This window comes from Anser anser (genome assembly GCF_964211835.1).
Source record: "Anser anser genome assembly, chromosome: 2".
In the NCBI taxonomy this organism is placed as follows: domain Eukaryota; kingdom Metazoa; phylum Chordata; class Aves; order Anseriformes; family Anatidae; genus Anser; species Anser anser.
In genome coordinates this window covers 18,437,886-18,509,371 of record NC_139721.1, presented here as the reverse complement: position 1 = coordinate 18,509,371, position 71,486 = coordinate 18,437,886, and the positions used below count along the sequence as shown (strand labels likewise).

The 71,486-nt window shown below is 42.5% G+C and overlaps 2 protein-coding genes across 9 annotated transcripts; one reads left to right on the top strand and one right to left on the bottom strand.

The window, feature by feature from the left end:
- Nucleotides 1-830: 830 nt before the first annotated feature.
- EBAG9 (estrogen receptor binding site associated antigen 9) lies at nucleotides 831-19,853 on the top strand. Of its 5 annotated transcripts, none has more exons than XM_083824751.1 (8): nucleotides 872-1,026; nucleotides 6,280-6,455; nucleotides 7,363-7,460; nucleotides 11,109-11,187; nucleotides 11,316-11,474; nucleotides 13,339-13,446; nucleotides 14,432-14,523; nucleotides 19,297-19,853. In XM_083824751.1, the coding sequence occupies exons 3-8, from the start codon at nucleotides 7,378-7,380 to the stop codon at nucleotides 19,415-19,417; spliced, it is 642 nt and encodes a 213-aa protein (XP_083680877.1). In that variant the 5' UTR covers nucleotides 872-1,026; nucleotides 6,280-6,455; nucleotides 7,363-7,377; the 3' UTR covers nucleotides 19,418-19,853. The 5 variants fall into 5 exon arrangements, with proteins under 5 accessions (XP_083680878.1, XP_083680876.1, XP_083680877.1 ...); XM_083824753.1 differs by having other exon boundaries at nucleotides 11,063-11,187; XM_083824750.1 differs by lacking the exon at nucleotides 6,280-6,455 and having other exon boundaries at nucleotides 868-1,026.
- Nucleotides 19,854-23,390: 3,537 nt separating this feature from the next.
- On the bottom strand, nucleotides 23,391-64,839 carry SYBU (syntabulin). 4 transcript variants are annotated; one of them, XM_083824746.1, is made up of 7 exons: nucleotides 64,668-64,838; nucleotides 64,207-64,417; nucleotides 51,264-51,461; nucleotides 29,989-30,091; nucleotides 27,737-27,937; nucleotides 26,623-26,772; nucleotides 23,391-25,471 (listed from the first exon to the last, which is right to left on the bottom strand). In XM_083824746.1, exons 1-7 carry the CDS (start codon nucleotides 64,692-64,694, stop codon nucleotides 24,358-24,360), a joined length of 2,004 nt encoding a protein of 667 aa, XP_083680872.1. In that variant the 5' UTR covers nucleotides 64,695-64,838; the 3' UTR covers nucleotides 23,391-24,357. The 4 variants fall into 4 exon arrangements, with proteins under 4 accessions (XP_083680872.1, XP_083680873.1, XP_083680875.1 ...); XM_083824747.1 differs by lacking the exon at nucleotides 51,264-51,461 and having other exon boundaries at nucleotides 64,668-64,839; XM_083824749.1 differs by lacking the exons at nucleotides 64,207-64,417; nucleotides 64,668-64,838 and adding an exon at nucleotides 63,919-64,184.
- Between the last annotated feature and the right edge of the window lie 6,647 nt (nucleotides 64,840-71,486).

Genomic DNA, 71,486 nt, shown 5'->3' with positions numbered 1-71,486 from the left:
CTGTAAGTTTGTGTAAAATGATCTCTAACATGATCCTCCTCAACTAAGGCAAAGTCTTTCTTTCTCCAGACTTTCTCTCATCTCCAGCATTTAGGATTCCTGAGAGCTGGCCTTGGTAGTAAAGACTGAAGCAAAGAAGGCATTTAGTTAGAGATCACTGAAGTGTTTCCTATGCTGTAAGGAAAGGCAAAAATGCAGGAAGGCTGTGAGGAAAGACATTTAATGGGAGCAGAAGGAAGCGGGTGGTGTGGTTCAGGGCTGGAGGTGCTTTGTAGCAGTGTGTTCCCAGAAGGACACTGTACTGGTGAGAAGGGCCAAGACCTCCCTTCACCTGGTCTGCTGGTCCTACCAAATATAACACAACCAGAGGTGCACAGAGCTCTGGAAAACCTCCCATTACGTTACTCAACATCTTCCTCCACCCAAATCCTGCACATCAACAGCGAACCACTAACTGCATCTGGGTCAGGCTAGCAGACACACACCGTTTTTGAAGCTCTAGGTGAGCAACCCAGCTGAGCTAACGCCAGCTGAAGAAACACCCAGTGGGAAGCTACTTCAGCCAAATTTTTAGCACCTTCCACATTCACAGCAGCCTAGCCAACCGCCTAGGACTATCTCTAGGACCACACAGGCGGCACGCAGATAAGGGTTATTTATCACACTTCCTGACGCCACAAAAAACCCGCTAAAACTCCTGAGGGGGCTGCAGACCCCGCGAGGTCGGGCGGCTGCCGGGACAACCCCACGCCTCCGCGCCGCAGGGCGGCCACGTCAACCCGCCCCGCCCCGCCCCGCTCCGCTCCTCCAGCAGCCGCGGGCGGCGTGAGCCGGGCGGCCCGGGCGGCGCTGGTTGGCGGGGCCGGGGGAAGCGGCGCGGCCGGAAGGGGCGGCCCAGTCGCCCCGGTGACAGGAGGCCGAGATGGCGGCGCGGGAGGCGGCGGCGAGCGCCAGGCTTTGAATGAGGGGCGGCCGGAGGCTGCGCTTTGGCCGCTTCGGCGCCCGGCGGCCCCCCGGCCGGGGCAGGTGAGCGGGAGGGGGCCGCCATTTGGCGGAGGGGTGCCCGCTTCCACCTCGGGCACCGCCGGGCCGGGGGGTGGGGGTCTCAGAGGCTGGGACAAACGGGAGGAGTCGGGGGCGCAGTCTTGGGTCGTGCTGACAGCAGGCGTGCATAACGAGCCGTGTGGAAGTTGGGCAGTGCAGCTCTAAAGGGTCCGGATCCTGTAGTCCAAAGGTGGACGGCTTCCTCTGGTGTCTGTGCGGTCCTCGGAAAGCTCAGCCCTGGGCCGGTGCTGGGGTGCTGCTTCGTGGTCAGCGATTCGTGCTGCCTCCGTGGCACGTCTAATGAAAAATAGCACAGCGTTCTGCTTTATGGTCCTCCTGGCTACTCTGGGAATACTGGCGAGCTGTGTAGGGACTTCTTCAAGCTGTCTCACACAACACGACCTATAGTGTGTCACGACTGTGAAGTATTGCGGCTTGTTGAGACACCAGATTTTGCAAGATGATTTTGTGGTAGTAACAAGAGTACGTTAATTTATGTTTATGGCTTTCAGTGTGAATACAGATAACTTAAGTCCAGGATGACCAGTAAAGACTGTGGCACAACTGGGATATCATGAAGTCTGTGTCTGAGAACTCCAGTGCTGCATAGGGAGATACGTGAAGTAGTGCACTGTGTCAAAGGTTTCCTATATGACCAAAGTTACTTCCTATATGACCAGTGTAGTATCATGGGATTGCACAGATTCCATCTTTATATTGTGTCTGTTTTTAGAAGACAGTAGCACATATAGATAACAAATTATCAAAGAATGACTGTACCTAGTCAGTGGGCTTATATTTTCTGTTTTCACTAATACTATCTCAAAAAACAGGATGCATTCTAGTTCAGAACAGAAAGCTTCAAGAGCTTGCGTTAACAAGATTGGAACTATGCTCAGCTTCTTCGAGAGGAAGGGGTGAGATGAGGTGATACTAGTCTAGAAGTTTTACAACTCCAGGATAGTAGGTTTAAAAAGGAAAAGTTTAAGCTCCAGTCTGTAAACAGTTAGGTGTCTAGGAATGATTTAGGTAGGGCTAGTTTCTGTGTTTACTTATAGAGACAAATACATTCTTTCTTAAATTTTGGCATCCTCTGCAAAAGATTGTCTTAAAATCTCTTCTTGCATTTGAACACCTTGGATGACTTGTCTCACTCCCGCAAGTCATAGGCAAAGTAGTCTTTTCTCCCAGCTGCCTCGTAACTTCTTATTTAGGGTTCTTACACTGAAACTTAGAACATCAGTGTTGAAACTACAGTTCCTTAAGGACATCCCCGTAACCACCCGCATGTAGACAGATTCTACTCTTCTAATGCCATAGTAGCATGGCTACTACAAAATGTCGTAATGCTGCCATTTCATCTATCCATTTATCAAAATCAATGGTAAAGATGTTGGCCTAGTTGTTTTTTTCCTCCTGCCTCAGTGCTCCCAATATTATGTTTCTACGTAAAGCGATTAAAAAAAATAAAGAAGGATCAAATCATACTGGAAGAGGGGAGTGGAACATCTTCATTAGGTTACAGAATCACGGTTACTCTCTGAAGTGCAGGAGATGCTGGTTTTGGCTTTCAGTACCTGGCTGAATGCTGCTCCTGAATCATTACGTTGCTGTTTTAAAAAGTCAATGTCTTTGTACATCTTTTAATGTACACGATTTGGAGGAGGGGTTTTGTGCTTGTAAAGAAACACTTTTTTTTTTTTTTATCTCTTTCTACTAATCTTCATAAGATTCCATCTCCCTGTAAATCCCTGGTCATCTTCAGACTAATGTGGTAGCACTGCTTGTTTAAAATTTTATGTAAAATGAACTTCTAAGAAACCTTATTGTTGCCACTTAAACGTTGGACTAATCATATGGTGCTTTTTGATTTTATCAGCTGTTTGTTCTAGCGCAGACATGCTGGTTCGCTGGTGCTCTTGTGGAGTTTTGGGGCTGACACGTGTGAGTACCCAAGGGCACGGTAGTCTTCTGTACCAGGAAATGGATGTCTCATTTTGCCTTAGGAGGTTTTTTGTGGTTACTCATGTGAACATGTTGTTGGTGGGGAAACGTTCAGTTTCAGTCAAGTTATTTTTAATTTTGATTTAGACTTCTTCCCTTGGCTATTTAATTAGCTGTATTTAATGCAAGGAAAAGCCACTGTTTCCAAGGTGTCTTCATGTATTCATTGCAGAGTCACAGATGAGCTGATGTGAAAGAACGTGCAATCAACTCACAAAGCAGTGGTAATTCGAGACAGAAATTCCATTCAGAAGATGATGATATCTCAAGAAAACGACACAGCACAAATCAGTCAGCATTACAAGTAGAACATGGGAGCAACAGAGGAGAGGATAGGTGCCCTCTAATATTAATCTTCTGACATTGTTTTAACTGTTGGAAGGACGTGAGTTCAGTAAGAGGAAAAAAAACTAAGTCTTTAAAACCATTTGAGTGCCAGAAAGTGACTTTGTTTTAGAATTGGCTCTGTCTCTTGAGATATTGCTTAAGTAGTGTTTGTGTGTGCAATTAGGTATAAAAGAGGAAGTGCTCCTGCAGACGACGAGGTGCTCGTTGCACGGTGATGGCCAGTGAGCATTTTGTCTCTTGCACCTTAGTTCACATACTCAGCTGGTTGGTGTGTGCCGCACGCTGGTGCCAGCGAGGTCCGAGTTGCCAGGAGCTCTAACGCCGCTGCAAGCTGAGCGCAGTGTAAAAGTGGTTCAATACATTTCTGAACTTTCCCTCCCTTCACTATATTTCCTTTATTGATCCATAAAATGTTTCCAGGGCTAAGTTGCCTTGGGCTTCTCACTTGTCTCTGTGTTCAATGTCTTGCCGCTACCATGCTCTAATCTTTTTGGTACACAACTTCCATGTGAGCAATTGCTGTAACTTCTTACCAGTAGAAAGCAGGATGAGCTACATGAGTCAAACTCTTGCTAGATGTGGTAACTTTTACAAAATTGTTGCACTGACTGCTAAAATTAGATTAATTAGGGTTCATGTCCTGATTCACTTACTTCTATCTATTGCAATGGAGCTTAAAAGTTAGTTGACAGAAAGTCTGATAAATGTTATACATTTGAGGCAATGTTAATGGGAGAAGGAAAACTATTACATGTTGCAAATGGGAAGCTGAGGCATGGGGCGTGATACATGCAAAGCTGTGTCAGGCTGACAGGTTATCAGATTTTTTGAATTCTAGTCCAGTGTTTCACCTCTGCCTCCATCTGTTAAGAAATGTTCGAGTATTCTTGCTGGAGCACTGCCACTCTGTGTTCTGTCTCAGTGCTCTACATGGCTGTGCATCTCTTCTTCCCTCGGCTGGAAAAGGACTGACAACAGAAATAGAAGGGACACCTTGTTTTACCTAACAAGTCTCGTGTCATGTTGTCAGGTGAATTCAGTTTGCACTAAACTCAGAAAATGCAGTAACACAAATGCTCCAAGTGCTGTTTTAGATGTCTGGCAGGGAATGCTTGACGTGCCCTAATCTTGAACCAAGTACTTGGTTTAAGATTCTTTTTACCTAACGTTTAGCATATTGCCAAAATTAATGCATATGCATTGCTTCACATCTTAATTAGCTGTAGAAAAACTAGATACACTGATAAAAGTACCTTTTAAAGCTGGATGATTGCTGGCAGTACAATGTCTAGTGATTCCTTGCTGTTGCCAAAACTCTGGCTGCGGATCTGACGACTTTGAGCACAGGGCTTAACTTAATTGGGGAGGTTACAATCAAAGCTTAGAGCAGAAGAAAGCAAAATGATACTTGCTGTCTTGAAGGGCTTGATGCTGCCGTAGTTAAAGTGGAACGCAGCTCAAACACACGCGTGCAGCATGTGGCTGTGTCTCGCCCTCCTTCAATATAACGCTGCAGTTCCTGCGTGGCACATAGGAAGCGGAGCAAGGAGTCACCTGAGCGGTGTGGGGAATGAAGGGAGCTGTTGAACCCTGCTGAACAGGCGTGTGGGTGATATTGGAAGTGTGTGCTGCCACGTATAGGAATGCCCTGGGGAAAATGCAATAATTTCTGGTGACTAACAAACACTTGTCAGCAGTGAACTTCAAGAAATTGTGAGCTAGACTGTCCTTGTGGATTGTGGTTTTTTTTCTTTTTTCTTAAAACTTAGGGAAAAATAATATTGAGTCTAGAAATTTTTGAGTAATAGTGCTTCCTAAAACAATCTTTTCAATCAGTAGGGTGTTTTGTTTTGTTTTTAAATTTAGGATCTGCCTGGACTGTCTGGTTTGGCAGTTCAGTAGGCTAAACAGTAGGAAAGTAGGAAAGTTGCTTTATTCTTTGAAGTGTTGAGTATCTTTCTACTAACTCCCTCTGACCCCTAAGCCAATAAAAGAGTGAATTCTGATGGAGAAGAATGGAATGAGCTTCTAAATAACCTTCCTTTCAGAAAAGACATACCTTTATTCTTATTTCAGCAGGTCACCTGCTCTTCATTCGTGAAATCCCAGGTAGATGGCTTTTAGCTGCATCTCTTTAATGTAACAATTTCTTTTGCCAATTAAGTGCTCCTTTGCAGTAATCTTTACCTTTAGAATAGAGAGCTATCCATCCAGTTGCCGTCTGCTGTTTTTTTCACTAGCTTCCACTGTTCCTAAATCCTTCACATTTTTGACTGATGTATTATCCTGTCACATAGATATTGTCCAAATCGCTTATGCCAGAAGGTGAGGAAGTGCATGAGTACAATACCAAATGATAGTTCTGTTTTTAAATCGGAAAGCTAAGTGTGTTGGCTGGTGTCTGATGTCACTACTTTTTGTGGGAAGTTTGACTGTTTCCTGTTCCTGTTAGGTAAAAAGCCCGTTTGATACCCACTCTTCTACAAAGAGTCTCCTGTGAAATGAGATTAAGACAAGGCCAGCATCGAGGTAGAGGTGAAGTGTGTCCCACAGGGCCTTTCTCCTGAGCTACAGCTTGGTAGCATGGCCTGTAATTTGGTGGTTATATTATATATTTGGTGTAATTATTTTGGTGGTTATGCAAAGGCTTAAGCCTTCCTTTTTTTTTTTTTTTTTCAATAAAAGGACCCACTTGCTTAGTAGTAACCCTGCACAACTTTTCAGTAGCAAAAATTCCTTTTCTGGACTGTACGTGAAGTAGTATTTCCAGCACCATGTTACTATGTTTAATACTAGTTATCTAGTAAATGAGCACCAGTAAAGTAAATCTAAGCTCCGTGAAGCTCACAAATCCCATGATGTACTTTTTAATAAAATCCTCAGGGCAGTATTGGAGCAGCCTACCTAATGACCCACCTTCCTGACTCTTCCTAACTTAAAGCCTGGAATATAAAAAGTGATTTAAATGCCATAGCATATTTGAAATCAAGCTGTCCTTCCATGGAATACTCATGGCCTGAGGAAAATGTCACAGGGCTGCCTTCTCTTCTCACCAGGAGGTATGTTAAACTGGCATCAGAAAATGTTGTTACAAGTGTAGCTGTATATAATTAAAAGCTAGTTGTGAAGCCTAACCTCTTCTTCCTTACTCTGAGATGTTCACCTATAGAAGAAAGAAAAGGGATCCTTGAATTACAGTTTATTATTCAAACTGGGTCTGTACCTATTTGAGGGGACCTGTTGGAATAAATGTGATATGTTGAATATGAATTACCTAAATTCTCTAATTGACGCTGAAAAATAGCAACCAGCATTGGTGGTTTCAGCTGAAGATCAATTTTTGCTTATCTGGATTTGTTAGCATGATCTGGGCTGTCACAGGAGCATTGATGTATCCAGGGGATTAACTTGTCCTGTAGCGCACGTAGTGTGAACAGGATCCTTCTTCCCTGATGATCTTTCAGTGACATTGGTCACTAAAATAAAATGTTGGTTCTCATCACACATCTCCAATTAAAATCACTGGAAACTTCAAACAACCACTTTTAGGTTTTGACTTAATGCTGATTTCATGTACATTGATAATTTGCATATGCAAGGTTTGCGCAAGGAGGTGTGAGCTTCTTACCGGTCATAATTCCTTTCTCCTTGCATTGTTAGCGTCTAAAATAGATCAGTCACCACAACTGATTGGCACTTTAAAAGTGCTTTTAATTGTGTCTTTATCTATGATTATGTGCTGTTTTTTTTTAAAGGCTGTACACATGAGGTGCTTGCATTTTTTACATCAGTGAAATGTCCAGATAGTAGGCAGGTAGAGTCTCTGCTCCAGGTACCTCTTCTCTTTTCTTGCATGAATGTAGCTTCACAGAATGCTCCCTGTTTATGAGCAACTAAGGAAATTGGCTTTAAGGGCTATAAAGATATATGATGCTCTACATCTAACTTTTTTTTTTTCTTTTGCAGGAAGGGTTTCTCATCATGGCCATAACACAGTTTCGGCTCTTTAAAATCTGTACTTGCCTGGCAGCTGTGCTTTCTTTTATTAAAAAGTTAATATGCAGGTAAACATGTCTTAATTTGGTTACCTTTTCTGGTTTAATTACAAGTTTTTTCTCTTTTTTCTTTCTCCCCAACACATACCCACCTCTTTTCCTAATTCTGGTTTTGCTACTGATTGCAAAACAATCAAGAAGGATACAAAATAAGTCAAATTCACTCTTTAATCTGCATATTCCTGCGGAGTTCAAAAGTCTGTGTAGTGCAATTGTGAGTCCGTGTATTTTTGTGTTATGATAGCTCTAGTGGGGATTGTTTTCTGAACAGCTATGACAGGGTTTAAAAATTGCCTTTTAACGTTATCCTCTGTCAAGTGACTAAAAACTGTTCACGATTTTTTTAAAAAGGATTTGGCAAGTGATATTTTGTTTTTAAGAGGTTCACTTAATGGCAGCATCCACCCAGTCATCAGTCAGTAGGCTTTCATTGTAAATATAACTCATTCTCGTCCTGCTTGGTCAAGAAACAGTTGCTTGAGATGCTTGAGACTAGGTTCTTCTGCCTGCTAAAGGTTCATACAAATGTTTAGAGGACAGTGATTAGTTTCAGAGAACTGCTTTTTTTTCCCTTTTTTTTTTAATGAACATCTTACAACTTACAAGAGAAAGCAAAAACACTCAGTGTTCTTTTGAGTTGTAAATTCATGAACACAGGGGTAGTATCCAGAAGCATTACAAAAAAAAAAGGACAAAAAAACCCCACACATCTGTATCTATCTATCTATATATCCAGATTTATGGTTATATATTAGTAGGATTCAACAGTACCTGATGCTGATCTTCTCAGATACTGTGCCATCTTCTGGACTACTTTTTCTTCTCATCACCCTTACAGGATGTTGTTTTATTTAAACAATTAGCAGTCTGAAGAAATGTATTCTTCTTTTGTGTATGATAACTACTACCTTGCCACTGAGATTAAAGCATATGCAGAGTATGTGGTAGACACAAAATAGCATCTGAATTGTTTTTTGTCCTGTTCACCTTTGCTCATTGTATGAATAAGAGGAAGCTTTCAGTTCGTTGTTGGTAAATTCACTCCACATTTGTTGAAGTTTTAAAAAGATGCATTTTAATGCTGCATACAACTTAATAGCTGTCAGCTTTAGTTTTGTGATTTGAATACTAAATTAAATTAAGAATACTTGCCATTCAAGTTCTTAAAGAAGTCAAAACACTGAGTTGGTATGATTTCTGTAATATATATTTTTATATAAGTTTCTGTAATATGTGGACCCTTAATCAAAGTGTTAAGGTATCTTTTATAAACAGTACTGTCACTGCACCTAATAAACAATTTTCTTCTTTTTCAATTTCTGAATGAACTAAATCATTGTAGTGAACAGGCGAGGAACTGGTTGGGAGCAAAAAGTAGGAGAATTTTTCTTCTCTTAATAACAGTTAGTCGAAGGAATGAAAATTTTAAAACTTTCACATAAGCAAGTGAGTTGATCAAGTTAGTTCGGTCCGTTAACCACAGAGAGTTCTTCATTTTAATGTCAGCTGCAAAGCATAGTTTAATAAATTTTGTTTTCTTATAATGCACCCCTGCATATGAGTAAGCTTGGTAACCAGCAAATGTGATTTAATTAAATGTGCATTTTAATTTGATGGATATGAGCTGGTACTTATTTGGATTACACATTTCAGTTTTTAATTTAAACAAGTGCCTGTAGAGACTGTGCATCTCTCCAGTCAGCATAAAGCCTATGCATAGCACTTGGCATTTTTCAGTTAACTTTCTTTTTTGATGAACAGCAGCCTGCTTGAATCCACTGTTTCCAGCAAACAACAGGTATAAATACAAAATAAGGTGAAATTTCATTCCGTTTACAACCTTCATCCTGCTGACAAATCTGGATGCTGCTAATTATTATAGATAAACAAAACCAAGAAGCATTGAGACATTTGGCCTTCAGAGCAGTGATCAGTGTCTGTCTAATGATGGTTGGGAAGCAGCTGTTTCCAGGCTTGGGTTTCTGTTAGAGACATCAACAAAATCTAGTCAGCCCAAGTATCAGAAGTTTCTAATGTGTTTGAGGGGGCTTTGTTTTTCTTTTTGCCTGTTACAGAACCTAGCGTCAAGTTCGTTAAATATTTTTATGTGAAGGGAAGATTAAAACAGGTCTCATATGACTGCATATGTAAGTCAAACAGGCCTCCAACAATGATGTTTTTGTCGTTGTTGACACCGCAGTAGTAGATTACCTTTTGTATGAAGACTTCATTTTTTTCAAGGATATAATCTGAAAATTGTGCTTAAATTTTGTTGCCTAAGTAGTCTTTTTTATAACGGAACCTGCTTGAAGATTGAACCTGTGCATATATACTACATAGGATAGAATTTAGAATTCTGTCCCCTATCTTGGTTACCTTGTACTTAGTAATAGCTTTTTCTGAGCTACATTTATTTTAATTTCTTAACATTGTAGAGACTTCCAGACTTAGACAGCTGTAAGTTTCAGTCTTAAAAATCTGAAGCAACTAAGATTTGCTTTCTCTTGAAGACTTCTTGCAAGTGAACTAAACTATGTTGTTTTTAAAGGAACAGTTTCTAAATGGGCTAGAGTTGATTATATGAAGTGAAAATTTGATGATAGCACCTGATCTTTCCTAAGGAGGTATCATTTGGGCCAAAAGTAGGAAAAAAATAATCTAGTCACTCACCAGTGTGCAGTGGACCTTGTATTACAAGCAATTCAGCTGTTCTGATGTGGTGGTGGAATGTTCTATAATAATAAAAATAATGGACGTGAACTCCAAGTGGCAGTTCCCTGTGGCATTCTCATCAGTATCAATAAACACGTCTTTGTTCTTCCAAGCTATCAAGGTCCAAGGTCAGTTAGGTGACTGTCTTGATATAGGAGCTGACGTGGGGAGAACACGAGTGTCAGTCTCAAATTCATTCTCTTGTGTTAAAAGCTTTTAAGATACAGCAAATGTCAGCTAAAAATATTTTAATTGTTATTGTGATTTTTTTTAATGTCATTAAGTAAATATTTGCATTATTAGCAATGCAATAGTGTTTGTCTTCAATTAAAATTGATACAGTTGCTGGAACACTTTCACTGCAACACTGTTCTTTAAGTAGAAGCATGTATTGAGCAGAAGCTGTTGACTTGCATAATCTTGTGCTACCTCTCTTTAGACTTCAAAGGAAAAATGCTTTGAGGGGCTTTCAAATCGAACAGCTCAACAAGCGATTTGTTAAACGCAGCTTAACGCCTCAGGCCAATAGCAGAATTTCTCGGTTTCCAGTGGAAATGGTTATCTTTGAGCTAATAGAGATCGGTAGTATTTGCTTCTTTAGAATTGAGAATCTAAAAACTGTAACTGACTATATGCAAATAGCTGATTTAATTCATGCTTTTCAAACTGGCATAGAAACCGAGGAGGAGCAACTCTTTAAGAAACGTGAACAGTAAATGGTGCTTTGAAATTCGTGTGAACCCCGCTTTAAATTCATGATGAGAGTCCTTTGTTTAGCAGGCTCTCTTACTAGCAGTAGACAGTGCTGAGGTAGTTTAAGCACTTAATGTTTTAGCCAGACTACTTGCAGCAGTGCTGTTCTCAGACTTCCTTTTTTTTTTTTTTTTTTTTAAACTTAGTGGTCATGTTTTCAGAGCTTGGAGGAATCCTACGTTTTTCTTTCAGGTCTGGAAGAGGGCGAAAGTTAAGTGGAGACCAAATAACTTTGCCAACCACAGTGGATTATTCATCTGTTCCCAAACAGGTAATTGCTTCAGTGGTAGGTAACTTAATAATTACTTAACAGAGTGATCATACCAGTTCTCTTGTCGTAGCAAGATACAGTAAGACACATTTTTATGTGAAATTAATTTGTACCATTCACTTCTATAGCCAGAAGTAGAAGACTGGTCTTCATGGGATGAGGATGCGCCCACCAGTGTAAAGATTGAAGGTGGCAATGGTAATGTGGCAGCTCAGCAAAACCCTTTGGAACAAATGGAACCTGATTATTTCAAAGATATGACACCAACTATAAGAAAAACTCAAAAAGTAGGTATTGAGCTTTCAACTATACTTACTGAGGGCTTTCTATGCTTTAATATAGGTTATAAGTAAATTGGCAACCTACAGATAGTGCTTCAGGCAAAATTATGCTGTCCTGTTGAAATGAGAATAGATGCTGATGTCTAGTCTAACCTGGCTGATTAAAATGGTGACTTTCAGACCTTACCAAATGTGATACCGGTTCGTGTTTACATCGTTAGTCTTACAGTTCTTGGAAATTTATGGTGAACTTCATAGTCTAAATGTTCTAGGAAGTATAAATGTGAGAACCCTCACCTAACTTTTAATTCTGAAAATAGAACCATTGCACTAAGACACTTGTGCTCGTACCTCTTTGTTATTTGAACAGAGACATTCGTTGTCCTGCCCGTACTGATGTTTGATGTAGCAACACTGCTGCCTCAGAAAGCAGTGGGTACTTGTTTTACCAAGCTGTGTTGGGGTGAGTGGTATTAGGGAGCTGATATTTCAAAATAGCTTGCTTTTCAAAGATCAGATATTTGGAGAAAAAACAGATGGGTATCTCCACAGTAGTTTTAAATCCGTGAACTTTTTCTAATTAAACTTCTGGTAATTGCAAGTTTTGTTTCCATGTGGCAATATTCCAGTTGGATACCTACAGGGCTTTGAGTCGATTGGAAAACCTTTTGCACCATGAAAGTAGTCAAGGACTGGAACAGGTTGCCCAGAGTAGTCCAGTCTCCATCAAGACCCAACCGCATAAACCCTGCGTACCTTTGTCAGCCTCAGAGCTGACTGTGCTTTGAGCCAGAGGTTCATCTGGACACCCTTGAGGCCCCTTCCAACCTTAATTCTCTGGTGCTCCTATGAACTGGAGATGTTAGTGGGTTCAATTTTGTGTATATTTGGGGTCTGCAAGATTGTGTGGATTAGAGTCTCACAAAATCTGGGGGGCAGAGGAGGACTGGGGGAGAGGTGGATTTCTCCTTTGTTTCTAATGGCGTTTTCTCTTAATGGATTGAGCTTCTGGTATAGCATAACACTCAGGAAGAATCCGTGCTGCTTGAATACTGCTATACTGGTTTAGTGTAAGCACAACTCTAGGGTTGACTGCAGGCACCATAAAGACCATTGCTGCTAACTTGGCCGTGTTACCAACCTGTAAATACAAATTTGTATTTGCAGTTCCACAGTGTCGGGGCTCAATATGAACTCCAAGATCTGAGGTGGAATCCTTTTGTGTTCCTGCTCATATCTACAGTGTGTGCAAATGGAATTTCAGTCAAATAACCACACCTGCCATTGCCAAACGAGACGGTCTAGTCCTGTTTGCTGTTTTGCATTGCTGCTAGTGTTCATACAGTCAGTGAAATGGGGGATCTACGTCTTTTGGAAGCAGCAGGGGCTTAAAGTAGGCTAAACAAAACAACTGAGTAAGCTCATGTCTTGAGGTCAAGACAGATAATGGATACACGATCTTAGCTACTGTGTTAAGCCTGTTAACTTGCCTTTCAGGAGAAGTATTAGTGCACGTTTTTCAGCCAAATTAGCACAGAGCTTTATCAGTTGATGTGACAGTGAGTTGCATTTCAACTACTGAAGCTTAGGTTATCTGCACAGCTGTGCTGTTGAAGTACCTGGAATAGCTCGTGTTCCAAAGCAGTACAGCTGTCCAGACAGCGCTACCTTCAGGAGTAGTATCTTACTTTCCTCTCATGGAATCAGGGTTTCTCCAAGGAATACCTCATGTAATTGGTAGCTCAGGTGAATACTGGGAGATGTGGCTATTGGATCTCTCATTTTTTGTGCCCTTTCTGTGTTTTGATACAGTCATAGGTTGTCACAGTGCTTTGACCTCTCTTTTTGTTCCTTTTTTGAATATTTTCAGATAGTTATTAAAAAACGAGAACCTTTAAATTTTGGGATTCCAGAGGGAAACACGGGATTCTCTAGCAGATTAGCAGCTACACAAGATATTCCTTTTATTCATCAGTCTGTAAGTATGCTCTAAGTATTGATCTTTATTTGACAGGTAAATGAGTTCCTTAGGAGAAGGAATAATCTGCCTAAGATATATGTTGTGGAGAGCAAGAGCAATAGTTGTGGAATAACATAAATTATTTTAAAATTGAGTGTGTGGTTCAAAGTAATGAAGTAATTGATCTAATTCTAGTTTATTTATTTGACTGTGAAGCTTAACAGATCAGTGGTTAAAAGGTAGGAAGCTTCCAAGCACCTGTATACTAGCAAATCTTGTAAGCCAATGGCTTACATGTGTTTTGGACTCTACACAGTAAGTTCCTAACAAAAGTTTTTTTTGTTTTTTTTTTTCTAGGAAGTCTGTGGGTTTTCTTTGCTTTGTAATCTTGAACCCATATTTAACTTTCTGCTTCTCCCTCCTCTTTGCATAGAGGTTGTCTTCTAAGAGTCTCCTAATTTTTGCTCTTTAGTCCTTGCTAAATTGCCTGGCTATGCAACAGCCTGGCTGTTAGAGGGAGATGCTAATTTTTTCTTCCTTTTTGCCTTCTTTAACGGTGCTTTGTTTAATGTACTGCACAAAGTGGTCTAGGCAGAGAGCAGTACAGAATGGTCATAACACTTCCTTAGACTGTCATAATGAAAATAATTTGGGAAAGGGCTCTAGTGAGTAAAAACAGCATTCAGGGAATAACGTTGGTCTGTCCATGCTACTTCCAGAAATTTTTAATACAGTCTACTCAGTTCACCTGCTCGGCTTGTCTTCTCCTTCCTAAAAATGCACTGTAGTACTTCCTTCTTTCCTTTGTTCTCCAGCAACAGGATCTGAAAATCTATACTAACAATATAAAGGCAAAAAGTCAGTATTAGAACATGAACAATAAACTGAGAAGTACTGTCATATCTCAGATGTTTCTGGAAGTCTGAAGTACCAGGGTTAAAAATAAGTGTTTTTATCTATTTTTTTTTTCCACATGAGTAGAGTTTTTCTTGTTTTGTTCCAGCCTGAACTGGGAGACTTGGATACTTGGCAAGAAAATACTAATGCCTGGGAAGAAGAAGATGATGCTGCCTGGCAGGCAGAAGAAGTTCTTAGGTAAATGAAAATAACGTAGCACTACAAAAACTTTTATGCAAAAGAATCAAGTGCAGGTTTGTTTCCTGTAGCACTTCTGTCATTCTCAGTGCCTCACAAAATTAGTGTGAATACCTCATCTGTTTTGTTCTTCTTTTTCATTTTAAGAAGTTGAAGAAGTACAAATGGTAGCAAGGTGCTGGTTGAGTTGAAGCTAATTGCATGCAATGATTTGAGTTGGCAGTGACTTACGTTAACCTGTTTCATTTCAAGGTTTTACCAAACTTTAGGTGCTTGCTGCATGATCAGATAACCTGCCTCAGATTGCTCCAGCTTCCTAACCTGCTCTCATTCTACTTAGAAAATCACAAATCTATGGCTTCAGTGAGACAATAGTGACAGTGGGAAATAAAGACATGATGTTTTTAAAAATCATTCTAAGCCTGTGAATTCTTTAAGAAAAAAGGTATTTTTTTCCAGAAAGGAGATTCTGTAGAGCTATTTATTGTACCATTATTTGGGAAAATGTACTTTCCAACAGTAGAGTAAGACGAGGGAAGTGATACATCAGAAGCATACTTTTGATGCGTTAGTGGTGGATGATAAATTCAACCAATACTAATGCTGTCAAACTTACATTGACATTCTGGTTAATATCTGATTAGTTGTTTTTTGTTTTTAGCGTTATTACTGAAACTGTTTCAAGTCTGTATCACAGAAGCTATGTGATATATCTGAATGTTGTTTCTTTGGGTTGTTTTTGTTCCAAGGATAGTGCCTTTAAAGAACATCAGTAGACTCAGTAAGATCTTTAATCTCAGAAGTGCAATCTATTGAGATTCAACCTGTGATGCACCAGACAAAGAAAATGAAAGACAATGAAAAATCCTGCTTATTTTGAATTGGGAAATGCCACTGCTTTTGCTAACTGCAGAGGCTGCATTGTGTTTTACTGAACCCTTACCACATTCCATTAAAGATCTTGTTTTTAAGACTATAAAAACAAGTACTGAAGCTTTCCCGAGCGTGGACTTGTCTTACAGAAATTAGGTAGTAGTAATCTAGGGAGTGCATGTATGTTTATTTCTGGAGTGTGAAATTGCCTGTGCAGTGGATTTTCTTGGGATGGTCAAAGGTATATTTTCTGCCAATTGTCAGTTTTGTGCTTTAGAATACTTAGTGAGAGGAGTCACTTACATAGGAATAGCAGTGGAGTTTTCCTTCAGCTCTGTTTTTCAAATTATCTTATTTGGTAGAAGCTGTTCTGAAGCTTTTGGCCTGACATATTTTTACTATGGAAAGACTTCAGCTCAAGTGGTTAATTTTCAGAGGCTTCCTCCTCTGCCCCACTAAAAAGTGTTGAACTTTACTTGCTTTAGTAGGGATGAATGTGTCCAAATATTTCAAGTGAACAGAGCACGATTAGAACTGTAACTGTCTGTATTACATATCTCTTGGCCTACTATGAATGGTCACTTCAGCACAACTGATCATTGTCTGAGTTGTACCCCAGCTGTGTGAAGTAAAACCTTTGTTTTATTCAGGACGCATCAAATTACAGTGGTTTTCTTTAACTGTGGAAAATACTGGCTGATACTTAGCAAGATTGGTAGGAAACGCCTTCCGGGCTTACAGTCTCTCTTGCAGTAGGTATCTGTGGTGGGATTAACATCTAACTTTTGACATAAAACTTCAGTATAGTACTTGATAGGCCTGGCTCTGTTTTTTCAGCAGATTGTGTAGTAAGGGAGTGATCTGGTGTCTGTTCTTAGTGCTGTAGAGACTGCAGCATGATCTACAAAATAATCTGAAGATTTCAGATGCTAGTTGGTGAGCAGCCTCCCTGATTCTCCAGAATGCTGATGCTGATTCTGCTCCAGCAGCGCTTACTGAGGATGGTGTGCGTAGAAAAAGTAAGAATCTCCCTCAGCCAGCTGTGTCTGGGTACCTGTTGGTGCTCAGTCAGTATTCAGCAGTGTCTCAGACTGGAATAATTTTTCTGTAGCAATGGAGTGCTGCTCAATCATGCAAAAACGGGCTGTGGCCTCTTAATAGCAGGGCAGACTGTATCCTGTGTTCTCCCTGGTGACGTAATGTGCACCACAATAGTTGAAATAAGCATGTGTAGTAAGCCAAATGCTTCCTGGAAATCCAAGCGTGCTGGAAGACAGTGCTGAGGAGTAAGCCACCGTTGTCTGAGCAGTTCCTGGAGTCTGTTTCTTGCCCACTCCCCAGCAAGTTCTGGGCTGGTAGCGCTGAAATCTTCCAGTCAGTGACAAATCAGCCTGGTGGATGAAAACTGGATTTTCATTTTTCTTTACAATTAATTGAAGTTAGGTAGAACTTTGCTGCTGCAAATTGTAGATACCTGTAGGTACCTTTAGACTTTCTAATACCAATGAAGTGTTCGGGTTTTTTTTTTTCCCCAATGGGAACAGTTAACATAAATGGTCCTTGCTTTAATAAGTAGCTAAGTGTAAAATATCCAGTGTGTGAGAGTATTTTTTGTACTCTTTAATTGTGTTGAAGGAAATTAAAAAAAAAATGTGAAATGAAATCATTCTTCATAGTTTTTCAAAATGCATACAGTAAGAAAAAAACAAACACAACCAGTGGAATGTCTGCTAACTGTTCTGGTTATAATTAGTGTTCTGCTAACCAATGAGAGAGGTTTAGGTTTTTTCGGATGTAACTAGTGTTAGCAGTGCAAAGCAAGACTGGCATCAATAATGAATACTTTTCTGGTTTAAATGACTGGTATCGTTCCATCCAAACTCTGCTGAACTCCTTGCGTTGGAGCCCAGAATAAGTGAGTCAGATGTGGCTGTAGTTTGTCATAGGCTCTTTATTGAGAAATTGAACCTTTCTGAGCTCGAAAGGTTGTAGTAACTTTATATTGAAAATAAGTAAAAAGTTTGGGATAGATACCAGTGTTTTGAAGAATGACCAAGTAAAAGAGCAGTAAAAGGTAATCACTTCTGTGGTAAGCTACTTGTATGTATTTTCTGGTGACTTCAGTACCTCTGTCTGAGATGACACAAAGATCTCTTCTCATTTGGACTTATGTCCAATAAAATCACTCAGCCAGTAGAGGGCATGGGAACCACTTACAGGAATCTTCACTGTGCAGTGTTCTGTGTTGTACAGCTTATACAGGGGGAAGAAACATGATCTGCTATAAATTTCCTTATTTCACAATAGCAAGTGAATAGCAAAATTGCTTAACACCTCTTGTGGCCTTTTTTTTTTTTAACTCCACGGAATCTTTTTGGAACTGCACTGTCTCTCTGTGCTTTTTACCCTCTTCTGCGTCAGTTCAGAGGTATGGGAAAAAAAAAAGTACAAAATAAAATAAATTTGGGCTTCCATTAACTTCAGTAGAAATGGGAGGTAGATTCTGATGTAAATGATTGATTTCATTCTTCCATGACAGCAGAGCGGTGTATTAGAGGATAGCAAAACTTCTAGCCATTAATAATCTGTCAAATGAAACTGTGGAGGTATTAAGTACAGTTCATCTCCTACCACCGTCCAATACAAAGATAATGTGTAGTCTTGTACCTCAAATATTTTGCTTTATGTGCACAGTTTGCCCATAGTTGACAATTTACCAAAGAAAGTTGCCTCAGGTGAGGATTCTTTTTCAGGGGAGGTTCAGGTGGAAATGAGGAGACATTTCTTCTCAGAAAGAGCAGTCAGGCATTGGGACAGGTTGCCCAGGGTGGTGGTGGAGTCACCGTCCCTGGGGGTGTTCAAGGAAAGGTTGGACGTGGTGCTTAGGGACGTGGTTTGGTGGGTGATGTTGGTGGTAGGGGGATGGTTGGACCAGGTGATCTTGGAGGTCTTTTCCAACCTTTATGATTCTATGATAGTTTTTAATTCTGAATGTTTTACAGACTCGAGTGGACATGCACAAATAACATGTGTTGAAAGTTAACTCCTTATTCTCTTGCCAATTAGACTTCTTTATTCTCTTATAATGAGCTATTCTTTATTCTTACTGAACCTGTTAAATTTCTCCTTTTCAAATTAATGAGGCTCCATTTTTTATTTTTAAGTCAGCTTGCAGGCAGCATGGCAATTTTTTTTTAAATACCTAGTAAGCTGAATGCAAAGCAGGAGTGGCCTCTGAACACTTTTCTATTGCTGATTATGAAGTACAGGAGCGAGCTGCCATGTGTCACTTGGAATATGAGCACTATAATGTGTCCCTGAGCAATAGAGTACAGCACGGATCCTGAGCAAGTGAAAAGGAATGTTAAAAGTTACCATCTCACTTGGTTACATGGAAAATGTTCAGAGCACTTGCATTATAAGGAGGACAGCTACTGATGCCTCTGCTGAGGAAAAGGAGGGGCAGAACTCCGTGTTCTAGATGAGTCAAATTGTGTTGGTCTGAATTTGAACAGACAGGTCATCTTGTTGTTGTAGCGCTAGATTATTTTTTTTCTAATTAGTGCTGGGCCTTACAATTGCCCAATACTTGCACTAATTATCCTGAATCTTTGAGAACTGAGTGACTTTCAGATTGTAAATCTTAGGGGATGGTTGGACCAGATGATCTTGGAGGTCTTTTCCAACCTTTATGAATCTGTGATATTTGAAGGAATATTACTGCCTAAGACTAGATTAACCTGAGAAAAGACCTTTAGCGTGACCAAAGAGTAACTGTTCTGAACCTAACTACAGTCGACTGAGGCTCTGTTTTCTGTTAGTTATAATAAGCTAGTTATTGACTATGCTGAAAATTGGACTCCTGTTTTTTTAAGCAGTTCATTTTTTCTCTAATTACAGGCAACAGAAGATAGCAGAAAGGGAAAAAAGAGCAGCAGAACAACAGCGAAAGAAGATGGAGAAAGAGGCCCAAAGGCTAATGAAAAAAGAACAAAACAAAATTGGTGTAAAACTGTCCTAACAGAAACGACGCATCGATGGCAGTGCCAGTGGGAAAAGAGAATTCCAGCTCTACAACATGCGTATTGGTATTGATTTAAGTATTTCCAGGACTTCAACACACTGCTCAATTTCAATGCATTCTTCAGGTCATTCTTGGAAGCCAGAATTCTCCCAAAGTATCTTGAACTGCTAGTAGATGATTCTTTAAGGAGGAAAAAAAATCACAAAAAACAAAACACACACACAAAATCATGCCTTGGTGAAATGAAGTTTCCTACAATAGTTCTATTCCAGTACCCTTCTTTGCAGCAAAAGTGATTGAGCAAGATGTTGATTGAGAGAGACTCCTAATGAACAGCTCAAGCCTAGCAAAAAGAATGTAAATATTCAGTGGTGGGGAACCTACTGTATTGTCTGTGCTTACCTGAAACATGTAATTAAACAGTTTTAAATAACCCTTTGCTTCCTACCTGATATCAAAATGTCTGCTTTTGCCTTTTTATAAAAGTATCTATAAATACCTCAGAGTTTTCCGTTGGAGAGGTTTTGGAGGGAGTCCTGATGCGGTGCCAGTATTGTGCAGCAGCAGACACAACCCTGGTGTGATACCCGTGCTGTTCTAGCTACACGTGCAGAGCACAGCACTGTACGGGCTGCTGCAGGGAAAGGTGACTCCATCCCAGCCAGACCCAGCACAACATCATGCAGAAGAAGATGACTTGTTATGGGCGACCTGTGGCTCTACGTGTACTCCTGGTGTGCTGTGGTAGAGCACAGCTTACAGCTGAACGCTTCGCTGGGTTTCTCATCACTTCGTCACTTGCAGCTTCCTGGGTTACCGCACCCATTTACAACACTGCGGTGGCTACAGGCAACCATATCGCTGCCACAACAGGGGCGTGTTCTGCTTACTGAGTGCAGGGGAGTGATTTAATTGTTTCTTTGTATTGGTAAATTTGTATTTCTTGCATAAACTGTTACTTCCTACAGTTAGGAAAAAAATCCTGACATTTCCTATCCATTGCATAGGTGGTATAGTATAGTTGAAAAAAAATCTTCATATTAATAAATTTAGTTTAGAAATTCTCAGTTCAGTTACCAGCACTCCTTGGATTGCATTTATGTACAGGTAGACTTCAGTGGTAGGTGGCCCTGGCACAGGCTGCCCAGAGAAGCTGTGGCTGCCCCATCCCTGGAGGTGCTCAGGGCCAGGCTGGATGGGGCTTTGGGCAGCCTGGTCTGGTGGGAGGTGTCCCTGCCCGTGGCAGGGGGGTGGAACTGGGTGGTCTCTAAGGTCCCTTCCAACCCAAACCATTCTGTGATGCTACGCTGTTATCTCTGAACTCATGGTTCAGGTGTATGGGTTTTTATCTTGTGACAGGTAAGTGAATTCTCACTTCCGTGCCTGAGGCTTGTTCCCCACACATACAGGGAACAAGGAAGTTGTAAAAGAATGGGACTGGTTGGGGGCTTGCCTATGGTGTGCTCAGAAAAACAGAATTTCTAACTAAGTTGCAGGTTCTGACACGGGTTTTGCTTGAAAGATAATTAAGATAGCAAGGTGGTAAGGCCTTAGTGACTGGAAAGTTCTTTACAAAAATGTTTATTCTGCTTGTTGTGTTCCTTAAAGTCTTGCACAAGTTGACTGATTTGACAGAAATCTCAAATGTGAAGTAAGTCCTTGGGAACTGTCCAATTTCAAAATGCATTTTAGAAGGCAACAATATTCACTTTCATGCTCATTTTTTCTGTACAAGTGCTCTGGCTGGAGCAGAACAGACGGCTACGTGCTCCGCAGACTAAACAGCCGCGTGGCAAGTAAATCTTAGAGCAAGCACTGGTAAAGCACCTGGCTGGCGAATGGGAGATAAGGGGAACAGCTGGGAATAAGATTTAATAAAAACCCCGTGTCTGTACTTTTAACCACACTGGTGAAGCGAGGCCGTAAGTGTCGTAACTTTTTCACACCTCCCAGAACAGAGCTGTGAGACGCCCTCTGGATGTGCTTGATTTCTTTACCTCCTGCTGCCATAGGCTCCTCCTTCCCCTCCACGCAGCCTCTTGGCCATGCCCTTTATTTTCCCGTCGCTGGGAGCCGAGCTTTCCCTGTTACTGTTGACTCTGGAGGACTGACCTGCTGGGAGGGCTGGAAAATCCTCCTTTCCTTGGCTCTGCTGTAGTGTTCGTATCTGAAATGCCGCGTGTTCGTTTGCCTGAAGGGTTTTGGAACAAAATACTTGTTTGCTCGTGTGGGACACGACACAACTAAAGCAGGACTTTGATTTGAGTGTATTGCTGCAGTCTGGAATTTGGAGGAGGTGGCTGCTTGGGGGGGGAAGGAGAGAAACAACTGGATGGTCAGGAGCTAAGAACAGCCTCGTGAGTGCAGGCACAGTAAGAGTGCAGTTTAGGGGCAGGGCAGGTGCCTCTCAGCTGGACGTTAAAGAAAGGCTTACCTCTTCTTGGGTTAGGAAGGAAAGTGTGTGATGGGGTTATCAGCAGGTGTCCCTTCAGCCTGAGAAGGAGCTGCTGTTCCTGTGCTATCCTGAGAGCCTGAAGCTGGGCAGCCCCCTGCTGCTTTACCTCTTGCTGGTGAGCTGCTTGTCCTCCCCAGGTGTGTGATTTGAGGCAAAGATCACAGAATCGTCGATGTCGGAAGAGACCTCCAAGATCACCCAGTCCAACCTCTGACCTAACACTAACAAGTCCTCCACTAAACCATATTGCTAAGCTCTAAATCTAAACGTCTTTTAAAGACCTCCAGGGACAGTGACTCAACCACTTCCCTGGGCAGCCCATTGCACTGCCTAACAGCCCTTTGCTGTACTGGTATGGGCGCGAATTCTTTCTAACTGAGGACAAAAGGAGTTTGCAGTGACCTGTCTGCAGGCTGATGGTCCTCCTAGCTGCTCTGTGCAGCACCAGGGGAACGCAGCTCAGACATGTCAAAGATCAAAGCCGAGTATTAGAGGGGAAAGCAAATGAAGACGGCATGTCTGCAGCTCAGCTGCCCTGTCCCCTGTGGATAGGGTAACAATGGCCATTTCCCCGGTCTGGGATTACAGCATTTATCTTGGTACTGCAGGCCTCTTACAAAAGGCACCATGAGCTGTCCATCTCCTGGTGGCACGGCAGAGGAAAGATGGAGACTTGGAAGCGAGCTGAATTTTGGGCGGAGATCGCAGCAAGGATTTTCTTCAGGTAGGTGATGGGAACTCTGCAGCCTCTCGCTGAGCATAGCTGAATGCTTTCTGAGCTGAGCAAAGACTTTTTTAAGGGCAGGAAGCAACTTTGATATTATTCTAATGTTCGTGCCTCCTACCTTTTAAACAACCTGTTTTAAAACACTGCTGCTATATGGAGCCTGCCCAAAATAGGGTGAGAGGTGAGTTGAGCCTGTTGAAATTTTACATGTGGCGAGGTTTGTGCTTTTTTCCTCGCTTGCTACAAAAGAAACCTGGGTAGTCACAGGTGAGTGTCTCTCCTGGAACTGGAGGTCACTTTCTGCTCTAAGTTATGCTCCATTTCCCCACCACTCGAAGTGAAGAGCACTTAAACAACATCAGATGTAACAGCGCAACCCACGATTGTAATAAAGATGCTAACACTGGGGCTAGGGAATCGGTCCATTTGCCTTGAACAGACATTTTAAAATAGGAATAATGCAATCTCTGTGACGTTTTTTTTTCATTCACAACAGGAGACATTTAGGAATGATGGGGTAAGAACGAGGCTACCTGCTTCTGTTAGTACAGCGTGGGTGCAGCTGAGCGCGTGGCGGGTGCATCTGCAGACCAAGCGGAGCCTCCTCCTGCGGAGCGCTTCCACTGGGCGCTGTAATTAGTTGTTCCTCAACCTAACTCTCTTCTGAGGGTCCTGACGATTCCTTATGCCCTCACATGGAGCCTCTTCTGGCTATGTATGTGATACCTCATCTGAAACGGAGCATTTTTTAATAGCTTTGCCAAAATAAGACACTCGTACAGTTGTAAGTTTTCTAACATGCTTTAATGAACTTGTAGTTATAAAGGTAATTTATAATAAAGCTATTAAATAAACAATAAGTTAAAACCCAGTACATTTATAGATGGTATTTCACATGGCTCGAATGACTATCACGTCCCAATACATTAAGACTTTGAATATTAATGTTGTTTTAAAGTCTATCCACCCCTATATTTACCATTGTAACACGTTTCAAGACTCCCACCCACTTAACATTTTTGGTTACAGTCCCCTCATACGCACAAGACCAGTGGAATGCTCGAGCAATTGCAGGTTTGGAAGAGCACTACACGAGACAGGCATGAATGATGTGCTGGAAGCTGCCTGGGAAATATGGATTATTATTATTTTTTTTAAATTGAATTGACGTTTCAGACAACACATGGAAAGTGCTAGCATGCTTTCTAGAGTACACGTGTGATACACTTATGGGAAACGAGCCTCCATCTTACTTAACGCTGCAGTTTCACAAGTGTTTTAAGTTAGTGCTGCCTAAGGAAATACCCCACCTTCCTCTTGCCGTTTGTTCACATATGCATCACATGCTGCCCTTCAGCCAGTGCATTTGCTCAGTGAAGCGGGCAGGGAAACTGAGCTTAAACTAACTCAGCAAGCAAACCCGAAGCAGTGCTAGCTGTAATTCTGCTTGCTGCCCCTGACCCTGTTCACTGGGCAGACGCGCTGATGCAAGAAAGACGCCAGCAGAGGGGAGGGACCCGGTGACTGGGCACAGGAGGACTATTTCTGTAGGCAGCAATACAGTCCTACGCCAGTTACAAACATTTTGAGAAACTGCAGGGTTCAGCTTTGTCATTTTGAAACAAGGAACATGTTTTCGAATCAAGTTATAGTGCAAATCAAATAGTCAAGAGCAAAACAATGTAGTCTGCCAGAACATACAGTATTTCTCTTATCCTCCCCCCCGCCCCCTGGTGCCCCGTGACCGAGCAGAAATTAGGTTTTGATGTTGAAGGGTGTACGACGCAGTGAGTGCAGGGCCACCAGGCAGCACCCACGAAGCAGTGATCCGATGTTGTACATGGGGTCTACTCCTCCTCTCTGAGTGCTGAAGGCCCACATGACAGTGGGTATGATGGGGGCTGCTACCGCCAGGAGATCTACAAGGAAGCTGCTGTTCCAGTGCTTCTTCGTTATTCCTGTCTGAGGGCAAGTATTCACATACCAAAACTCTTCATCACATGGCTCTGTAAAATCCAGTTCTTTCATGACCCGGTTCTCGTTAACTTCACAATCCACGTTTCTGTGTGGAGACTCCACAGAAGGCAACAAGATGGCAGAGTTTGGACTGTTTGGAGTTAAGTCCACCACCATACCAGAATCCACAGTGTAGGTTCCAGAAGAAAACTCACTCAGTTCCTTCACTGAGGAAGGTGGGCTTGGAAGGGAATCTCGAGATATGAAGATATTTTGAATGAACCACTCCACATTTAGGTCACGTGGCATGTTGGTCTGAATGGACCGTTCCGCTGTCATGTTGATGCTTTCCTCCTCTTTCTCAGAAGAAGACAGTTTTTCATCAGAAACATTTTCCTGTGTCTCTCGATCCACAACAGAACTGGAGGAAGATGGATCACTCACTTCAGAACTTGCGGTGGTTGAACTCTCCCTAGACGAATCGCTCTCGTTACTTGTGTTACTTGTGTCCTCAGTGTCCTCACTCCTCAATGCTTCGTTATCGCCCGTCTCCTCCGAAGCTTGGTCCTCTGCTATGAGGCTTTCTGGCGTCTTGACGTACAGTGCTAACGGCTTCCCTGGGGAGTCAGACACATACTCATCGCTCAGAGAGCCGCTGTGAGCCATCTCCATGCTGTGCAGCAAAGATTCCAGTTTCTTGTTTTGAACGTTTATGTCTATGAAATATTTCTGAATGCCTTTGTCTTTATCTGCCAAGTTGTTCTTCATGGTTTCAATAACCTGCTTGAGTTGTTTAATTTCCTTTTTTGCTTCCTTTAAGGCCAGCTGTGCCTCCACACGGCAACACTCCTCTTCAATCCAGTCTTCTCTCATGCGTTCCAGCTGAGTTTTCAGCTCTTCTATTTCTGTCTCCCTGTAGCAAAAGAAAAATGTTGTAACACTTCTGCTGACTGGCCAGCTAGAGTCAACAAAAGGCTCCACTGCACCGGGATGGCTAGGCAGAGGAGATGCTCCACGGAGGAGGCAAATTCCTCCACGCGCCACTTGCTGACACTGCTGAGAGAGTCAGCAGAGCTGTAAGGTGGCTGCCAAGACACGCTGGCTGACCGCTAACTGGAGTCACCAACCTCACCACGCAGTCAGCAGTCTTGTGGCACTTTTGAGGCTTGTGCCACGACCCCTGACATTTGGAGGTGCAAGTGGTGGCCTGTAGGTTGGATCCAATCAGTACAGCACTTGCACCTCACCTACTGCCTTGCCCTGGAGGAACGGAGAAATGTCTGCCTGGAGAGCACACGCTACACGTTGCCCACGCCCGCAAGCAGCTCTGTGCCTGCAGCCAGGGTAACGCTGATCTCACGCGGCAGGCGAGCTCCAGACCTGATAGATGCAGAGGCTGGGCTGGCCTCAGCTGCACCCTGGGGTCCCCGGGACTCTGCCTCGGGAGGACACTCAAACGCCCTTCATGCCTGCTTGCGTTGTGTGTGCTGGAGACCCAGCTCTCAAAGCCCATTCTCAGTCAAAGAAATGACATCTGTCGCTGTGTAATGCACATCGTCACTTCTTTGCTCAGCACCAATACAGAGGGCTATTGTGAAAAATTCAATATAAGCAACAAAAACACAAGCGGACTCACTGGTCTGTGTAACAGCTTTTCTTTCATTAGGGAGTAAGGAGCGCATTTTGAAGTCGTATTTCACCAACAGAGGTAGAAAGAAGACTAAAGTAATACAAGTTTGCAGGGATAAAACTTTTATGTATAAAAATTCTCGGTGCTAAATCAGACTGATAAAAAATACCCTTTATTTTTAATAAAATTGCCTAATATTAGGCAAGTTCAAAGGGAAAAGAGCCAGTTTTATGCATAAATAAACTGCATGGTATGTATTTACTGAGCAGATGAAACCTGCAATACCTTGAAAACAACTTAACCAGTCTGATTATATTTTAAATTTCTTAGTTACAACTTTACGAGGTGAAGAAATTAGTAAAACATTCAGGAGTCCCATCCCTATATGTTCTTGAAAAAACCTTTACAACTCTGATTTCTGAAACAAAATATACCTTTCTTTAAGCTTGCTCTCAGATTCCTTCAGCTTTGTTTTTAAATGTCGTACTGTGACTTCCTTCTGCTGTAGAGGAGTCAAATACTGTTCCGGATTTAGTGGCTTAATGCTACGGTTCTCACCACAAGACAGGTATCTCCCTGATCGCCTGAAAAGAAGGAAAGACAAACAAACCGTCACATAACATCACTCCTACAGTTCTTCAGCTTTGGCAAAAATAAAAATACCATATTGACTGACACAAAACTGAGTTTACACTTGACTCATCTGGGGCTTCTCAGTGTCAGCACAAGTGACTCACTCTGGTAAGTCAAAATACCTGAGGGAACTGCTGATATGTGGCTATAGTGAAACATTTCCTATTTATAGCACTTGGTCTCAGTGCAATTACACCAAAAGAGACATTTATCTTTAAAATAACAAGACATCCCCTCACCTAAAACGGGTGGAGTGTTCAAGAGCAGACAGGCTATAGACTTAATGTAAGAACTGAGTTTAGATCCACATATGAATTATAAAGTTGTGCACACTGAAACCTAGATTCACCCTGTCTAGCTTCAGGTGTGTATCTGACATGCTGGACTGCTGAGCTGTCTGAGAGAGAAAGGGAGATACGGAAACAGCAGCAGCATGGTGGCAATTTAGTCTCTGCACTATGTGTTGCATCCTCTGGCAGGCATCTGTTTTCTTCCCTCTGCAGGAAACTGCACTCCTTGGGTAGGTGCCTAAGGCTAGGCAGGGTGAATTTTTGCCTGAGTGTATAGTATTTTCTATAGTACCACACCCAACTCTCTCCAAAGCAAAAGGACCCTTATGCGAAAGAACCAGTAAATCCACATGGGAACTGATGGCATGAAACCACATGAAAGAGCCTGCCTTGAAGTGAAAACCAACTACAAGAGGCCTTTGACTGAGAGTAACCTTTAATTTTACAGTGCTGAAACAAAAAAGCTTTTGCAGTGGTAGGAAAATATGGGTTGGAGCACCCTGCTGACTGTCAAGCCACCAGTATGAGGAGTCACACCTACGCTGAGGAGCAAGATGACTTGCTTGGCTGTTCCCTCATGCCAGTGCAGAGCACTGAACACTGGGATGATGAAATAAACACTTGCCTCATTATTGGGCTGCTGTCACTTCCTTTGTTACTTCCTGAGTTACTGCTAGGGGGAGAAGCCCCATAAAGTTGTTGGATGCTAAGAGGATTCTGCTGATTTCTGCACAGCGTAGACGAAAGGTCCTTTTCACGGAGAGCAGGTGGGCTGGCTGCAGACTTGTAGGATGACGATCCACTATTCCGACCATAAGGGCCACGACTGGAGAGGAACCAAAATGGTTAAAGCATATTGGGTTATCCTTGTCACACAACCCGTTATGTCTTACTTTACATCCAAAATTGTCCATGAGATACCACTGGAACAGATACGTGACTGTGAGCAGCTGGAAAAAGAGCCTAGATGTCATCAGCCACTGCATGTTTTTTCATTGACTGTGAGGGTCTTAGTTTGAACTATATGATCTAGGAAACCTCTGGCATTCATTTTCACATTTCTCTGTTTACATTACAGTTCCCAGCGACTCCATCAGATCATCCACGTTCTCTGAACCTCTGACTCCATTAAGTAATTAGAGGGCTACAAACCCAACTAGTTCCAAAAGAACCGCATTTCAGCTTTCCCCTGCCAGGCCTGCAAAGAGATGCCCAGCCTTGGAGGCTGACAGAGGCTTGTTGTAAGACCTCTGTCAGATTCCTCAGCAAGCAGCCTGAGGGATCACCGTGTGAAGTGAAAACAGATTTTGCTTGAGCCACTGTTCTTTTGTGCCTTTGGCAAACTGGGTGCTTCAGCTGTCACTGTCAGCTATTTATTTGCTTAGATATAGTTTGAACCTTGAGAGCAGGCTGAAATGGTATTAAAATAGACGAAGAAAAGCACAGTTTCTTCTTCCTTACAGTTTCTCTTGTACATACCTACCTTTCTTTTCCCTATCTTTATTAACTAACTTGTTCATTGTGTGTGCTTGAATGCAATTCATATCTGCACTGTCCAAGAGCACCAAAGAACTGGGGCACTGGGGACAGCTTTTAGGGGTGCACTCTTCATTTGTTCAGTTGATATGCTTTCCTACACTACTGTGCTGCTACCTTCAGTCTCTACTGGAAGTTGTTCTTCTAAACTCTAATGAAAGGGCAGGTTTCAAAAAATATGGAAAAAGGCAAATCTAGCCAGCAAAAGAGAAGGCTCAAACATAAAAATTAAAATACCACAGAATTATGAAGAGAAATCTCTTCTTAAAATTGTCTGAATTGGTTTCCTCCCTTCTCTGAAAATGGAACAGTTTATCAGGAACAGATGGCTGACTGGCTATGCTGCAAGCCTTCATCACAGTGCTGTGGTTTGGGTGAATTTACAATTATTTTACAATAAAGTGCAGGACTGTGGTTTGTGACAACACTGAAATGTTTCATAGTGAGTTAAAACAATCAGTTAAAAAAGAACGTGTTACAAAGGAGACATCTCTTTCCACTTTGTACAGTACAGCATCGACTTTTGTGTAACAACGCAGCAATGCATTTGAAGGAGCATTATTACAGAGGACTTCTATCCAATTAAGTAGGTCAGTATAGTCTAATATTTATGTTTATATTTAAATACACAATAATAAATGAAATTACACGTTCTTGTCATTTTAGGGCTTCATATTACACCTAGTTTTTTTCCACAAGTAGTAACCTTATATTGTTAGATTTAATCCAGAGAGAGCTTAACTGATCCTTATTTTTCTAACAGTCTCATGATACAGATAGGAAATTGTTCGTTAAGCATCATTCTGCTGATCTCTGTACACCGGGCCACACTGAAGAAGTCTGTGTGACTTCTGCATATGGGTATCCTGCTGCTGGTCCCAGTCTGCCTGCCAACTCCTCTCTCGTGACTCCACAAAGGGCAGGAAACAAGTCTTGTCAACTTGAACTCTTTCCACCTACTCAAAAAAATGTACCAGCAGGGATTGCGTGGGCAGAGCACAATGTGCACTGCTTCATCCAAACACCCCAGTATTCACAAGCTGTCTAGATCTGCAGTTCACAGATGATACGGAGAAAACTTACTGAAATCTTTCAATGAAAGGTTCATTGAGGTAGATGACTATGATCATCTTTTTTATTTGCATATAATTTTAGTTATATAAAGGCTGGACGAGGGTGTTTCAGAAAAGAACATTAAAGGCAATATTGTCAACTTCTTCCTACAGAAAATAAGGTCATAACCTGGAAGTACTGATATTGTAAGCATTAATCGCAAGATCTTACACTGCAGTCTTTGCACTAGCGACACTTGAAATATACAGAAAAATTTAGTTTGCTTACTTGCGAGAAAAAGAAAATCTTTTGTTTCCAGCAACAGACATACGGACTTCAGGAACTGAAACACTGCCCGTGCTGCTTGAGGAGCTAAAATCAGCTTCACTCCCTGGAAAGGAAGAGGGAACAGTAAAGATATGATGGAAATTATAACTCAAAGACTGCTTGCAAAATAACAATGAATCACAAGCATCCTTCCTTTGTCTGCATTGTGTGAATCTTAGAAGTTACATGAATTTTCAAACATCCCCAAGGACAAGCACTGGATATGTTCCAGATTTTCAACACTTCTTCAGAACTGGAACTTCAACAAGAGCACAAAAAAAATTTGGACACCATACACTGCACTCTACAGAAGCCATTTTAGAACCAGGCTAGAAACATTTGTTATGACAACCTGTTTGCTTTTTCACAGCTATCAGTATATGAATGAAGCTGCTGACATGGCTCCTTCAAGAGCATGGTGATTAAAAGCATCCAACTGTAACTACATTTCTCTTGTTTCAAACCATATGAAAATAGTATCTGCTGAGAGGAAAGCTGCTTCTAGGTTGGTTTCTGAGCTGATGTACGTGTATATGTATGTATAAATGTATATAGGCTAACAGGCAATATATATATTTATCTGTCTCTATATATGCAGGTTTCCATGTGGCACAGAAGCATAGTAAGGCAGTTCTAACAGCTTTAAAATAATCCCTTAATAATAATGCCTGGCTCTCAAGTGCTTCTTGGGTGTTAAGCCACCTATCTGATTACTGACTTCCTATAGATTACAGCCTGTGTATCCCAGGTGCTGTTAAATATGAAACAACTGATCTCATATTGCTAAGGTCAGTAGTGGATAAATGTATTAACACAGTCTTACCATGTGGAAGAAAACCCTGATGTTAGGATTTGTTTGTTGCTCAAAATGCCATTGTACCAAGCCACTTCCAAGTCTAACGCTGCAGGGTTGCAATGACAGATAATAGCTTTATTTGAGGGAATGGAAATAACTTTTTGAGGTCTTTAAGAACAGCTGCTCAGCACGAAGGCACACCGTGATCATCCAGCACCTGCCCCCCGAGAACTGGTAGGCACCTCGCAGCCGCTGCTTCCTCACACCACCCAGGACGGAGCAGAGGCCAGTGGGTGCCCTGGTGCCCTCCCAAATCAGCATGGGGATGGCTGTGGGTGGTGGCAAGGCTCGGGAGAAGCCTCCTGCTGGAGCCCTCCTGCAGGCTGATGACAGGGCCCTGCGGGTACTGGCCCTCGGTGCCCCCACCACAGCCACCTGCCCCACTCAGCAGCTGAGGACTTAGCAGAGAACTCATTTTTGCTATAAGCCACGTTTCCACGAGGGGGAGATGCAGCTACAGCTGCTGTGATCCCCACCATGGCAAATAAGCCTTTAAGTTCACAGATCCTTCAACCTTTAACAAAGCTGACAGGCAAATCTTATGCTCCTGTAATGTGCTTGGAAGAAGGCACCGTCAGAGCACCTCTTCACAGACACAGGCTGAAACGGGATGAAGCATTTAGCAACCACTCCGAGTGGCCTTCGGTTCACAGGTTTTCTGATTTAACTCGGTATTTTCCCAATTTTGCACAGTCTGAGCACCAAGATTCACATGATTCATGACTCCGACCTGCCCACCCGGTCTCGAATAGCAGCTGGCCAGAAGCGCTCCGGCTTTTCAGCAAGGAAAGCGCTGCCCTTCCTGTGACGTTCTTTTGCCGCCTGCTTGGACGCTGCAGGGCTCAGCAGGATCCAGCTGGTTTCATTGTTCTTTTTTAGGCTGCAAGGCCACAAGCTATAGATCAAGCCTAGATACCTGTCACACAGGTGGAAGCAAGGGAGTGCCACAAACTCAGGCACAAAACCAACCTCGGCCCAGTCACAAGCATTTAATGGGGTCCCTTGTGATGACAGGGCAGAAGTCCACCACAGAGGGGAAAAACATTTCAGTATCTTGGCTGTTTTCACACTGTAGAGTTCCAATAAATGGAGTATTCAAGGAACATGTCTTCTGCTCCCCACAGAAAAGACAGCTCCAAGCCACAGTTATGGGGAGAGGGAGCAGGCAGCCAGGAGTGGGGGCAGCAACGCAGCTGGCCCTGACTCCGCTAGGGGCTGAGCGAGAAGTCTGTGACAGAAATGTAACCGTGCCTCCTAACTAGCAAAACCTGCGGACCACTAAATCATAGAGGACAGGAGTTTTACAAGAGGAGTTTGTTCTGAAACAGCCTCCACCATCTCACTGATGGCTGGTGTGTGCCAGGGCTGCCGGCGGCCCTCGGGGCCAAGCGTCCCTCACAGGAGGGTGACGCAAGGCGTGGGGGGGCAGCCGGGGCCTTCATGGGCACGCAGCCAGCTGTAGGCATCACTCCCTGTTTCTCCATTCGGCCCAGCCCACCTCACTCCAGGGTCTGATTTCAAAGCATGGAAATTCATAGCTTAGTTCTCAAAAAAGCTGTGCCAGGGACCCAGTTTTATCGCCCCCAGCCAATCCCAAATCCAGTTCGACATCCCTGATAACCAGACCCGGGGTGACCCAAGTCGCTACGGCTCTAAGCAAATCGAAACCACATGCAGAGGCAGGGAAGGGCGGGGAGGCAGAGCGACAACTCTGCTTTGTTCCATAGAATATTTATATCGTGTCTACAAATGCAGATGTCAGTGACCCTCTCCTTGGGGAAGTGAAATGACCGTGGGACGTAATATCTGAAGCTGCAGCAGTTTTCCTGGTAAACAAAGCACTCTCATCTAAGAGATTACAGTACAAACAACACTGCCTCGGAACCACACAAATCTACTTTTACAAACAAGACCCGAACAGGTAAACACGTCGCACGGATTTCATACCTCCGATGTTCAGGCCCCCAAAGCATTCGTGCCCTTGCAAGACGCCAACAGCTTTCCAAAGCCCAGCACTGGCTGCTACACAGAGAAACGAGCCCTGGCCAGGGCTCATCTATGATTAAGCAGACCACATCATAATCAGATCTTGTTATTGAAAGCATTTCAAGGAAGCAAGGCTTAATAATAGCCTCTCCCTGACCTGTTTGGCTTGCAACGTAGTGCTGGGAAGGGCTGCCAAGCTAGGTACTGCAGATGTGATTTAGCAGAGCCTGGAAATGCAACCACCTCAAATGCTGAGATTTCTGAAAGACTGAAGTGCATTTGAAACCAGGAACTGCTTCTGCAGAGCAAGAATTAACCTTTCTGGCCCCAATTCTGATAACTGCTATATACAAGCTTAACACTGAGCACAGGAGAATACTCATGCTCAAAATGAAGCATATGTATATTTATAGCATCTTCCAGAACGTTTTATAAATTAAAGGAGTCGCTGTCTGTAATGTTTCCAAGTGTGTTAGTTATGTTCAAGCTAGCTCTGCGTGTAACAGAGCTCAACAGTAATGTTACTAGGAGAACTAAAAATATTTTCTCCTACTTGGTAGGTACCTCTACGTAAAATAACCCATATGATATAAATTGCAAGGTATTATTCTGGGTATTACTTCTGTCTTACAAATGCTCTAACAAAGAGCACAGGCAGAAGCAGAACGCAGGCCCTCACCCTTCCTACAGCCATTTTGTCACAGACAGCAACCCAAGGAAGCCTGTTGACTATTTCTGTTGCTGTGACAATGTGGCTGCAAAAGCTCACAAATGCAAGCAGCAGAACAGCCCTCAGAAGCAGCATTAACCATGACAGCAACTGACATCTCTCAAAAAACTTTTTTTTTAATCCTAAATGGCCATAACACTTGTTTTGCCCTGATCTGAGGCTCCCCTGTTGAAGAGGGCTGTATCACCCACCCTTTCCCACAACAGACCCCACAGGTTGAGCTGCCAGCTTTTGAGGTATCTCTTGAAATTCATTCACATAATCTTCCATGCTGCAGCCGCCTGGCACCACAGCATCAATAGGCTGCTGGCAGGCGAGCTGACACAGGAATATGCTCTGACAGAAATGCTGGCGCAGCCCGTCGCTCCAGCCGGCCATGCAGCGGGCTCCCGAGCGGCAGCACACGCATTCTGCAGGCAGGGCGGAGCACAGCCATGAGCTGGGAAGAGCACCAGCTTCTGCTGTAACATTTTCCAGAATTGCTTCTTGCCTTGAATGGGTACCTGAGATGCAGGAGCAAAATTGTGCAGCATCTGGCACTGCCCCTGTACTGCTCGGTGGGCAATGGCACCGAGCTAACAGCGTGATGCCACCAGCATCGTGCTCACTGCTGCCTTTGAGCCTTCTTGCTGCCCTGACAGCACCGTGACTGTCACGTAGCTCTGGCCGGCATAGAGAGGAGGAGAAAGGAGCCTCCAGCCCTGTGACTGCAGGCTGTGCAGCCCCATGTGGTAGGGGCATGTGGTGCATGGGTGCAGGACCACACACAGCTGCAAAGAGGGTGGCTGAAGCCTGCTGGGTGGGTGATGGCACTTATCTGTGCCCTGACCAGTCATCCTGCTGCAGCACTGCAAGTGGCTGGGCAGCCACAACTCATTACTCACGGCCAAATTCTCCAACCCATGCATGATGCAATTGCAAACTTAATTACAATTAAGGAGGAGGAAATGATATCTGTGCATGGCCAGGTAATCCTCCAGTGGGCACTGCTGTATGTTTGTCCTGTTCACACACTACAGCCATTCCACCTACATTTGTGGGTGTAGAAAAGCCACATCTTCAACCCTGCTCTATTCATTGCCTCGGCCACAGCATTACGATAATGATACAGTACAGTGACCATGTAGCGCATTACATTCAGAGCATTTACAGGCAGAACAGATTAGGTACATTGGATCCACCAGGATGGTATGCAAACACCGAAATACCACACCCTGTATGTATATATGCATATAGACTCAGCATGTATGTTTCTTACACAGACAGACACACAATAACCCCACATGCATACCTGGAGGACAGCGTTCCAGTCTGCTGCTTCTAGCCGTTACAGGTGGTCAAATACCACGCTGTACGGTCTTCTGGCCTCAGTATTAAAATTTTACTTGCACTTTAGCATTTAATCTTTTTCCTTTCAAAAGATTAAAGATGAAACTTTCTCGTGTGCATTCTATTGTTCATTTTTTATATGAAAAGTAAGATTAAAATACGGAAAAATGGAAAAAGTTCAAGTAACATTTGCATCAGGAACATTGATAGCTGATTGGCAGAACTGGCTTCCCAAAACTCAGGAAGCATATGAGCTTATCAAAATTTAGTCTTTTTGTGTGTCAGATTTTAAATTTGATTATTATTTCATAGCTGCCAACATACATAAACCATGGAATTTACCTACCTTGTGACTCCATAAACACAGTCTCTTTATATATATCAGTCTTGATGCTACATTTTGCATATAGTCACCCAGTGAAACAGAGCTGTAAATAAAACAGGGCTGACAGAGACAGCTTGTCCTTAAGATGTAAAGCACTTAAATTCACTGAGCCTCCTTGCCTTTAAAAGCATCCTGTTATATGGCAAGGGAACCAAAGTACGCATACGTGTTCACCAGCAGCAAACAGAGAAATAAATGGAATGCTGTCTCTGTAGACAGCTTTATTTAGAGACCCCAGGGGAAGAGATAGGGCCTGACTGTGCAAAAACTCCAGCAGAGCCATTAGGAGCAGCTGGAAAAGCAGACGGCCTTGTAATGCATGCTTTTGAAAGGATCTGTGGTTTTAAGAGATTTGCTTTCCTTTATCTTGAAACCTTCAATTCATCTCTCTAGCTCTGATCTCTAACAGCACAAGCAGTGTGTGCCCCTGCAATACCAACGCTGCATCCTTTCTGCTTAACATGGGGTTGCTCCCGCATGGTCCTCATGCACCACAAGCATCCTAGGGGAGAAGAGCCCACCATCCCCATGCGCTGACAGAAGCAAGAAAAAGAAGCTGGAAAGAAGTGATGAGGTCTCGCTTCAGCGTTTCAGGCTTTCCTTCAGGTGGCACCCTTAAAACGACCTGTTTCGAGGGCAACGTCTCCCAGTGGACTACACGCCCAATTTTCAGTGCCAGGTCCATAACTGCCAGTGGCTTTTGTTTGCAGTCCTTGATCTTTAACTTATTTCTTATTTGACTTATTACATGTGAGAGTTCTATCTGGGACTTGCTATTCTATTTTACACCACACAGTAACGAGGTAAAAGCAGATATATTCCTGTGCACAAGGAACAGGACGTGGAGCTCTCCTCCATGTGGACTGCTCTAACTTTTGGGTGACACAAGCTGCTCTTGCATGCTCTCCTTCTGCCCATGGCTCATACTCTTTTTCAGCATGAACTCCACAGTAAATGGAGGAAGGTGAGATCAGTGGATCAGGATCTCTTACGAGAGGTGTGGATTTGAACTCCATTAGTCTAAGAAGAGTGCTGCACTCAAATCTTTTGCCTGAGCTCCAGCTCAAGGAAGCTGTTTTTGTGTAACTGCTGCACTAAACGTGGTGCTAACACTAGTGGTGGCCGTATTTCAACGAAATGAAGCGTGCTGGTTGTCTGAACTGACATGGCACAGTCTAGCTGCTGCAAGGAGGTTTGGAGTGAATCTGAGGCACACTGAGGACTACAAGAAGATGGCTCAGTCAGGGAGCTAGGCACTTCTCTCTGGCATTTCCTATGGACTGGTGGAGGTGTTTTCCTGCCTGGCATGTTCTCTGCTGTGAATCTTGGATTTTAGTACCTAACAAACTCCTCATTTTATATGCAGTTCAGTCATCAAGCTCAGACTTATGAGTTGCGCTCCCAGAACCAGACAAGAAGAAGCTGGGCACAGCAATGCCTGGCATCATCAACCCTAAGTGGAGAACAGGCATACCCTCCCCTATCCCTCTGCATTGCCCAATGAAGTTACCACTCGCTACTCTTGGGTGGACAGCCACCCAAACCTTTCTCAGCACTCCCCCGCCAGCCTGCAGTGCTGCCCACACAGCACTGCTAACCCCAGCTCAGCTGATGGCCTGCTCCAGCCACAGCCAGTATAACCTGGGCAGCTGGCAAAGGGGCAGCCAGAAGGGATGTGGAGCCAAACTGTCAGTGTGAGCCTCCACAAACTATTCAGAACTGCTGGGTGAGGAGACTTCCAGCTCAGTATTAACTAGCAGACTTCTGGGAAGATCTGCAATGCAGATCCTGCTTCCCAGTGTTTGAATCTAAACTTGATTTTATAAATGATCCCTTCCATTCAGTCTGCTGGCTGTGTGATCTGAACTATTTATTCCTCTTGATTTTTGCTCATCTTGCTTGCTTACTCCTCTTACTTTGGAAGAAGATTTGTTATCAAACAATATAATCAAAATTTATCTCATTAAGCAGTTTTCTGATCTCATCCAAGTACTATAGTTTGGGTAGTAATCTGAACTGTATTAATGCAAATTCTAAAGACTGCACATCTCAAAATGAATACAGAATGTGACTTGTGTATGCTGTGAAACCACAATCAATCAAGCTCCTCTCTAAAATCACAGTCACTACAAACTAATTACTGATGCTGGCAGAGAGCCATCATGTATATTCTGCATATCACTATGATCTAAGCTTGTTTTTCTTAACTGTTTTTAATTCATGCTCTTGTAGAGCAGCTACAAGTGGATGTTGGAACAGATAAAAGGCATTTCATGTAAATTATTTTTTCTGCTATATATAACTTAAGGAGATCCTTCACACAGAAATCTGCCTGACCCAATTATTTTTTGTACTGTTATAAGCAGTTTGAGCTGGTCTGACAATAACTTAGAAGTGGCTCCCACAAACTTTTCTGCTCAGCCCCTTGGCAGGGGAACATGTTCACAGGGCAGAAGGGAAGAGTCTGGGGAGCCTACCTTCCTGTTCAGACAGACAAACAGGCTCTTGGGATCAGAGGAGGAAGAATGCCACTTTGCTACACCGACTTCACTAGAAACATTGAGACTGGATGTTTGAAAAATATACTGATAGTGATATAACCTGGTATTCAACTTGCATTTGACAGTTTTATACAATGTATGTGCAAATGCACCAATATACAAGTATCCTTTACAAGTAAATGTGTGCTGTCACCTCAGGAGATTTTTTTGCTCTGTACCTAGCAGTGCTATTTGTTCTGTTTCAAGGGAAATAGACAGGCTGGTCAGATGTATTTTTAGGAGCTGGAAAATGTCATCTTTGGCAGGATGACTTAGCAGTACACAGAAAGGGAGCGAACTCCATCACAGACTGGGAAAACATCCCAGCCCTCCTGTCACGTTGGTGGCAGAAGTTTAACAAAGGGCTTTCAGAGGCCCCTTCTTCACGTCTGCTAAATCTGGTTCCAATACACCAGGAAGAGAGAGGCTGCCTCGTGTACAGCAATTAATTGTACAGGCACGCGTCCACAGTATATATGCAAATGTATGGGCTGACATGCTAAACTTGATTCAGCCGAAAGTTTTTGCACAGTCTCCCTTAATATAAAACATATGGTTTTCATTACAATGTAAACAAAACAATTTAAATCAGTTTGACATGTTTTCAACTGGGAAGAGAAAAACACGGGAACAAGAAACGTATCTGGGAGGTAACCATCTAAACAACCCTGAGGTCCCAAGGATGAAAAGCAAAATTCATCATAATCCAATAAAACATTACCATAACACACGCATTGAAATCATTACAAAAACTAATTGAGTTCAAGTGTCACTGACTGACAAGAACACTAAAACCCTACCCTGTATATCAACTAGTTGCCTAAACTACTGCTTTTATAGTAATAAAGCTACACCAGTTCTGAGGGCAATACATTACAAGTTATGACTGCTGTCACTTGCTGTTCAAGGTGTGCCCCCCCCCCCCCCCCCCAATAGCACTTATTGAGAAGCACTAATTACAGACATGAAGCCTGTGCTTTTCAGTTTATTAATCCCTGAGGGTTTATGGTCACACTGTGTTCTGCCAGTTCTAGCAAACAGACACAGCCTGATGAGCTCCTGGGTTCAGAAAGATAACAACATGGTATTACCTGAAGAATTTCAGAAGTGATATAGATACCCTATTATAAAGTAGGTTCACTTTTTGGTGATAGAATCATGGAAGCATTAGGGCTGAAAAAGACCTCCAGGATCATCTGGTCCAACCGTCCACCAACCACCAATATTTCCCACTAAACCATGTCCCTAAGCACCACATCCAGTAACGTCACATTGAAGGTGGTAACACCCCAAGCTTCTTGGGAAGTGATATCCACCTTGCAACAACTGGAGACGAAACTGATGAAACATCAGGTCTCCAGCTCCAAAGGGGGAATTTCAGAAAAAGTGCTCCCTGCCACTCACCCTGGGAATACCTCCCGCCAGTTAATCTCTCTGTTGCAGTCACCAAAACTTCTCAGATGTGTGAAGCCCTTTCTGGGTACACCGAGAAGTGGGTCTGCTTTAAAAGTGCTCAACAGCTCAAAACCTGGCCCATGTCTCACATGGTTCCCTGTGCCTGGCTTAGGGACACTGGGGTGCTTAGGGACATGGGTTAGTGGGTGACATTGGCAGTAGGGTGATGATTGGACCAGATGATCTTGAAGGTCTTTTCCAACCTTAATGATTCTATGATTTCCATCACAGTTGTTGAACTTTCTGTGGGATATCACAGACACATTGCACAGAGGAACAGACCTGAGAAAATTAAGTTCTACAATCTGAAGTTTTGGGCAAAGTTGGGCAACCGCTATCTACTTGCTCTTCCAGCTGCTTTTCTATTATTTATTTATGTACTTATGGTTTATTTGTTGGAATAGGGGACTGGAAATGCATTTCTCCTAGGCTCTTCCTCAGCTCACCATAGTAACTTCAAATGAGAACCACAACACAGTGTAGGCATCTAAAACATAACTTCACCAGGATTTAGATATCTATGAACATAAAAGGAAGTAAAATACCAGTGCTTAAACAGGCCAAGTGTTCAAAATGCCAAAGCTATCTGCAAAAACTTGCTTAGTTGTTTATGGCTGAGCTTCCACTTCTGAGCCCAGTAATCACCAACTTAGCTGATGTCTTTACACCACAGTGAAATCAAGTAAGTGAGATTTGCAGGACTAAATTAAAGACATTCCCTTAGCTTTCCATGCCTATGGATAAGTACAGATATACAAACACAAGGAATATATAGACATAAACAAAACTTTTAAGGGAGTAATTTACTTACCAAAACACGAAGTTCAGAGAACACTGAAACTATTTATGATTCGAGGTCAAACACGGCCAAAAAAAGGCAAATCGGAAATTTCAATTTTCTGTTTGAAATGATGTTTAAATTTTGAAAATGATCAGATTTCTTTCTTCTTTTAAAAGGGGTTAAAAACATTAAAGTATCTCCCCAAATATTCTACGTATTTTAGATTGGATATCATCTTTGTTCAGTATGAAACAAAGATTTTGTTTAATGTTTTGATTTGGCAGCAACACTCCAAATCAGCTATTTGCATCGTTCCACTTTGAACACAGTAAGATGACACACAAAAAAGAAATAGTGGAAATAAAGGAGAATAAAAAAGGAAATAATCTATCATTTTTAAGTAAACATTGCTCATAAAACTGTTTAAATCCCAGGATCCTCATTAAAAAGGCATTAATAACCTGGAGGAATTCCAAAAAAGGTCAACAGTAATGATAATAGGATTACAGGGCACTGTTTATGAAGGGAGATTAAGGAAATGCAATTTGTGTATTCAAAGATAAAAAGAAATACTGGCAACATTGTTTATCATGGGGAGGAGGAATACAGCTGGAAAACCATAAAGAAGACAATGTCACAGCAACACAAGATTCTGGCTATGATGTGTGATATTTTACGAATAATGACTTGAAACAAAAACTGATGGTTAGTGGGAGTTGTGCATAGTAAAATTTAGCTGGAGTTGACTCAGAATACTTTTACTATAACTGGGGAATCAGAAAGCTATTTTAAAACGTTGACATAAATAATACAGATCGTAATTTAAAAGCAGAGCACAAAAAAAATCTCCAAAGGGAAGATTCATAATGGCCTCTTTCATATGCACAGTATTTTATTCTGTGGAGGTGAAGCAGGCTGGAAGCCACAGAAAACAGCCAGAAGGAGCAGAAAATTTGCTGCAGTACATTCACAAATTGCAAATCATGTTCTAGCTTGACCTCATGCATAGTTTAAAATAAATACTTAGGAACGTATAGTGTGTGTAGCATCAGTTTCTCTTTTTTTGGCTCATACTCCATTCTGGATCACCAGAGAGGATGAAAAACCTGCCTGAATAAAGGTTACAGCTACTGTCATCTTCCATGCCTGCCTCAACTCTGACCTCTAAACCCCAGTGCCTTTCTTGTGTGAGGAACATAAGAAGCACGTGTCCCTCCTTTCCCCTGAGACCTGTATCTCTATCAAAAGGCATTTGGAGCTAAAAGATGACCTGGCTGGCACAGGTCTCTGCATGACCATCAGCCCAGAGTTTTTATGGGCAGAGAGCAACTTTAGGTACCAGCCTGCAGAGCATCCTAGAGAGAGAATCTCCCTTTGAAGGTGGATGTCCCACTTTTCCTAAATCATGAGTGATACTGGGATAAATGGGCCAGAGAGAAAGGAGTTACGGTGTGCCTGCTGGGAACTCTGCTTCAAATACCCAATAAAACAGTTACTAAATTACCTGAAGTAGAACAGCTTCCCTGGGAGAAGACTCTGAATCCCCTCACCCTACCCTGCAGTCTGCTGCAAGGGTTCTCTTCTCGTATGTGCTCAAGTCCATCCTTCCAAAGATGCACACACAGATCTAAGCTTTTCCCTTCACTTGACTACTTAACAGGGATCTCCTCCCTTTTCTCCTGAGAAAGGACTTAACTACCTAACTGCAGAAAAATTGTGCCCAGGACCCTTAATTGTTGGTCTGTGCTGCCAGCCCAGAGTTGGGCAGGTAATTATCTTTGATATGTGCGATTTGGGCCTTTGCCCTTTACTTGCCATATCTTCCTCTGCGTCTTGTCAACTTCTCTTTTGGATACTCCACTTTCACCGCAGCATCTGGGCCCTTGGCACAACCTGAGAGTCTTCTGAACAGTGAGAGATACACATCTTGAGAGTCCACAACACAACTAATAATTGCCTTCATCTCTACTAAGCAATTTCTAAATTATGTTTTCAGAAGATGGGGATCATAAAACTTATAATACAAAATTAAAAGACTGTTTTTCTAGGACACTTTAATTGGAACTTGTAGATTTGGGTTCAAAAATATGAAACACTTTGAAGTCAAAACACTTTCTGTAGCTACTACTTTCCTTATTCTCATTTCAAATAACTACTTGGCTATTTGAACATGTTTTCAACATTAATTCAAGTAAGTTTGTTTAAATTATAGTTGCAAACTAAAAATAACTGATATGCTAATAATTATCTAACTTGTTAAGAGTCTTCTGCTCAAAAATGTATACTCTAATTATATTCTAATATTAGCTATCAGAAGTTATAGAGCATTTTTTCACTTCAGTGCAATTTATTTAGCCTGTGCTCTAAAAATGCTTCATTCCTGCTGGCTAATGAAATTTGCAGTGCAAAATAATATACAGGATCTCCCTGTATAATGCTAGGCTCCTGAGGCAGTGGTCCTCAGAAACAGGACAAACAGCCTAAGCTTATCAGGGATGAACAGAAGAGCAAAAGGCATCTAATCAGACCTACTGACCTATGTTGAGTAGCCATTAGCTTCCAAGCACGATCTTCAGTCATAAACCTTCTTCTGCAACTATATGACTAAGACTGACTTTGCATTCTGTTAAACAAAAAAAGAAAGAGAAAAGAGACTTCACTTGGCTTCAATAAAGGCTAACAGCAGAGTTGTAAGAGACCTCATCTGGAATAGGGGAAACCTAAATGTCTCTAGACACCTATGTCTGAGACAGCTTAGGTCCCATTTTCAGTCAGTGCAGAGTTAGTCAGTATAACTGGTGATTTTAAAGCACTGTTTATCTTATCCTAAAGTAAGTACTTGTTTCTGGTCAGAAAACCCGTACGCTAAATTCACTCATTTTATTAATTATATCTCCTTCAACACCAAATAGGACTTTTGTCAACTCGGGTAGGCAGGGATGATTACAGCCGCAACTACAGATAAATTGCAGCCCATCACCACTCCATCCAGTTTGGCTCAAGACCATGAATTCACATCTCCCTCACCTCCAAAACCACTTTTATAACCACAGGAAGGAGAGCAAATGAGTGTGAGCTGTGAAAGCTGCTCCACTTCCTACACACAACTGGACCAGTGGAAGTCTCCGTCCCCATCTACAGCCCAGGGCATCTGAGAGTAACCAAGGGAGGCACGCACATTGACTCCTCACCTTTCCTGACTCACAAATATTCAGGGATTTAAGCAAGAAAGAGTAGCTCCAACAGGATCTGCCGGCTCCGCTGGATCAACCGCTCCAACTGAGGGACCGTTCAGAAATCGCCACGGCGACGATTCTGAAACACACGGGCGGGGGGCGTGATGCGATGGTGACATGGGCCAGGGGGTGTGTGATGTGACGGTGACACGGCGGTGCGACCCCAGGCGCAGCTCCTGCCCACAGCCCATGGCTGTGAGGCACAGAGCCTCCCCGGGCTGAGCTCTGGGACGCTGGACGTGAGGCTAGCGCAGGCTTTTGAAGGCAGAGATGTGTATTTTAATCTCCCTGCGAAGTATACTCGGGTACTGCTGTATCCATGGAGATGAAGTCTTTAATAACTCCCTGTGCTAGCAGGTCAAGTAAGCAAATCTACACAGCTCCATAGCAACAGACGTGAAATTAAAGTGGATCCCATCAGTAAAATATGCAGAAGGGCTCTGTGCATACAGAATTATTAGCTGGAAACACTTTGTTTAAAGAAATCAGCAGTAGCTACTTCGTGTAGGCCCAAACAAGATGCTAAGAGACCAAAGAAAAGCAAAAGTAAATGAAGGAAAGGAATTGGGCCAGAAGCTGCCACAACTGTTTCTGTCAGATTCTGGGTCAGCAAATGTCTCAGGAACTTTATTGTCCCAAATCAAATGATGAAGTTGACATACAAAAAAAGGGAGAAGGCCGAGATCAAAATTCTACAGCAAATAAATGTTTCACACCAGTAGGTCTGAATGTGAGGTTACGCTGTCTGCTCTCAGGTACGGCACAGAAGTGAAGTAATCAAAGCATGTACTAACATCTGAGAAAGGCAACATGTGCTCAAGTGCCTGCTCCATTTTATTGCCAAAGCCACGTTTTTAAAAGCAGATGAAAAGCCTCCCAGAAAAGCAAGTAATCGACCACTGTGTATCTGTTCTTTGCCAAATATTGATCTGCTTAAAAATCTAATGCTCATGTGAAAGCCATCCTCGTCAGGTTTACGTGACTCAAGGAACCTGAGCTTTTGCTCTTCCTCTTCTCACTTGGAAGCTCCTCTGCACACTTCAGAGAATTTATGTTTTACACATGTAAATAAGCATGGCCACATCAAAAGACTGTTTATTATTAAATCAAATACTTCATGGAGAAAGAAAAAAAACAAGTGTATGAAAAATGCTCCATCATTTGGTATCAACTTACTTCACTCAGCCTGTCTTCAGAACATTTTTTTTGTTCTACAACCAGTTATTTAAATTACACTGAATCAGGTGTAGATCATTTCCTGATTCAGTATTTTTATATGCTTGACACCAGCCATATATTGAACTATTTGAATATTCCCAGGCATGGAAGAATGGTTCTGCTCATCTTCCCTGCACAAGCAAAGTTATGACTGACTGCAGGATGGTAGCACAGTGTACTCTGATTAAATCCAGCATTTGTGACTGAATTAAATGTTCTTTGAATTAAATGTTCTTCTTTCATCCTCTTGTTCTTACTTATTCCCCCCTTTAGAAAAAGTGCAGTACTGAAATGTGGTTATGAAATATTGGTAAATAAATCACAACATAAATAGATATACATTACAGTGAGGCCACCAGTCTCCTCATTGCTCCCACCTTTGTGTGATCCTGCTTTTACAATGAGGTACAGCAACTTATTTTGAGGAATCAGTTAAGGCAAATTCCTACCTCCACATACAGGTTTTTTGTTATTTTATTTTTGAAACAACCAAACAGGGTGGCTTTGCGTTAGAATGCACAGTTGACCAGCAGCATTTTAAAAAGTATTTCTATATGAGAGGTGAAAGTACAACTCAGCTACAAAGAACAATGAATCTCTCTGCATGACATAGGATCTATTCTAGTTAGCCCATTCTCTAACTTTGTTTTTGTATTCTGTACCTTTGCTCCTGAACAATGGGCATAACCATTCTTTTTCCCACTGCTTGCACAAATTTGATACAGAGAATGAGCAAAACCCACACATATACAAAATAAAATGTTGTTGGATAAATGCATCAGTAAAACATGTATTTCTAATATTTCATCAGTCTTCCTAAGATACAACACAGAGAAGTCCTATCATTACATCTTTCTGCAATCAGAAATGTAAAGTGCTTCAGAATGAAGCAGATTTCCAGAACTGCCTCTAAGAAAAAATTCTTGCAGAACTCATACACCAACTAATCTGTTTTCAAGGTAAAGCACATATAACATGTTGGAGTCAGACATTATTATTCCCACCTTATTACTGAAGTGAGGGAGAGAGCTGACAAAAGATTTGTAAAACCACACAGCCAGATTTCAGTAACATTAAGCTTAATCAGACCCTTTATGTTTTGCTTTTAAAACTACCAAAGTGACTCTGCTTTTAGCATACAAATACGCATGGAAGTAGAGCAGCAATATGGATAAACTTACCTGTTAATTTTACATTATTGGATTAGCTTGCCTTTCTTGCACAGAATGACCCCAAGAATAAGTTCCTGCACATTTAGTATCCTGGGAATCTAATGTTCACACACCAGACAACACAAAAAGATCAGCAGGAAGAGCATGATGCTTTAACAGCAAGACTTGCATTTCCTGTCTCATCTGTTTGGGTTATTTAACTCTAACTGTAATGTTCCCGAATGCCATTGGTCATATCCCTTGTCTCCTTTTTGTTAACTATGATCAGCTCTAATGCTGATTAAAAAAGCATCTGCAAACCTACTCAGTACTCACAACCAATTTAAGGCCAATATAGCCTGCTCCATCTGTCCCTTCTGAAAATCCTAATAGTCCTAAAACCTTCTGAGATTAATCTGTTGAGACCAGGACATCCTGTCTCAAGTCTCATTTACTTGTGACTTGACAAATTTACTGTGAAGAAGCAGGAAAGATCATAATGACAACATATGCTGAGTACAACATTACTTACTATTGCTCAAAGTTAAATGACATTGTAATTCAATTTTGATTGTTAAAACTGCTTTTATGTATTCTTTCATTTCTGCAAACTCATTATAAGCAGAATGGTAGTACACAGATGTGAAAGGGTAGGAAAAGCACAAACTGTGCCTTGCAATGACTTCGCTAAAGATCTGGGTGATGCACTATTTAAAAGAAAAAGAGTCTGCACAACACAGAATCACTGGGGTTGGAAGAGATCTCTTGAGATCCAACTCTTGAGGTTCAACCCCCTGCTCACACGAGTTTAGCTGGAACAGGCTGCCCAGGACTGTGTCCAGCTGAGTTTTGAATACCTCCATAGATGGACACTCCACAACATCTCTGGGCAAACTGTCTGACCAGTGTCACAGTAAAAACAGTGTTTCCTTGTGCTCAGATGAAGTTCTACTTTTTTTAATGTGTGCTCTTTGGCTATTGTCCAACAAAGGTAGGTGCTCTAAGTGGTAGAAACCTCTGAGATTTTCCCATTAATTTGGATAGAACGAAGTTTTAATGCCTGAATTCTAAATGACGACCTTTCTTCAAATACAATCCATTGCAGTTCAACTGCAGCACAATCCAAAATACTGCTGTTTTAGCCAAAGCCAGTAATAAACGGCCAAATATTTTATCAGCAGTGAAAGAGAAAAGCTTTTTGTATAGTCTGCTGCTACTTGGAGTGGTTATTACTGAACCGAGCTGTGAATGATGAACAGCCAGCCTTTACGAGATTCGGAAGCTGACCCTGACTGCTGCTCACCCAGGACCCCTTTCGTGCAGCTGTGCACAAATCTGTGCAGGCTCCTAAAGGTACAAAAGGCACAGGTGTGCGGAAGTCTTAATGTTTTATCTTAAATCCTAATAATTTCACGTGAACCTTCAGCACTTCTATGGGATCTCAGAGACAGCTCCAACAACCACCTTAGCTCATTCAGTAGGCTGGATCAGGGTTGCCCATGGCACCAGAAGCACGTGAAGATCAGAACTTTCACCAGAAACACTGCACACAGTCAGCTGATCTGATGCCATTCTCAAACTATGATGCTCATGGGCACTGAAATGCAGGTTAGTACAGCTTTGTGTTACTTTAAACACAGAAGGCTTGAAAAAGCTATTGACACAACTCTTGCTCATGATTCCTTTCTTTATCCACATGTCCTTGGAAGTTTATCATGACTTTCCAGCTTGCAGGTCCAGATTTTGAATCCTTGTACTAAGTATTCATATGGAGGTCAAGAGATGAGATGAGAAAGACTGTCAAAGAAAACAAAATAGTTCCCACTATTCTTAACAAGATCTGGACATGAGGTACAGGAATTCAGGATGGATCTTCACAGGGTAAGTAGAACAAGAATGTGAACATGCAGAAATGTTTATGCTGCTGTTTATTCTATTACAGAAGCTGTAGGTTCAGCGCAGCATCATGATACAAAACTAGGACTAGTGTTAATTAATCTTACCGTGTTGTTTTGCTGGTTCATTTTCTGCAATGCATTTTCTTAGTATTTAGTATTGCAAAAATGAATCACATCCAAAACAGGGAAAAACTTCTAAAATCTTCAAATTAAAAGGCTTGTAACTTCCTCCTGGAGTGGATGTTGTGTGTCCACTTATGTGTTCCTTAATTTACCTGTGCTCTCTATCCTTTCCTCGGAAAGCAGTCACAGATTTTAAGCCAAATTCACCTATAACACTGCTATGATTCAGTTTTAATGCACATGAAAAACATTAGCAACTATCCCCAATGAACAACATTTTTATGATTATAAATCTTTCAGAGGTTTAGCAAGATGCAGCGATAATGCATTCCAGGATTAAATACGGTTCACTATGTGAACAACATAAATTATGAATGATATCCAAACCTAGTTTGTTAATACTTCAAGAGCTGAGTATGACTTAGATCCACATAACAATGTCTGAGGCTGTTAGAGAAAAGAAAGCTATGTTGTATTTCATATTCTGAAGTGTAGAAGAGAGAGATGAAGTGATACTGCTAGCGTAAAAGAAAAGCACTGGAGCTTGGGAATAGCCAAAAAAAAGTCCCAAGAGTTCATTCTCAGTGCTATCCCACTCCGACATTTCCTGAATTATCCAAATATTTGTGTGAGTGTTACTTCTGAGATTCAGCATGTTCCAAGAAGACAGTCCTAGAAACAGACAAATTTTAGGCAAAATGGCAAGGCATTTTGAAGGTGCACACTGACTGATGTACTTGCTATGGAAATGTAGCAGAGGACATGGTCCATAAGATATTAGTAGACCGGATTTTTGTATCTTACATCTGGCTCCTGCTATGTACCCATTATCACAAGGCATTTCAGATAAATACTACATACAGATTATCTTCATAAATCAGTAAGGACTCAAGGTAGAGGGAAAGATATTATGCATGACTTTTTGCACTGTACTTTGAGCGATCTAGCTGTATATAGAACCAGGTTATGTATGACGTGGGTATATTGCTGTTATTCTCCTTCCACAGCTTACTTTCCTTGTACTGCTCCTGTTACTCCCTGTGTGTTTTGCTACAAGACAATGCCTTCTCTTTGTACATGGGCTCTGTCTTCCTGAGTTGCCAGGAATTCATGCACAGAAAGGTCACCAGGAATGGACTGGATCCACTTGAAACCAAGAGATAGTGGTGGAACCAGCTTCCTGCTCAGAGGGTTTTGATGGATCCCAGGAATGACAGGCCTGAACTCCAGAGATCAGTTTCCAATGTTAGAGATTAATCAATGAAAAGATACTGATGCCTACTGAATAGTCTACCTACAAGAACAGCCAAATAAAGAGGAAGCTACAAAGATGACAAGTTATGAGCTTCAAATGAGTGGGTGAGGGTGTCAGTATATCTGTCTGTGCCCAAAAGAGCATTAAAGGCAGTTCCACAATCAGTAAAATAATAAAGCAAGTTGCTTTTGACTCCTCTTCACTATTTTTTTTTACCTTAGGCATATTAAAATTCTACACGGATTGCTTTTGTTTCATCCTTTCAGCCTTTTAGCCATTTGTACAACCTTACTGATTCTCCTACTCTTTTTCAAAAAATTAGCTAAGCCTGTTCAGGAAGTAAAAAAAAAAACACAACTTAGTGATGATGGAGGTAAGAGAGGAGGCACAGGCAAGCATGACTACAAGTGCAGAAAAGAATAACTAAAGCTGGTGAAGCGACTAGAAAACAAGACTTCTGAGGAGTGGCTGAGGGAACTTGGGATGTTCAGTCCGAAGAGGAGGTTGAGAGCAGACCTACTTGCTCTCTGTAACTACCTCAAAGGAGGTTGCAACTAAGATGGTGTCAGTCTCTTTCCTTAGGTAACAAGTGATAGGAAGCAAGGAAATGGTCCCCAGAGAAGGTTTAGACTGGACATTAGGAATAATTTTTTGCTGTTGAGGGTGGTCAAGAACTGGAACGGGCTGCCCAGCAAAGTGGTGGAGTCCCCATTGCTAGAGGTGTTTAAGAGACACATGGCACATGCTTTAGTGATGGGACTCAGTAGGTCAGGTTGATGGTTGGACTTGGTGATCTTGAAGATCTTTTCCAACCTAGATGAATCTATGATAAGCCTAATATTTCAAACAAAAGTAGTCTAAAAAAGATATTTTTAAAAATATCTAAGCTAAGTCAGTTCAGAGATTTGAAATAGTACCATCAAGGAAAACAAAGATGACTTCTGACTATTAATGGAAAGGCTATTAACTCACTATTATTGTTTAAGTGTAAGAATTGAAAACAATGAAGTAATTTATTGAAACAAGTGCATAACTCTTTTCCATGTGCATAGGACTCCTCAGTATAATAAACTTTTAAAATTCTTTATCCACATTTTCTCAAGCTACATCTGTATTCACATATAAAATGGATGTGACAGCCATGGCTGCAGGTTTGACTGACATATATAATATTCACCACATTCTACCTGCATTAAATTCCTTTATTTTAGTGGAAAAGAAACCTTGAAAAAATATAATCTACCATCATGCAAGACTGAGAACACACAAGTAATATGGGTGCTATGAAATGATTTGAAGAACTTTGCAAGGATATTGATAAATCAGATTTAATCACCCCTTTCAATGATCAAGCCAGCGAAGAGTTTTTGCAACAGATTCTCTACTGCTTCTAATTGCAGAAATATGGTGCTAGAAAATGTGAATGACTCCTCTTGAAAGTGTCTAAACTGCTTCCAGAGGTAAAATGACTCTGGAAACAATACAGCCATGAGGTACCTGAGCTCATAAACCATGTCAGTTCTGCAGCTGGTTCTTCACAGGGTCAAAACACCCTCTCTGTCTCCATGATTAATTAAATAACAGTACAAATATCCTGGCCATTTGTAATCAAGAGCTGCTTCTACATGAATCACAAAAATATTTTATATCCACTCATTAAAGTTACTGCCGTCTGTGACACACCAGGATATTTAGTCTTGGATGTGTGACAAGCAGGTGCTGATTTAATTGGTGGTCTAAGGTAGCCCATTAGCTTGAGGCAATGGGAGACATGCTCTTGACTCAGACAATGCACTACGGAGCTACATCTGCATAACTCCCACATATATACTGCCTATTATCCTGCCTCGATTTGACAAGTTGTACCCTGAGAGTTATCACAGCCTGATGGCATGAACTTCAGGCAGGGTCTAGCCATCAATCTACCAACATTAGAAGACTAAAATTCTTTGTTTCAACAGAAAGAGTAATTTATCTTTGGCCGGTGAAATATGAGTGCAATTACCATGGAATAGGATAAAATCCATTTCAGTTGTTATTTGACATCATCATCCACCCTCATAAAAGAAAGTGAAGACATCAATTAATTTTACTTCCATGAAGAAGCTAATACCCATAGTGTTTTCAAATCTTGCAGGTGGTTCCATAAGAAAGAACCCAATTATCTTTTCTATTTATTATCAGCAATAGTTGTATCACAGGCAGCACAATACAAAGCATCTGGACACCTGTAGATGTACTATTCAATTAGAGAGTGTAATTAAAGAAGTGAAAGGAACTATGCTATACTTACCAGGCTTTACAAGGCTTGTCTTTGTCTCCTTCTTACATCGAGTCAGCTGTGTGTTTCCTTCACTCATTGTCCCTGAATTGAATTTCTTCCTGGAGAAGTCTCCATCACTACCAGTGCAAAAACTGATTGGACTGTGTCCAGCATCAGAAGGAGTCTTAACTGGAGATACTGACTGGCTACTAGGACAGCCAGTGTCATCTAAAGAGAAAAGGAGAAACATCAGAATTTCTAACTAGTAAGTACAGGAAGCTGGCAAAATGAAAAAAATATATATATAAAAAAATGGGCTACAACTATTTACAGTCTTTCTTGTTACATCTAACCTTGGCTCTGAAATCTGATGAGAAGCTATTAGTTTCTCCCATTTGTTTAAAAATTTTGGATACCTTATGGTGGTCTGAAATGGTGAGTGCTTGTTTCACCAAGCCTGATAAAAATCAGGGGCTACACAATAAAAACCAATATCTAAGATAAATTCTTTTGACTCATCGAGGATAGGGAATACTGTGACATGAACATTAAGAAATGTCCGTAAGACATGAGAATGGCTTGTATCACTGTGTGCACACTGCATGACAAGCAAGCATGGGCCATACATGTTCCTTCAAGGTTTGTTCCTATCTGAACAAGAGGAAGATCTACTGATAGAACTATAGGTCTACATGAACTATCTAGAACTATCTGTCTGTATGTATAAAGTCAAGATTTTCATTTAACTGGAATTAATAAATGTTTTTTTATTATTATTATTTCTTTTAAAGTGAGCATGATCACAGCGCTCCTTCATTCTTAACGAGTGGATGTGTGTTGTTACCTCTTTCTGAAAAGGGTGCATTACACACAGACTGCTTTTGTTTAAAGCAGAATTCTTCTGAGGGAACACCCATGCTGGGAACACCAGCAATCACTGTTTGGAACAGAGCAGCTTTTCTGATCTCCAGAAATACAAACACTGCAGCTCTTAACAATGAAATGCAAAGTAAAATGTCAGAGTCGAGATGAAATCCACACATCAACCCCCACCCCTGGCCTTCACCTAAATCCCTCTTGAATAATCACATCTCTTGTAAAAGTCACGGTGGTTTTAGAGAAAGACAACAAAAACAAACACGCTACCCTGACACTGGGAAGCCATGAATATTCACCCTCCTTGAGCAATGTAATCGTTTGTTCTTTCCCAGGACAAAATGAAAGCTGCCATCTTACTAATGCAATTGCACTCAGTTCCCAGTGCATTACCTTTGTCTAACATGAAACTCAAAGAAGTACCTGTAATTTGCATGACCATATTGCACCTACCACTTCCATCCTGTTCCTAATTTAGGTCAAGCCTGATCTTGCAACGAGCTTTGCATGGGCAGACTATTTTAGTCAGCCTGTGACTGTACGTTTATGAGGTTAGAAAAAAAAAGTCTAACGCCCCCCCAGACCCCTCCCCAGCAAAGAGCAGCTTTTCCTACGATTAACTGTTGCTCCCTCAGTACAGTAAAACGTCTGCATCCTTCCATGTGAAGGAGTTTCCATGGTGTCTGACCTCTCTGCCTTCACCCACCGAAATGTTCTGCCCCCCTTCTCTCCATGTTGTGCCCCCAGCACTAGGCAGGTTACCCAGAAGAGCTGCCTGTCCAGTGCCTGTAACACGCAGCAGCACGGAAGAGCAGCCAGCACTCGGAGGTATTGCTGCCCGCACCCATACAAGCTGCCACAAAAGATGCCAGCCACAGGAGGAGCCAAGCCTATTCTGAGAATGAGCTCCCCAGGCACAAAGGTGAGTAACGGTGCGAACACCTCATCCTGCTTAATTGTATTTCATTCCTCCAGCACAGTTAAGCCTGCAAGCAGCTCCTTTTGGCATCTTGCTACCGACTTCTGCGGTTCAGAATTAGGTCCTAGAGAAATAATGGCAAAGAGAAGACTGCTCGTAAGGCTTCCTGCCCATCCATTTCAGCCCACGTTCACACTGACTGAAGCAGTGCTGTCCAACGCACGGCTTTTGTTTACTTTTCATCCTTTCCATTCATATCAACATCACGATATAACTCAACACAGAGAAGACAGAAAGCAGTTTCCTCCCAGGTCTGTGCCCATGTCCTTTTCTCTAGGGTTCAGAGTCTTTTCTACAGGCTGTACGGCTGTTATCTGCAGGGGAGTGAATCAGCGTTGCAGTGAGCTTTTGAATTGTATTTAAGCAGTTCCTTTAGCTACACCCAAAGTGTCTTCTCTTTAGCAGCACACAAATATTTATAATCAAACATATTTAGGATAAAGTGCATGTTCGCGGAGTTTATTTTTCTTACAGCCTTTGCACTTAGATGCTTCTCTTTGTAGTATTATTTTCATAACACTGTGTTCAAAAAACAAAAGACTGAATAAGAATGAGAAAGAAACTAGTTACAGCCACCAATACAATCACTGCAATTACTGAACAGAATCTGCAGACCTTATGGATGTGTTTTATATGGGAGACTTCGTGTACATATGACAACTAGAGATACAAAGATCCCACCTGAAGAACCTCAGAACTGATAAAACCTCAAAATGATGAAAAACCTAAGCTGCAGCATTACGAATTGCTGCATTAGAAGACAAATATGCAAAACCATCTCTGAGTTAAGAAAATAGGGTAGCTAAAGAAAGCATACAAAAATAAATATTTTAATTACAAGCTTCCCTCCTGTTTCTTCTGATATCACACTGACTGCATTGATCAGATAATGCCAGATGTGCATCTCCTTATTTTATGCTTAAGGACTACAGTTTTTGTTGCATCAGGGCATTTATTAAAGGAACAAATGGCATGAAGAACAATAGGTCTTCTCTACTTGTACCGCTGGCAACCTTTAGCCACACTGATAACCAGGTGAGCGTTCCCACTCCAACTGAAGGAAATGAATGATTTTATTGTACTCTGTTTTCTCTGATAGTTTGGCATTTTTAATGTAATGTATACCCTCTACTCCTTCTACAGAAATAAAAAAACAGAATTAGCCAGAAATATGAACAATTATAATATTTCCAATTTTTCTTCCATGCTGCTGACAAACATTTTTCCGTGACTGCTTTTTGCAGTGCCTTTTAAAGAATCAAAGCTTTTACTGTCACAGGAAGGAACAGTTGCCTGTGAAACATGGGAGCTTACCACCAAAGGCCGGGTTGCAGAGCCTGTGCTGCACAGGGAGGGACACACCTCCCCACCAGCCTGCACCTCGCCGTTCTGCTACAAGGAAAAGTCCTTAGGGTGCCACCCACCTGCTCAGTGCAGGGCAAACTGCCTGCACTTACCTTTGTTTCTTCCTGCTAGTGAAGCCTTAAGGAGCTAGTTGTTTATATTCAGCCACCCTCCATCCCACACAGCCCGCCCTGCCCACTGCCACAGCACGCACCTCTTCTTCCACAAAAGGGTGCAGTGGAGGTCCCAGGGGACCAAGACTTCCCCCCATACCTCCAGGCTCCTCCAAAACCATGCTGACAGCTCAGAGAGGAGGAGGTGAAAACCCCAACCTGGCCAGCAACAGGCCGAGATAAGGAACCTGTTTCCAAAGCTGGGTATAAGGAAACAGAAGCGGACGAGCCCACGGTGGAGTTCACCCTCTGCTGAAGGCATGGTGGGAACGCAGTTTTCAGCAACATCAGCAAAGGATCCAGTCTGATAATTTGCATTGCCCCATAAAGGATTTCAGGTCCAGCTCTCAGGACCATACATACACTTGATTTACCTTCTTGGGCACGAGTACCGGGGGGACAGCAGAGAGAAAGCTGGTGAAATCTGCTATGAAAGTCAATACCAATAATCCTGCTTGTGTTATTTACTTGACAAACAGAGGGAAAACACATAAATAACGCATGACTTGCACTGCTTTCCTAGCTATACTCATGGTGTCTTGTTTTCACCGCGGCCTCCCAAGAGCGTTCTGGAAGTAGCTTTTCCCTTTGAACATCAGCTGGATTTCATCACTGAAGCGCTGTGTCTAACCCCTCTCCCAGATCAGATGCACTCGCCAAGTTTCGAAGCCAAACATGGGATAGTGTCTCCTCAAACAAACAACGGGGGAAGTTACTCAGCATACTCTGACATTTGCATGCACTGACTAACTTTCAAATATTAAAGTCAGAGTATAAACAAGAGTGTTAAAGGCAATAATACTCTAACAACTGACAAAAAAATTGTTCTCACAGACTTAAATGCCACGCGTGATATTTTTCTCTGATCTTCTGGGCACAGAGGATATACAACTTTCACTGCAATGCACTTCAGAGCCTTTAGAAAAATACCACCTTTTCCTAAAGTCTTCAAGCAATACTCGTGTATGTGGCAACAATACACAACCTCCTCATTTAATCCATCCAGCTAATTAATTCACTCTTTCTGTGGAACCACTCACTTACTTCTACCTTCATTCCTAGCTGTCAGATCTAGTTGTGTGCTTTTACGAGTCCACACTGTCTGCCCCCTACCTGACCTCTTTGCTCCTGTCGTGTGTTCATCTTCTCTTAAGGTTCCCTCGATCGACGTTCAAACTCTACCCACCCTGCATTTCCACCAAGGAGTGTGCGTTTCAGAATTAAACACAGGACTCTAACGAACTTTTAGCAGTGCACTGAGGCACAACCTGTACCCTGACTTTCACCTGACAGTTCCCTTTCTGCCCGCCCAGGGCTCTGCAGGTCCGTGGAGCCGTGGCTCTGCAAACATGGTGCGCTGTGAGCTGGTCAGTGACAATGAGCCACCAAGGCTATTTCAGAATTATTCAGGAGAATCTCCCATTCTGATGGTTTGCCCCACATTTTTTAAACCCTTAAGGGTTGTTTTGGTCTTCTTTTCATGGCTGGTCTTGTAACACGGATATTTTATGCACTGATGAAAGTTGCTGGTAGACAGCAAAGAATATATCACTGAGGTTTAGTCATCTGCTACCAACAATTTGTCACCTGCAGACCAGGACAGATTTTTACAAAACCACAGACTGTTGACAAAAGTGTTGAATGACTTCCCCAGAAGTAGAACCCTAAAAATACTAGTTGTGGTCTTTCTGATTAATCCTAAATTCATTTTACATTTTTATTTTTAAGATCTATTGGGATTGTATTTAATAAAATTAATTTGAATATCATGCGCTTCTAAGGCAGATGTCTTACCAGAAATCAAGCATACTAAAGCAGAGTAGAAGAGCAACCAAAGCTATAGCCCTGTCCAAAAAAGAGAAGAGGTTTATCTGACAAGGCCTACTTACATGAAATCCTGCTAAGCAAATTATTTCCACATTTAATCTCTCTGCCTCTGCAGACCGAACTTGAATGAACTGTGCTGCACTTTGCCTGTGTGTGAAGGCAGGCTAACAGCTCCACCACCCCCTCAGGCAACCTGGCGAGGTTGTGCCAACTCCTGTCCTCGAAAGTTTTCAAGGCTCTGAGACACAAAGCCTTGGCTGGTGTGATGTAATGCTGGCAACAGCCCTGCCTCGGAGAAGAGGTTGGACTAAATGATCCTGGACAAACTACATGCTCAGGATCATACTTCTCCTTGACATTTTGTATATATTCCACAGCTGGGAACCATTTTTTTTCCCCAGTCCATCTTTCAAGCTGTTTTAATGTTCTAGTTGCAAAACCTAACCCAGTAGTGAGGTAGGTAAAATCAAGACCAAACACCTCCAACTCCTCTTCGTTGCTGCTTATGTTCCTATCATCATCATACAGACAACCACGACGTCTGCCCTTTACCAGTCATTTTGTGCTTGCGTCCACCACACCCAGAGGCACACAAACTGCCCGCTGCATTCAGCAAGAAGTTCCTCTGCTCGCTCACCGCGTGGCACAAACGCTGACAGCCTCACATTCTGCAGAAGATGGGAGACCAAGGTGAAAAGGGATGGATGTAGAACTCCTAAAGCTTGGGCATCTTTTACCAGGTAGTCTTTTCCATAAACGTGTCCCTAAACATATCAGCTCTTGACATCTGACTGACAATAAATGTTATACTCGAGCAGCAAATTTTAATTGACTTTGGCAGCAAACGATGCCTTTGCTAATCTTCGTTGTATTTGAACATTTCACTAATAAGCAGGACTGATGTGAGTTCTGGGAAACCACCTGAAAAGAGGACTCTGTCGTTACATTTATAGCACAACTAATGGCATTGGTATTAGAGAACAGAAGCATCAATGCCTACTAGTAAAGATATCAATAAAAATAGCACTGTTACTAGGAGAACACTGTGGTCAACAATAGCACAGCGCCTGGAGTTTTGGTATCACATCACAGAAAACATTTGGACAAGGTGTTTAACACGATAAAGGACTGGAAATTTTGAAGAAAAATTTTAACTAAAGATGAGGAAAGCAAAGAATCTGAAAAAGAGAGAAAGAAGAGTCTTGGCAGTTTGGTAGTTTTTTAAAGCACTTTCCTAGACCTAAATAACCTTTTGTTAGGCCAATAATTGGAAATGGAACCACTGCTGGGAACCTTGACTGCACCAAATGTAAGTAACGTTGCCCATTTCACATGAACATCATGTAGAACATGTACAGACGGGTTTGTGTGTGTGTTTATTTCTACTATGCAGCAAGGGAAGAAACAACAAACGTTCTATCCAGTTTTGAAGGCATCGATTTTGGAAAGAAAGATATTAAACAGACCACAAAGAAATTTGTAACTGTTCCTCAAATGGTATAAAACATTAAACTCCTTCTTTCTCATATTGCTCTGTCTCCTCCGTGGCTGGCAGCGTATGAATGTGACCCTCGCACAACATCACCTCACACAGTTGCACTGTTTACCTTCTGGTGGTGCCTGGAAGCCACATATATTCTATCTATTGTTGTTGTATGTATATTTTACATATTTTTTTTATTTTTTTTTAACTGATACCAAACTCAGACTGGCATTTAGCATCACTCCAGGACCCTCTGACTGTAGTTGGTGATATACACACCTCAGAACACTGCTGCAAGATTTCGGGGATATATATTAACCCTATAAATGCACAGTTAGAATGCATCAAGTCGAATTTGTTTTAAAGTATCAAGACTTTCCTTTAATACAGAAGAAATCAAAGACTTGTGATTCAATAAAAGTTTCATTTCTGCTTCAAGTTGTGATGTTCTTCAGTATGCATGGCACCACTCAACTCAGTACAAAATTGTGTGAAAACTATGTTAAAGGAAAAATATTAGATTATGTACTGGTGGTGAAGAAAACATACTATATAGCTTAGAAGTAAGTCAATGTAGTTATCACAGTACACAGCACACTGTGACAAATGGTACCAGAAAGGGTGCAGCACAAAGTGTTCTCAGGACACAATCCAAAACGTCCCAGGGACAATGGGGACGCTTCTGCTGACTTCAGGAGGCTCTCGGTCCGGATTTAATGGTTCACAGTGCTGACAGATACATAAAAAGGTGACAACAAACATTCAAAAGGTCAAATATTTTGGCTTCCAGATGTTGTTGTGTGGCACAGACACAAAAGGGTAGTTCCTCAGTAAGAGGGAATAAAGAGGGAAGTTGAAAGGGATGAAAGGAAAGGCCAAAAATGGAGGAACAGGCAGGCTTTGCTTTTAGTACCTAGACACTTTTCTCACTTCCATGTTTGGAACCCATTTCTGCTGCACAGAAACAGAAATGGTGGCTCACAATACGAAGCAATAATAAATTATTGCACGTACGTTGGCTCAGCAGGAAAATCTCCAGGGAAACAGCAGTGAGAAAAGGAGGCATGCCACCAGCACTGCCCTTATGCAGAGGCCATGCGTGCGTTTTTAAAAGTGGATTTTGTTTTGATGTTTTTGGAAAATTATTATCACAGTGATTGCTACACTGCCTTACAGAGTGCTGCAATCAAAATCCCTGGAGAACAACTCTACTTCAGAAGTTTGAAAAAATGGCAAAAGCACTGTGCAAAAGCGTAGCACAAAGGACTGCAGGAAAGAGGAGCCAGCTTTCAGTATCAGACATTTGAGCACTTCTAAGTGTTCTCTTCAATCCAGGAACACCAAGAACAAAAAAAAAAAAGAATAAAAATAAACAAGCCAATAAGGAATTATTTAAACAGAATATTTCTTCATGTAACAAGAAACAAAAAGAATGGGACAGCTTACTGTTTCCATAGTAACACGTAAATATATATATATATCCATCCAGATATACATAAATAACAGGGGTAATTATTTATATATACACACATACATGTATATATATATATATATATATATCAATAGTAGGGTAATTATTTTAGTAATTTATCCTAATGCTATATATGCCTTAATCTATTGACTTGTTAAAATACTGCAAATTTACTTTCCTCTATCTTTCTATTTGGAAATCTATATTTAGGTACACAGTATTGCAGCCTCAAGGGCTAGATGGCTTATGGTACACCCTACTCCAACGCTCTAGCAAAGGAATGATTTAGTAGAGTCACAGGGGGTACACAGGTCTTCGTCCAGCAACACAGGTTCAATGCACCTGTACAAACGCCCTGCTCCCCTGCCGTGTGGCTAGCAACATGGGTAGTGCATCCACGCTGATTTTAATAAGCCTGTCGGGAGCCCACATGCTTTTTTTGACATATGCACTGTGAACTCAGTCTTAGCATCCCTCAACAGTTGGGCCCACTGGCAAATAATCTCCAAGTTCAAGTGGGCCATGCACAGGAGCCGCTGAGCAGCGTACGCTAAGACAGAAACTCCTGCTGCTGCAGCGCTTACACCGCAGAGCTTACAATGCCAGCATGTCACCTGAACACTATAGCCTATTACGCTACAAAATTGAGCAAGAAGTTTTTTTAAAAAAAGATCTTTATACCAGATTAATATACATATATGTATATGGAATAAACATTGAACCCAGATCCTGAAATTTGAAGGGAAAAAAAAAAAGAATCTTAAACTCCAAATTCCTATTTTGGAAAGCTCTGGTGGAACGAATCATAATCACTCATACACAGTAACCCTATTTTTTCAATGGCCTGCAGCACTACATAGTCTAGTTACTGAGATGATCTGCAGGTAAGCCTAAGAAAGGAGGAAGAGTTTGCTACCGGAAGACAACAGCTCCTCTGGCTCATAAAGTCTTTTCTGAACTGATTATTAAATATGCAAGTGCTTCTTGCAAAGCTGCATCTGAGTTAACGAAGTACTGCTGCATTATCTGCAGAAACTCAGCCAGCTGGCTTCTGGGAACAGGCTGAAGGTTAAGGCTGAGCATCGTTAAAAAGGTCGCCTCTAAGAACTCTTCTGAATAAGAAATTCAAAATCTAAGCTATTTGGAGGCAGAAACTAGAAAAAAAGAAAAGCCCAAACTGACTTTCTTTTAGAACTGAAAGCTATGCAGACTATTACTGAGATTAGCACTTCCAGGCTGCCTTCAATCCAACCAACAGGCGATTTGCTTGGTATCAAAAGGATGTGTACATAAAAATCAAGAATAACACCCCACCCTCAGTACCCTATTTCTTGTAAGGCAAATGGCACAACTGCAAGTACCAAAGAGAGCCTCATTCCTTCTCAGAGCAGCTGCCAGGCCAGGGACCTGTGAGCAAACTGCATGTTTGTGATGTCTAAAAACGCTCTCCTCCGACTGACAAGGTAAGGGTGCACGGCAGCTTCAAAGCCAGAAGTTATGAGGAAAACATGCACGACATGGGGAAATACTCAGTAGCAGTCGAGCCAGATGAAGCTGCTGGGAGAACGTTTTCTCATCACTTAACATGCGCGTTCTGTGGCTGACGTCCAAGCCAGAGGAGGGCAGAGGTTGAAGGAAGAGAAATGCTCCAGTATCAGATGACAAACAGGACCCCAGATGCGCTAAGATTTTAAAGATGGATTGCTCTCAGTGAATAGTGATGCAAAGACTCAGCTTTCAGCTTTCAAAGCTTTCTCAGTTTTCAAAGAGTCAGCAAAGACACAACGTTCAGGGAGCATCCAGCTCCATTTGGTATAAACAAGGAATACTGAAAATATATTTCATCACGAATATCACAGGTGAAGTGGATTAACAGTCTCACCCTGGTTCATACAGTCTTACAAAGCAAACTGACACAAAGTCAATTGTAAAAACTTGACCAACACAAACAACCGAGTCTCTGATCTGGTCTTGTAAGACAAAGAGGGAGCTGATCATGCAAATTTAAAACTTATCTCAGCCAGAACTAACAAATTCTTCATAAGACATTACGCAGAAAAAAATGAAGTTATCTTTTGCCTATTGCTGAGCGGTACTTTTTGCTGTTTCCACCATACCCACAAAATCATGACAATTCCCCAAAGTTCTCAACCCCTTTATTTTCCTGTCCTTTGCCTACCTAAAACATCATTATCAATAACTACAAGACACTGCTGCTCCCATTTAGAGAGAAACAACTCCAAGCCTTCTTTTATGGACTGGGACCAATGTAAGCACACCAGGGAAATAGACAATGCCAGAAGCTCTAGGGAATCAAGCAGGAAATACATATTCACACAGACTGAGGATGAAAAATCAGTTCTACCAGGGGAAAAAAGAAGTCTACTGATCATAACCACTTAGTGTCAATAATAAGGGAAGAAAGGTAGATAGCAACTTTTCAAGAGAAGGGTAAAGAGGAAAGGAATTATACACTACCTGCTGCTTATCATGAAACTTCTGGCATTTAATGCCCACTACAGAATTATAAAAAAGGCATTTATCCAAATGCTCATGAGCTTCACATACACATGCTAACATTCAACATATTATTCATCTGCTCACCTTTTCTGTTTCAGAAACATTACTTGACAATTTCATTGCAGCACTTGCTGCATGTCACTTTCCAGTAAGATGAAGACGCCGGCTGGAGGCTGCAGCCTCTCCACTCACCTCTCCACACTGCTCTCCTCCATCCCCTCCCCAGGAACAGGAACCAGCAGCCATCTGCTGCTGCTGCTGGGGAATTTCAATCTAAATTAGCCATATGATTATAAGGAAGGATCATAAGTGAAAGGCAGCAAAGAGACATCAGAGAATGAGGAAATCAAGTAAGTGACTTATTATACCTGCATCATGGTAAAAAAAAAAAAAAGCCACCAAACCCATTAACAACAAAAACATATCCTGTGATGGAGGACAGAGATCTGATCATGACCGATCCTCAGCTCAGTAAGTTTTAAAGACTCGCAGCAAACTGAGTGGCGTGTAACTGTTTGGGTGCTGCAGGTAGCTTGAGAGCACAAAGTTCTCAGCATAGGAAAAAAAAATACCAAACTAAACCAATAAAGCATCCAAGGAAGAAGGAAAGATGAATTACAAAGAGAAAAATATCACCAGTTTTGCTTAAAAAGGCTAAGAGAACAGCATCACACTTGAATACCTCCATGAACAGTGCCTTAGAACTGCCAATCCATGAAATCTGGTACACCCAAAGTAAACACAGAGCTGCTGTGGGGACTCAAGAAATAGCCTACATAGCCTCGTGGGAAAGTAAGGATATTGCTTTGGCAGCACTACCATGAGTAAATTTGAACATGATGCAAAACTAAAGGGTATCAGAAAAAAAAAAGAACGTTAGAATGTCAGCAACCAAAATGATAGACTTGTTAATGCACAGGAAAAAAATCAGCCACTTGGAAGAGATCGTAAAAATAATGTATTTCTAGAAAGCTTCAAATAATTTTACACATTATTTTCCTACGAGGGAACAGGCAAACTCAAACAGGTGAGGTGGAGGGATTCACAAGGCGTGGGAAAAATTCTTCAGCGTTCTCCTGACCCAAGTAGCTGTTTGTTTAACAATCTGCATTGTTCAGTAAACAATAACCAAACAGACCACTCCACTGAGCCTGAATTGCAAAATCTATCCAAGCTGAGAATGAAATATTGCAATCAGACACAGATATTGTGTTTCGTATCTAGGAAAAATCACTGTACATAGTGCTAGAGGTACTGCTTTTTGTTAGAAGAAGCATATGTGAAGACAATGATAAATGGGAGCATTTCTGATCATCCTCAGGAAAACGTCTGGTAACTTAAAACACTTTATTCATAAAGAAAGGGAAAGTTCAGAAACTTGCTCTGAAATTAAGCATTACAAAATGTCTGTTATAATTTGGGAGTTTTAGCTAGATGGAGAATGTTATACTTTCCAAACTACCAACGATTAAAACCTAATTTTCAGTCACCAAAAAATCTTTGGACCTACCACATGCATCCACTACCCAAGGACTTCATGATCTGACCCTCAAAGCCATCATCCACGTGCGTAACCTCACACAGGGCGAAGCGTTTCACTGAGCTGAAAGATTACTCACAGCTAGTAAGCATCTGAGTCACTCACTGCTAGATGAGGGACTTCAATTGTGCTCAACTCCACACATGACAAATGTTTAACATCAAACAGTCCCTGACATACAGGGATTTTGAAGAGCAAATGACACTCATTTGGGAGAGCAAATGACACTTTTGTGGTGTACAGCCGGGGAGCCCTAGCTTCCTTCTGATACATCCCCCGGCCACAGCCCCCTGCTCAGAGGTGGCACCGTGCCCAGCTCACGGCTGGCTGCACGCTGGCCAGGAGCAGCCCGAATTATCCCAATCCTCAAAGTTAACTTCCAGATGGAAACCTCGCCGACACACCGTGGCCCCGCAGGGAGCTCGGTGTCCCAAAACACGCCGAGTTACGGCATCTGACCCACGCCTGATACCTTTACCAGCACTGGCCCCGTCTCCACAGGCGGAGGCTCTCTGGTTTATGGGATTTTCAGGATTCCTCACGCAGCCGCTGCAGGTTTTAAGGCAAATCTTCCTCTTTAGGCAACCGCTCTGCGGCAGCAGACCCGCCAGCTTTGAGCAGCGGGCAGCAGAGCCCTCAGACCCCGGGCGGGCAACATCTGGTGCCACTTCGGGCCGCGTACTCGAGGCACAGCCACCGGCTTTCTGCGGGGAACGGGGGGGCTGCGGCTCTCCCCCTCAGAGCAGCGGGACCCCGGTACCTGAGCAGAAGCTGTTGCTGCTGACGGTCCTGGCGGAGCCTCCGGAGGAGCTGGGCGGGTTGAACTCCCGGCTCTCCTCCTCCGAGAAGGGCGACTCGGAGGCGGGGGACACTTTCTGCTGGTGGTGGTGCTGCTGCTGGTACTGCGGCCGGAGGACGAGGCGGGGGATGCGGCTGCGGGACGCCTCCTTCTCGGGCAGCGCCTTCTGCTCCTTTCTCGGCAAGGAAAAGCCCCCCCCCCGGCCTGTCAGGGCCCTCCGCCGCCCGCGGAGGCGGGCAGCCAGCGGCCTCCGCCCCCGGGGGTGGGGGGAGCCCGGCGGGAGCAGCCCGGCGGGGGCAGCCCGGCTCCCCCCCGCAAGGACCGCGGCGCCCCCTGCCCCTCAGCCCCGTCCCCCCCCCCCCCCCTTCTCCTTTACCCCCTTCCCCTCCCCGTCCCCCGTCCCCGTCCGGCCCGGCTCTCACCTTGCCGCTCTCCCGCAGGGGCCCCATGGCGCCTTCAGTCACCGCGCAGCCGGGGACGGGCACCTGGCATGGGCGAGAGGGACGCGCTCAGCCGCCGCCGCCGCCGCCGCTCCTCCCGCGGCCGCCTCTGCGCTGCGGGTGGCGGAGCCCGGCCCGGCCCCGCCGCTCCCCGCCCCGACACGTGGTGCCGCCGCCGCCACCGCCGCACAGGGGGGCTGAGGACGGCGGGTCCGGGCCCGGGGGAGCCCCCGAGGCCGCCGCCGAGCCCCCCGAGGCCCGCGGCAGGTGTGGGGCAGGGGCCGGGGACTGCCCCCCGTGGCGGTTGCGCTGGGTGGCCGCGGGCCTTGGTCAGGCGCCGAGGGAGGCCGGTGCTGTGTGAGCGTGTTGCCTCCGTTCCCGGCAGCGGGACAGCGGCTGAGCCTGCCGCCCCTCGATGTGCATGTGTGAACCCCGCACATCTGCTCCCCAAAAAGTGCTGGGAGTGGATGCAAGGGGTGTGTGTCAGCAGGACTGCCATCTGTGCTGGGTCCACACAGCCCAAAAGGAATCACATAATCGTTACAGTTGGCAAAGACCTTCAAGTTCATCTGGTCCAACCATACCCCTACCACTGGTGTCACCCACCAAACCATGTCCCTAAGCACCACGTCCAACCTTTCCTTGAACACCCCCAGGGATGGTGACTCCACCACCTCCCTGGACAACCCATCCCAGTGCCTGACTGCTCTTTCTGAGAAGAAATGTCTCCTAATTCCCAACCTGAACCTCCCCTGGCGCAACTTGAGGCCATTCCCTCTAGTCCTATCACTAGTTATCTGTGAGAAGAGGCCGACCCCCAGCTCCCCACACCTTCCTTCCAGACAGTTGCAGAGAGCAATAAGGTCTCCCTGAGCCTCCTCTTCTCCAGACTAAACACCCACAGTTCCCTCAGCCGATCTTCATAGGACTTTTGCTCCAGGCCCTTCACCAGCTTTGTAGCCCTTCTCTGGACACATTCCAGGGCCTCGATGTCCTTCTTGTAGTGAGGGGCCCAAAACTGAACACAGTACTCGACATGCGGCCTCACCAGAGCTGAGTACAGGGGAACGATCACCTTCCTGGTCCTGCTGGCTATGCTATGCCTGATAAAAGCCAGGATGCTGGTTGCCTTCTTGGCCACCTGGGCACACTGCTGGCTCACGTTCAGACACTGCCAGCTCATGTTCAGGACCTCATGGCCACAAAAAAGGAGGGTGAGGTTCTCAATGTGGAGTTCGCTTGAGGTTCCACATACACATCTCCCTAAAGCACTTAGCAAACCTGCCAAAAATACTTTCATCAGGAGTGTTTTGGGGCAAAGACTTCCTTCGCATGTCTGCTTTGCATGAAGGGCCCCAATTCCTGTAGGGAACTTCTGGTTGCTATTAGAGCGTAAATATTAAATGCTGTCTCAAAAATAATGAAGAGCAAATGTGTCCATTTTGTGCAGTGCAGAGCACATACCATCAGTAATAGGAAAGGTGATACATATTGATCTAGTCCTCAAAAGGGAAAGAGGACACTGGTGAGCACTGTCACACTGATTGTTACATAGACAACGAATTATAATTACTAATTTATTAACCTGGTGCTAGGATTAGATCCATTACTTATGTAAAGCTCCAAGTTATGATCTGCCAAAAAAATGAAACCACCCTCCCCTGGCACTGTCAAGACAACAGTAGTTAGTTATATTTGCAAAAATGCTTAAAATTTCTGTGTTAAAAATGCTGCATGCATATAAAATACCTTCTAAACACAGGAATACACCTTCCTGAGGGTCAAAAGAGAGTATGTATTCTGGACCTTCCCCTAATACTCCGAGACCGTTTCCATAGAAAATTGGAAATCACGTATTTTAATCCCCCAAATTTGCTGTTTCATTCAGTAGAAAACAGGGCACCTGAGCACGCAGCCTCTTGCGAGCCACACGTGGCACGTGTGCGGTGGAAATTTCTCCTGTACGTTTAGAAAGCTGTTGTATTGGTGGGAAGAGCAGAAGATGCCGTGCAGCAGCACTGCCATTGCCATAGTAACTCCGCTAGAGACTTGATGATGATTCGATTGTCGGAGCCTGCTCTACTTTCTTCCATTTGGAGCTCAAATTTTTGCCTTGCTGAGAAAGACACAAAAAGTAAAGTCTTTAAGCTGCCTCAGGAGTCATAATGGGATGTGACTCCCTTTGGTCTCCTGTCCTTTTTGTATAGAGATTTCTACCTTTATCATAAATCATAAAACAATCATTAACTTTCAAGAAAAATTTTTTCCTTTCCCCTAATGGTCCGTGTATATCTAATAAACATTGAGGAATTAAGTCACTTTTCAGCTTATTGCTGTGCACTAGGTAACCAGCAGTACTGGGAGGAGCACATACCTGAAAAGATCGCACAGTAACACTCTTAGTCTCTTCTCGTCTTTTGCAAACTTTCAGTACTGCTGTATTACCTATTAAACCAATTTCTGTAATTTATATGTAACTCTGAAACAAACTGTATTTGCTGTGGAATGGAAAAACATTACAAAAAACATGAGGGCCTCACAAACCCTACCGAACACAGTATCTTCATAGGCTTTTTCTTGCTTTACTCCGTCCTAACAAGTACCAGCCCCACAGGAAGCTGCAGTGGGCTGCAAATTTAGCAGAAGTGCCTGGGCACGAGGAGTTGCCAGGGAAAGCTGGGCACTGGGCCAGGCCTTTTGGTTAGACCTTATGCTTTCCTGCTGGGGAGCAAGGTACATGAAGCAGTTTTTGTTCCAGGCTTTGCTACTAATATCTCCACTCAGATGGGGTGCTCTGCAGGAAGAAGACCAAGGGCGGTTTGCTGTCCCCCTGAAGCTGCTTTGCTCTCCGAGCCATCTCAGTGGAAGGGGGAATGTGCTCCTAATTCATCACAATTTTATTAGCCAGCAATTCCTCGTGTCCCTTAGCACACAGACAAGGAACTTGGTGCGTTGCTGCTTCCACATCTCAGCTATGAAGAAAAAAGCTTCACCTGGTGTTTTTACAAAGCTTTGTGTGAAATTTGTTTTTGTAAGATTATTCTATCTGATGGCACGTTGACTCTAGACATCTGCAAATTCTGTTTTCCAGTTTGACTTTTTGTAATGTATTTTTTTTGCTCTCGAGGTTTCAGAATAGCAGCAGCAGAGAAGTCAGTCCAGTAAAGGGCTCCTCTGCTCAGAATTGGGCACTTCAGAAGATCAAGACAAAAAAATACTGTAGCTGGGAGAGGACCGCGTAGAGCTCAGCAGTGCATACAAGGTCCCTTTACACCCTTCAGCACAAGAAGTTTATTCATGCTGCCAGCAGAGATCAGGTCTCAACTGAGACCATCCCTGTGGCAGAGCTGTGTACACTGCTGCTCTGATGCCATGCATTTTCCTCCTTTTCCATACAGGAGTTCAGCTTCAGCAAGAAGGTTTCCACTCCTAATTTATTTTACCTTTGGCCAGTCCCTTGTGTAGTAGAAGAAAGCAGGACTCCTAGGGAAACAGAGGTTGTAGTCTCCCCAAGTCGCAAAAGGAGTGGAACCTGTACTTTCTGTTTTCTTTTTCTGGTGTAATAATTATCAGGCTATTTTATTTATTATTATATTTATTTTATGCTCTGATTATTTGGCTGCATTGCGTCTACTTGCAAAATTTGACCTTGTGGGGAAGTGGCATGCTTCTGCCCTCGGTTTATCACCTGGAGGAAGCTGGGACATACCATACTGGCTCATTGCTCTGACCAGGACAGTTTCAAGTTTTTATACAACTGACAGCACTTGTGGACATTCAGGATGAAAACACCAGACACTTTGCGATCTTGGGTTCACTGGAGTTAGGTGGCTTTCTTGCAAAATTATTTTGTATCACTGAATTGGAGAGTTTTCATGCCTGAATTTGTTTAAGTTCAGTTTCAGGTGGTTAAATTTTTCCTTTAGGTTTAGGGCTTTCAGAGGTTAACAAAATGCAGGCAATACTTATACTGCTTCAGGTCCATAAGCCAGATTTTCTTCTTGAATTGCATCCCCCTGTGAGGTCAAAGGAAATAGGGCAGAGGGCAGAGCTGGGCTCTACAATCCCAATACTGAACAATTTCATTAATGCAGGCAGATAGCTGATAGTCTGTGACCTATAGAGCATCTTAATTTTGCCAGCTGAGGCCTGTGATATTTTGATTATTTTTTTTTCTCACCCAAAAGAAGAGGATGATGCTGAAATTAGGTTTCCTGATTTTGAAAGATTGCGAAAGCACAGAAGGCTAGAGAAAATGAAGGAAACACAGCAGATTGTAAATAGTAAAAATAATTAATTGACTTGGTGATCTTATTTAAACATTTACTTTCTAACCAAGTGATTAATATGTGGGCGAGAAAGCACAATTAAAAACATTGCTAACTGTACAAGACTGTTCATTTGCTATCATGTGTTTCAGTATATTAGTAAGGGATAGGACAGAAAGAAATGATGAAGGAATTAGAACTGAAGTGTTAGAAGATCACAAATGAATCTACATTTAAAACATCAGAATCACAATGCTTTTGCATGGATTATAGATGGTAAATCAGTATAAAGTACAATCAGATAAGTATAAAAATAGAGGAAAATAAAAGATTAAGCAAATAAATATTCATTGAGTATGTTTGTTTTTAATATTTACCAATGCTATTTTTACATTTTTTAATTTTGTTTGGTGGTGGTAAACAGATGCTTTTTCTGCTTTAGAAACAAATGTGAAATCTCTGTTCTGTCTGGTCTTAGTTCCAATGAGTTCAAATTCCCCAGGCTGAATAACATGCTCAAATTTGCTTATCAAATGTGTTGATCCTGATTTTCCATTCACACGGATCTCACTCAAACGTTTCCCAAATGCTAAGAAGAACATCAGCTGGAGCTAACCATTTTCATATCAGTAGTCTACACCTAGAGGTCTTCTGGGAATTACCTGAAAAAATTTTTCATCATCTTTAAGAAATACTGGAAATAAGACACAGATGAGAAGGCTATGAATAGCATTATGCTATACAGAAAAGACAAAAAGGGAACCACAGTTCCATGTCAGTGTTGGGCAAAGTAAGAGAATAATTAATTTGGGACTCTAGCAACACAGATCAGAGGTTAAAAATATGACTAATACCTATAAGGATGTCTTTGCGGGAAGTATACCTTGTCAGAAAACATTGTTATATAGAGTGAATAGTAATGAATTAAAAAAAAAAAAAGAGAGAGAAATTCAAAGAAAAACACCTATGACAAAGAAAAAAGCTCCTCCAACAGGATAGGAAACTGTTTTGGAAAACAATTACAAGAAAAATGTTTTGGAGTCATAATACTTAAATGCCTCATGTGAATTCCTCAACCACGACTGTGGGTAAAAGAACGAATGCCCAAGGAGAGGAATATTTAACTGAGATGGGGGAGCAATCTTGTCTGTGTACGCGGCGTCAGTGAGATGTCTGCTGGAACAGTGTGTTCAGTTCCAGTGGGGAAGAGTTCAAGGGAGATGTTATTTTCTACAAGACGTTTATTTAATCCGACTTTTGATAAGAACTGGATGATCTGTTTGCACCGAGTAGATCAGTGTCAGTACTACTCAGCGTAACGCAAGCCAGAAAGCAACCTGAAGCACTGCACACCCTCGGATGTTTGCGTAGCAGCCCGTGTGCCTAGGAATTACTTGGAGTTGACTTGTCTGACTTCAGGCATCTGGAGTTACTGTGTGAAATCGAGATAGACAGGGGCAAAGTCATGGCAAGCAGGCACACCCGTGTCTGAGCTTGGAGACGGAGGTGTGAGAAAGGACCTGTGCCTGCCTGGGCTTTAGCTTCCTTCCCCAGGGGCTCCCAGAGCTCTGCCAAAACTTGGGACTTAGTTCTGCATCCAAACAGTTTAGGAAGTATGGGCTGAAATTCAGTTTGGATCTGCTCTTGAAATACAGTACAAACATCATAAAAAATCTTACTAGAAACCACTAGGTTTCAGGAATTTATCTAGTTTATAGAATGGTTCTGTACAGCAGGACATGTATTTTGATAACCTCTGAAGATATGGCTTGATCCGGTGTCAAAGTTTAGGAGCAGCCTTGTTGTGATGCCTGAAATTCAACCAGTTGAGCTGAATATCTGTAGCTTACGACACCATATGGCTTTTTCATGTAATTTACACTCTATACTGATTTGCAGTGGGACTTGTGATGAGGCTGTGGTGAGGTCCTGAAAACGTTGATGGCATGAGGCTATTTTGGTTAGATGAGCCCTGGTTTAATCAATAGCCCTGACTGTTTTAGGGTTTGGTGTGATAGTGCTGAAATACGAACTCGCACAGAAGATGGATTGTTCTGAGATGGCCACATACACAGTGACTCCTACCTACTTTCAAAAGCTTTTTTTTTGCTTTGGGGCAAGTGTTCTTCACTGCACTGTCTTGGCTCAGTGGATATCAGCCAACCAGCTTTTAAACTGAAGGATACAAGCACGGTGGATCAGACACAGACATTTTAAATACTAAATCAGAATCAGTGAGAAAGTAAGTAGAAGTGGTATTCAGTGGTTAATTATTTCTGCATGCTGCATCTCCTGGGCTTATCAAGAAAATTAATGAAGTATCTTGCTCCATTGTCCGCAATACCTTATGTATGTTTACACAGTATATTGCATTTCCAGTGTACAGCGGATGGAAAAAGCATTTGGTTGGGAATTTGGACTGAAGCACAACTTGGAGAGGAACAGTTGATGTTTTTAGTTCTATTTGGAGACGAGTGTCTCTTGATGAGTATAGCATTTGTGAAAGGATGATTTTGACCCCAAAAGGCGTGTC

What these genes read in the sequence shown, in the direction of transcription:
- SYBU (XM_083824746.1), bottom strand. Translation starts at nt 64,694, where the DNA reads ATGGGGCCCCTGCGGGAGAGCGGCAAG. An exon ending in CCCTGCGGGAGAGCGGCAAG is followed by an intron (nt 64,418 to 64,667) that starts GTGAGAGCCGGG and finishes TTGCCGAGAAAG; the next exon opens with GAGCAGAAGGCGCTGCCCGA. An exon ending in GAGAGCAAGCTTAAAGAAAG is followed by an intron (nt 25,472 to 26,622) that starts GTATATTTTGTT and finishes CTTTTGCTACAG; the next exon opens with GGAGACAGAAATAGAAGAGC.
- EBAG9 (XM_083824750.1), top strand. Translation starts at nt 7,378, where the DNA reads ATGGCCATAACACAGTTTCGGCTCTTTAAAATCTGTACTTGCCTGGCA. An exon ending in CTATAAGAAAAACTCAAAAA is followed by an intron (nt 11,475 to 13,338) that starts GTAGGTATTGAG and finishes GAATATTTTCAG; the next exon opens with ATAGTTATTAAAAAACGAGA. An exon ending in TTCCTTTTATTCATCAGTCT is followed by an intron (nt 13,447 to 14,431) that starts GTAAGTATGCTC and finishes GTTTTGTTCCAG; the next exon opens with CCTGAACTGGGAGACTTGGA.